General features: G+C 39.1%; 1 protein-coding gene across 1 annotated transcript; it reads right to left on the reverse strand.

Moving 5' to 3' along the window:
- Positions 1 to 4,266: 4,266 nt before the first annotated feature.
- Positions 4,267 to 57,590, reverse strand: LOC149267062 (NADH-ubiquinone oxidoreductase-like protein). The gene is made up of 2 exons (XM_089431372.1): positions 57,376 to 57,590; positions 4,267 to 4,671 (listed from the first exon to the last, which is right to left on the reverse strand). Exons 1-2 carry the CDS (start codon positions 57,523 to 57,525, stop codon positions 4,573 to 4,575), a joined length of 249 nt encoding a protein of 82 aa, XP_089287498.1. The 5' UTR covers positions 57,526 to 57,590; the 3' UTR covers positions 4,267 to 4,572.
- Between the last annotated feature and the right edge of the window lie 14,499 nt (positions 57,591 to 72,089).

Raw genomic sequence — 72,089 nt, forward strand, 5'->3', positions numbered from 1 at the left:
ATTGGATGAAGACCTTCCTTTTCAAGTGTCTTTCTCTTACAATATTTAACCAACAATAGAGGATTTGATACATATTGCAACTTATAAAAGGATTGGTATGAAACCAAAATAGTGATTATATGCAACTACCAGAAAACAAAATCATAATAATGTCTAAACATAGTAACAAGAATGAAAATCTCATCTTATATGTTGATCTTTTAGGAATTGCTAGACTATATTGCATTCAAAGTAACCTGCCCCAATTTCCTTCAAAGTTTCCTTGTACCCAATTCAGGGGTATGTTAATTATTATTACTATAGTTATACATATTCATGTATGTTACAAAGTATTTTACACTCCTATGGATAATGAATAAAACAGAGAAATTATATATTTTTCCTTGAGAAAAGAAATCAGCTTCCCTCTTAACCCGAGGGCTACAATGAGTTTGTTGGTACCAGGGCAACACACAAGTTTTCTCACTTTCACAAGGCTCGAAGCCAATACAACAATATTTATAGGAGAAAGTCATTACAACAATATTTATCAAGGCATTATAGTTGATCATGTCACTAACATGGATTTGAACCTAGGTACAGAAGATAATAGCATTCCACCCAACCACCCAAGATAACCCAAATTGATAAACAGAGAAATTATATCTGCTAGAACATTGTGCCCTGTTTGCCAATGTTGAGCCTAATGTAGGTTTATATCAACTTTCTCTATCGCATGGTTAATAATCGATTAAGAATCCTACATTTATACAAACTACATAGCTTGTAGTTGGTTTAAGCAGTTTGAAGAGTAGTGGCTTTGAAAATTTAATGTTAAACTCTAGTTTTGATCAAAGTCTTTGGAAATCCAAATCTACAACAATGAGAGACAAAAATACCTTTCTACCAGCTAAGAGCAATTTTACAGAAAGCAAATTTATTTAACACCTACATAATCCTATTGAGTTTTCTTAATGTTTACGAAACAATTATTGATTCAGAGATAATTTTAATAAGATGTAAGATGTTTATAGCAAGATGTGTACTTCATGTGAACCATCAACCAATTTGTCCGTCATTATAAGCATAGTCCTTCTACGAATAACTCACTCACAATATATATGCAATTGTATATATAATATGTTTGAATAACAATACTTTTACAATGGCAGCCCCGAAGGATAGCTCAAATGGTCGAGTTCCCGTTGCTAGTACTCTCCCGGTTTGGGAGGTCACGGGGTCAAATCTCCTCGACGCCCTCGGGGTTAGGCCTGATATGGCCGACTGGCAGTTCCCTTCGGGTGGAGCTGCCCGCTTCTCTATGTGGACGTAGCGGCCACTCCGGTGCCCGTGAATCACACTTTCAAAAAAAAAAAAAAAAAAAAAAACTTTTACAATGGCCTTTAAATTTTATATATTGACTATTAAAAAGTGAAAAGATGTAAAACTAGGTTAATTTCATCATTATTTTTGTAATTAGTATTAATGTATGTTGCAAAATATTATATTGTTTCTATTAAAATGAATATGAATAGAAACAAATAAATAATATCTATAAAATTCAAACGAAAAAATTGACACATTTTCCAGAGCCAATGTTGATGCAAGTTCATATCAACCTATTCTATTTTCATGTGTATGAACCAAAAAAAAGTTTTGTACAAAACTTTATACAACCTACATGGCTCTAAATGGTTTATTGAGTATTCTATTTTCATGCGTAGGAACCAATAAAAAGTTATGTACAAAACTTTATACAACCTACATGGCTCTAAGTGGTTTATTACATGGCTCTAAGTGGTTTATTGAGTATATATGCCTAAATCGCTACAATTCGCTGCTAGCACTAGCACTTGCCATGTATGCAAAGATTGACAGGCAGAAAACATAAATGTATCCATGATCACTATATATATATATAAGCAAGGATTCAATGGGGTAGACAAATGACCTGTTTTGTTTTATTTAAAACTAGCAATGCTTTAAGTCTAAAAGGGGAGGGGGTTTATTTTCCACTCTTCTTCCCTTTCCAAAGAGAGGAGGTGGGTTAGGTGGTGTTGGTCCCAGAGGTGGGTTAGCTGGTGTTGGTCTTCCTCTATTGTCCAGTTCCTCATTATGAATGGTTTGCCTACCTCAACTAGGATGAACTTTGTTTCTTCTAGTTTGTTCAGTACCTCATTGTGAATGGTTGCCTACCGCAACTAAGACAAGTTTTGTTTCTATTTATTTTCTTTTCATCATGTTTTCCTTAACAAAAATTAATGATTTTACAATAAGTTGTATCATCATGTTCGCGTCTTCATTTTTCTTTGTCAAAAACACATACAAAATCTTGTGTCCTTGATTAAAACTACTATTCTTGCATTTCCATTAGCATCCAATAAAAATTTTGATCGGTACTATATATGGGTGTTGCATAGTTTGGTTTCATGCATAGGTGTTGCATGGTTTGGTTTCATGCATATATCGATGGGTAAAATTTGTTTATCAGCACTGAATAGAAAACCTTTAAACTCTTAATAGGAAAACTGAATATTTAACTATACAACTAATTGTACCGAGAGGCACTCTCCAACCCATTGTGGTAGAGATGAGATGTTGTAACGTAATGTTTAACATTTTCACCAAGTCAAATTACATAAAAGTAAATAAATAAATAAAAATTAAATTTAATAAAAGATTAATGTAATGTAATGTAAAGGGCAAAATAAAATAAAAATAACCCTGTAAAAAAAAATATATATATATATATAATAAAATTGACCCATGGTATTGAGAACCATGATATTCATGTGGACTATAACCTATTTAAAGAGGGTAATTAAACTAGCTGAGATCCATCTTAACTATGGATCTACCAAGTATCAAGAGGGATCAAATCCCTTGATATGTGAACCTCTTTTAAAGTGAAAAGAGATTTGATTCCTCTCAATGCTTGGTATTTCCAGAATTAAAATAGATCTAACCTAGTTTATCAACAAATATACTCTAAATCTATGCACTAAAAACTAAAAAAAATAACCTGATGTGTAGTGTGTAGAGACACCATCGAAATTGGCATCAACAAGCTATATAACAAATAAAAATTAGCTTCAATGAGGATAATTTTTTTGTCCTCGAGTTCATTTGAACTTCGATTTAAAACAAAAATACAAAATCGAACCTTCCATGAATATTCTGCATAAATGAAATTGAATGATACGACAAATGTACGAAGAAACATAGTAGGTCAAGCAAGCCAACATAGCATCAAAAACATGAATTTTACCCGCACGTAAGAAATGTAATTTCAAAACATTGTGTTCAACAGCAAGAGACCCATATCACGACAACAAATAGGATACTAAAGCCAGATGGGAGAAAAAAAAAAACACAGAAATTTTTTTTGTTGTTTAAAAGATTTGGGGTTAAGATGGATTTATGTTAGATGTATTTTTTTTTTTTTAACATTTTAATTATTCATGTGACAGACATGCACGTGCACATGACCCATCTCTTCCACCCTAGGCAATAGAAATGCACCAATCTCTTCCACCCCAGGCTTGAATTTTATCCACATGTTAGAAATGTAATTTCAAAACATTGTGTTCAACAGCAAGAGACCCATATCACGACAGATTGGATACTAAAGCTAAATGGGAAGTGCATGAATTTTTTTAGTTGTTTAGTAACTGGTTTTTAGGATGACTATTTTTCTAAGATTAGAAGTTAGATGTATTTTTTTTACATTTTAAGTACATGACCCATCTCTTCCACCCCAGGCAATAGAATGCACCAATCTCCTCCACCCCAGGCTGTAGAATGCACAATTATACCCAGGGATTTCACAATGTCTAGACCAAATACAATGTTCTGTAACCACATAAAGCGTCTCACACCAAACAACGGGTCACTCATCTTCATTGGTTACATAATCGCAATATGTTATGGAGTAAACTGATGGCATAAAGTGACCATATAATTAAATTTATTATGAAAAGCTCTTGTGTGGATTCATGTTCCAGTTGAAGATTCAAAATGAAAACCGTTCTACATGGACAGTTCTTTGCAATATTACAGATTACATGCAAGAAGAATACATTTAATTGCAATCAGGTTTCATTTCGAAAGAAAATTCTACCCACATATAGATCACACTTAAAAGCTATAGTCCACAATAACCTGTCTTAAAACAACATAGAAACCCTTTATTTGCCGATGCCTTTCGTGCAATGTAGCTGCTCATCCCATAAACAAGCTAAAGAATCAAAGGTGCTAAGCCTTCTTTCAGAAAAAATTATACGAGGATGAGATAATGTTCTGTAGTTTGTTATTAGTCAAAAAAAAAGGAAGAAGAAGCTTATTTTGTCAGACACGACGAGCGTTCCTTCATTCTGTAATGTTCAGTGACATGACATGTTGGTAGCCTATTTCTAATGCTTCAATTGGCATCAAAAAATGCTTTCGAGTTTGCTCATATTAAAACACCCTGTCCCAATATTTCAGAGTAGGTACCAGCAGCCCAAGCAATATTATAATCCATGACTGCATGTACTAATGAAAAATTGTCTAAATATCAAACTAAAACAGGAATGTGATTCCTCTAAAGAATTACTAACTGTGATGATCCCCTTCTCCCGCCTCCTTTTCCTTACGAGCAGCTTCTCTGAGTTGACGTTGCTTTTCTTTATACACAGCATTCCTTCGGGAGTACTGAATTGAGGACAGAGATTAGTGTCTCAAGTATGATAAAGAATCATAGTTCATTAACCTCTTTTAAAACAGATGTTAACCATTCATGTAGAACCTTGAAGAATTTAATGTACATATATATCATTCTTACATTCAGCCCATATCAACTATAGGTGCATACCGACTATTAGTTCCGAAGAGTATTAAAAGGGACCCAAAATCACTGGAAAAACAGGATCCTTAACAGAAGATTTTATTCCCGTTTTGTTGCTGAAAAAGAAAACCTTTATTCGTGAAGTTAGCAGAACATTGAAAGTCTAAGAAGAATTTTTTCAGGCTGATGCTATTTTGTTCTCAGAAAGAGACAAATGAAAGCATTTTACAGAGCTCCCTATGTTATTTACACTCCAACAAAACCTCTATTTTCAACCATATATATTATCATATTAGAATTGAGGCCAACGTAAAGTTAGGGCTGGAAGAGATATGGGTGTAGTTTCCGAAATGTATATGATCACGGAAATTGATGATTTTGTGAGATATAGCAGACAACTTTTACCACCATATGAATTCTACTCAGATCTTTGGTTGACTACTGATTAAATGCACATCTGACTTCAGATAGGTAGAACATTGGAAACATTGATATTGCACTTACGTTTATAAGTTACTAGAACATCTGCTAGCAGATAATCTTATTTGACTCCTCTGCTAATCCCTCTAAACCATGCAAAATTATTGTCCTGATTCACTTAATCTGTCTCGTCACTGGTCATAATGGCCATGCAAAAAACAAACGATCCTCCACTTTATACTGCAAATACTATATGTACAAACTGACTAGGGTATACCACTTCTTAGGAAAACTACAAACTGAATAAGATAGACCACTACTTGGGAAAACTACAAACTGTATAAGACAGACCGCTACTTAAGAAAAGGATTAAGGATAGAAAATTTAATCACTACAGTTAAGTGTTAAAATCTCTATTCCAGCAAGCTAGCAAACTTAATTCCATATGATTTCCAAACTGGAAAATTAATTTAGATTGAATTCTTCAGCACAAATAATAAAATACACTTGCTGGAAATTTAACTGGATATAAAAGATTAGTGGAAGCTACAAGAAATCAATCTCCAAAACACACAGAAATTTCTGCCCTTCAAATATCAGCCCTCGGTGATTTGATAGAATAAATATCACTCACTGTTGGCACCTTAGCTGATAGAAAGGTGATTGGTGAATGTTAAAGAATTGTCAGGGAGTCAAACTAATATCTTTTGGATAAATTTGTAGGCTAGTTTTGAAATGTGCTGAATAGGTTCTCTCCTTGAAAATTACCCATCCCATTGATCATTTCTTAGATATAGAATCCATCCCAATGATCCTTTCCTATATATAGAAGCATCTTTCCGAACTAGCAGAAATTCCGTAGACCGGAATTAATTGCATGGGTGTAACATTTTCTAGATTTGATGATGGCCTATTGTTAGAATGTAATAGCTATTTTCTACCCATGTTAAGTATCAGAAGTTGCCGAGTGTGATGATAAGCTAGAAGACATGATGAGTCTACACTTTTGTGACAGGAATTTTGGTATTTTGTGCATTTTTTAAAATGCCTTTTTTTTAAGATACAGAAGACTAATAGGCTGAAGCTGAATACTAAAAAGCTTTCGCTTTCACATTACCAACATGTATATAATTAGTAATGTAAGCTAATGAAAGAATATTCTGCTACCCATATGTGTGCCATACTCTACTGTACAGTCTAATTTCTAGAGCTTTAGAGGGCCTGTTAACCTGTGATGTAAGAGGAACTCTGCTGACAGAGTTGGACCACGTGATATGAGAAACTCCCAGTTTTGTTCCATCATAAACGCTGGAAAGGCTCTTGGGAAAGGATCTAAAGTTGGTTGCAATGTCTTAGGTGTGTTAGAAAGTCAGAAAGGCAGAAAGATTTTCTTATACTTGATAATTAATTGTGAGATTCTTGTGTTCTTATTAACTTTCTTATGTTCTTCTTGTATCTTAGTTCATCAAGCAATTACCAAAACAATAGCACAAAGATCCAGGGCAAAACCCCAATCTTGGGGAAAACCCAGTCAACAACTCTTCCTTCAATAGTTTTCCTGAGATAATCCAGGACTCGACTTAGACACAGATTTCCTCCACACCAAGTCAGCCCTTTCCTTTTTTTTAGCAGATGATCACTTTCCAGTGCTGTCTTCGACCTAGGTGCAGCAGTAGCAGCAGCAGCACTTCGATGCAGTAGTATCTTCGACCTAGCAACTTCGATCTTAATGCAACAGTTTCGACCTTGAGGCACTACTTCTACCTTGAAGCAGCACTTCGACCTTGATGTCATACTTTGACCTTGATGTTGTACTAGAACTTCTTGATGTCATAACATAACTTCTTGATGCCATAACAGAACTTCGACCTTGATGCCGTAGCCCATAAAATAACACGTTTGAGAGAGAGAGATAACCCAAAACCTTTGATCCTGCAATTCTCCTTCTTCCAATGCAACTTTGCACTATTTCACAACTACTTTTAGGAGATCAAACTTGTGTCAGTGATTGTCCTCCAAATGAATCAAACTGCTTCAATATATAGGCTTTTGGTGAGGTTGAATTACCCTTCTTGAGGCTGACTTGATCTTCTTAAGGCCGACTTGGTGTGGAGGTGACAAAATTCATTTTTGACTCAAAAATAATTATTTTTACATGATTCAAAAGCCCAAGAAGGGTCTCATAAAATGTACAATGACTCTAATGACTCAATATTAACCCTAGGAGTCCACAATGGGGATTTTGACTAATAAAATGATGATCCAAGCATGAAACCTATGCTTTAATAAGTCATTGTAACAATAATAATAAAAAATAAAAATAAAACATCCTTTTGACAAGTATATTACATAATGACTCAAATACATTTATAAAGACCGAACCTAGTTACATTCCTCAACAGTCCCTCTTAACTAGGGAGGTATTCATAACAAGTACAAGGAAGATCTCAAACTATATGAACTATGAAGAGTTTAAGCACCGCAATGCCATGGACTAGATTCCTGACCGGGGCAATCTATCTAAGGTCTCTCAACAGTTTAGGCACTGAAATGCCACGAACTAGATTCCTGACCAGGGCAATCTATCCAAGTGGGACTAAGATGGACTAAAGCTTTCAGCCTCTCTAGGTACCATCAGGGTTACTTGCTAACCATCAACCCAGGGATCTAAGTGAGTATTTGAGGTCAAAGCTCCTTGCTTGGGGAACTAGACATCAACACATAGTGTCGGCAAGATGTCCTCCCAGGAAATGTGTCTCACCCACAAAGCCTCCACACTCCCAATTATTTCAATTGGTAGAAAATCCTCCCCGATCAAACAGATCGATAACAAATCTCCCTCGATCAAACTAATTGGTAACCATCATGTAAAACATGCTATCAAATCTCCGAGAGATTTACCTGTACAAACACAAACCCAATCAGTAACAAACTTTCACATGTACATAAGTAAACACAAACCTCTAAGGTTTTTCAGACAACTTGATGTTGCTTCTCACAGTAAGACTTAGAGACTTTCAAACGAATCTTGACACAAGATTTCTCAACCATATGACTTTCTTCCCTACTTCAGATGCAGCAACATATTCGACAATCGGATCCTGCTTTCCTTCTTTCAACAACATCTCAAAATGCATTATCCAATTTTCAAGGTATCCATCAAGACTATGATATGCCCTCCCTCTTAACTAGGGAGATTAACTTCTTCTTATGATATTGGAGAATCTTTCATGGCTTCCATCCTTCTTATCAAAGCCATATTGACCATCATCATTCACATCATTTCCTTCATCATGCTTATCATATCAACTTTACTTACGAACATCTTCATCATCTTGAAGATTATGTACCTGCATGACTTAGATAGCGAGTACAACCAAATCTATAGAAGCATGAAGTTAACCATATCAAAATCATACAATAATCGAAGCATTAGACTTTATAAACGTAATCAGCAAGAGAATTTACTTCTATACTTCAACTTCTAACCCAGGTTTTGTTACAAACCCTAAATCACATCAACATCTCAATCAAGTTATCAATCTCATTATATCAAGGGCTTGAATATTTTTTTTAGAGATAGGAAAACTCTTTTATAACATATAGCAAACCCTCGAATCAATTCAAACAAGTATAATTTCAACAAAGCATCTAACAACTTTCAGAATTCATATGTTAGACTTCTTACTAGGATTTTGTGCAAACCCTAGATTTCAAACATGAACCATTAAGCTTCAACAATCAAAGCCAATCACAACTCAATTTCATATTTCAACAATCCTTCATAAATCTCAGATTGTCACATTTGAAAAAACATCATCATATATTAGAGAATTGATCTTCTACCAAAGTTTAGTTACAAAACCCTAGAATTCACGAATATTATCATTCTAGAGTATCAAACTTCAACTAGGGCTTAGTTCCAAACCCTACGACTTATGACCATCAACAATTAGGTCAACACATATATCTAGGATTCCATCATCATGCACAAGCATATCATAATAACATAAGTTAGTCAAACCCAATGACACAAACACATTCAGACATCTAACATATTTGATTAGATGGACAAACATATGCCTAGGGTTTCATTCCTATGACATTATCTAAAATAAGGATCTTGCTCATAAACCCTACCAAACCCTAAGGTTTCAACACATAACACAACAAACCCTAATTTACCAAAACTTCAAAGGTTTGGGATTTTAGACATCACCATTCAACCCTAACAAGTTAGGGTTTTCATAACCATACCAAAACCCCAAACATGACATCATCAAAGCATCAAACATTTTCTTTAGACTTCATCAATAACCCTAAGTAGGCTAGGGTTTCACACATTATCATCGACATACCCTTAAGTTAGGGTTTTACAGAGAACCTTTTTAGGGTTCCACAAGAATAATTAAAGATGTGAGGAGGGTAGATTTATCTAATGATGAATCACCCAATCAAGAATCTTTATGATTCAAGAGTGCTAGACACAACAATGTTAGTAATGTAGAATAGATTACCAAAAAGAATGAATATACCTTTATCATGAAGAGAACAAAGCTTATGGTCTAAGGCATAACTTTGTTTCTTAACAAACCTTGTAATCCCAATGTTTTGTCTTGTCAGACCTTCTTTCATAATCCTTGAGTATTCAGTAAGCCTTTCCTAAACAAGGAAAATATGAATAGAAATGTGATTAGTATTTAATATAAACAAACTTAGATAAGTAAGGGAAACCAAATATAAAAGATAATACAAGGAGTAAGATACTTATCTTTGGAAAGTGGTGAGGGCTCCCTCTTAATCCAAACTTGAGGGATACGTAAGGGATAGAGTCCCTAACAAATAGGTCTTTGACTTCAGGTCCTTCAATCTTGTTCTTCTTTGGTGAAACTTCTTCGGCAAAGTTTGACTGATCCCTGTTCCTCCTTTTATTCCCTAAATTCTCAGGAATATACCTTTATCACGAAGAGAACAAAGCTTATGGTCTAAGGCATAACTTTGTTTCTTAACAAACCTTGTAATCCCAATGCTTTGTCTTGTCAGACCTTCTTTCATAATCCTTGGGTATTCAGTAAGCCTTTCCTAAACAAGGAAAATATGAATAGAAATGTGATTAGTATTTAATATAACAAACTTAGATAAGTAAGGGAAACCAAATATAAAAGACAATACAAGGAGTAAGATACTTATCTTTGGAAAGTGGTGAGGGCTCCCTCTTAATCCAAACTTGAGGGATACCTAAGGGATAGAGTCCCTAATAAATAGGTCTTTGACTTCAGGTCCTTCAATCTTGTTCTTCTTTGGTGAAACTTCTTCGGCAAAGTTTGATTGATCCCTGTTCCTCCTTTTATTCCCTAAATTCTCAGGACAATCACTTTTATAGTGACCCATCTTGTGACAACTGTAGCATTTGGCCCTTTGGACTTCTTGAAGGTTCCTTTCTTCTTGTGGTGAACAGAACAATCATTCATGATTTTCTCTTCTTCACTCTCCTTGTTGATTACTAAAGATATTCTGACTCCTTGATTGCATGCATTCCATCCACTATTAGGATCATGGCCAAAATCTTTGTTTCTCTAAACTTTGTTTTCTTTGCTTCACTTGATTCATTTGTAGGCTTCTTTACTTTTCCTTTGACTAGATCCAAAACTTTATTCTTTTCAATGATTAGATCTATCTTCTTTTTCTACGACCTGTAATTTGATGCTCCTTCTAATTTGTTCTCTCCCTTTATGGAGTTAGACATTGTCCATGAAGATAGTAAATTTATTTCCTTGTAAGGTCTCCTTATATGATCCCTTGCTCAACTTCTTGAGATTCCTTAGTCTTCTTTCAATAGATCTTCACCCTGCCTTTTCTTTCTTATTCACCTCGAATACCATGTTAGAAAAATAGAAAGGCAAAAAAAATTTCTTATACTTGATAATTACTTGTGAAATTCTTGTGTTCTTATTAACTTTCTTATGTTCTTCTTTTATCTTAGTTCATCAAGCAATTACCAAAACAATAGCACGAAGATTAGGGACACCAGATGTAGGCAGACAGCCAAGGAAAAACCCCAGTGTTGGGGAAAACCCAGTCAACAACTCTTCCTTCAATAGTTTTCCTAAGATAATCCAAGACTCTTGACTTAGATACAGACTTCCTCCACACCAAGTCAACCCTTTCCTTTTTTTTAGCAGATGATCACTTTCCAGTGTTGTCTTCGACCTAGATGCAACAGTAGCAGTAGCAACAGCAACGCTTCGATGTAGTAGTATCTTCAACCTAGCAACTTCGATCTTAATGCAACAGCTTCGACCTTGAAGCACTACTTCTACCTTGAAGCAGCACTTCAAACTTGATTTCGTACTTCGACCTTAATGTCATACTAGAACTTATTGATGTCGTAACATAACTTCTTGATGCCATAACAAAACTTCAACCTTGATGTCATAACCCAGAAAATAACACGTTTGAGAGAGAAAGATAAACCAAAACCTTTGATCTTGCAATTCTCCTTCTTCCACTACAACTTCGCACTTTTTCACGGCTTCTTCTAGGAGATCGAACTTATGTGAGTGATTGTGCTCCAAATGAATCGAATTGCTTCAATATATATGCTTCTGGTCAGGTCGAATTACCCTTCTTAAGGCCAACTTGATCTTCTTGAGGTCGACCTGGTGTTGAGGTGACAAAATACATTTTTGACTCAAAAATAAAAAAAATTACATGATTCAAAAGCCCAATAAGGGTCTCATAAAATGTACAATGACTCTGATGACTCAATATTAATCCTAGGAGTCCACAATGGGGACTTTGACTAATAAAATGATGACCCAAACATGAAACCCATGCTTTAATGTAACAGCCCTGGTGAAAATTCCATCAAATAAAAGTTAATAAAGGCAAAAATAATAACCACGGTTGACGGAACACTTATTCCAAGATGAATGTTGGGCAAGACATCCTAGGGGGTGTTCATTTTGTTGTTTATGGCTAAGGAAATTGGCAAAGGCAATGGCTAAAGCTTTGGAAAGGCAAAATGGCAATTTTGGCACATTTAATTATGAAAATAATGGAAATTAGGAGAAAAAGGAGGTGAAAGGTCACAGGGTGCATGTGAGGAGGAAAATAATAGAAAATAAAGAAAATAGAGGCCTCATTCATAAAAAGGCTTTTGAGGATCAATTGGTAATCTTTTGTCAGTTTAGTTTGGGAGCTCTCTCATTATTCTCTCTCTCTCGCTCTTGAACACTTGGAGTTTTCTTGGAGCACTTTGGCATTGGATCAAGAAAGGCAAAGAAGGAAAGAGGAAGCAAAGATCAAGTAGGAAAAGGCAGGATCAAGCAGCTACAGCAGTATTCTTTGCAGGTATCGATTTGCATGTGTATTTCCTTGCTAGATTTGGCATGCATGGTATTGCATGTGGTTCTTTTGTTGTTATGGCATGAGTTTTGCCAGGTGTAACCGTGTTTTCAACCTAGCCTTTGCCAATCGGATAGCCATGGTGTGATGGGGTTCTCATGTTTTGGTTGAGTTGGATTGCCAGATGGATTCGAAGTTGAGTAAGGTGGATCTTCGAATGATAGAGCACATGGCCTAGTGGTCCCTGAACCGGACTGTGGACCAGACAGTGGATCACGGCAAAGCCATTGGCCTAGTGACCCCTGAGCCAGACTATGGGTTGCGGTAAAGCCAGGATTGTGTTGCCTCAGTGGGCCTAGGAATCCTTGTTGGTGAATGGCAGGATATACAGTAAAGCCAAGAGGTGGTTTGCTCTTCGTTGGGCCTAATAATCCCTGGTTTGGGATATGCGGTAAAGCCCTAAGAGACTAGGAAACAGGAAAATTCCTCGCGGTGTAGGTGGAGAAATCCAATGGCATCCATGCTTGTTTGGCCTAGTGATCGGGTGGAGATCATGGTAAAGCTTGTTATGATGTGTTCATTGTGTTGACTTAGTGATTCGGTATGGGTCACAATAAAGCCTGGTTTCTATTGATGAGGGTGAGGTGGTCTAGCCTCGATATGCCCTGGTTGGTTCTTTTGGTTTGAGTCCCACATTAATGATTGAAATATGGCACGGGGTGAATGGCTGAAGAGAAATTTGACTCATAGATTCTATGGTCGGGTGGAACGTGGTAATCCCATCTCCCACTGGTTTTTGCATTCATTAATGAGAATTTCATTCCCTTAGTTTTCATGTGTAAATGTATTGGTTTATATGTGGATTCTATCATTGACATATTGATGGTATTCTTGTTGTTACTATGTTGGTTATATGTATGTTTTATGACAGCAGCTATGTATGCCTCCAAGTATGTTTTAACTTGTAAATGAATGGACAATGTATCTATGACCTAATAGATGATAATGCAGCAAATGACATGGGGGAACAATGGTTGTTAGCAATTCTCAGATAAGTATGAGATCCCTATGCCTAATTTTGTTGATTACACATGTAGATTACATGTTTGTGCTATGTTTAACGAAATGCCCATCATGGCTAATAGGGGTCTGATTGAAGATTTGTTTAAGTATTTGCTCTAGCATCATTGTTTCCCTATTATTTTATGGTTCTGAAGATGTCAGGTAATTCTGGGTAGTGACCTGGGCTCTGGGCCTGAAAAAGTGGCTCAAATCCCGAGGATGTGGCACAGCACTGACAAAAAGAGTCCCTGGATGCTAGCAGGCAAGCCTGTGAGGGCACCTGGAGGTCCTTGGACGTTGTCATGCCCATAGCATGAGAGCGACTAAGGGTTAAGTTGATCAAAATTTCAGTGGGACCCAGGGGGAAGCTGCCTGAAGTGTTTGGATGGTTCTCAAGGGTCTTGTAGCTGATGTGGAAGGTCTATGTGTTATGTTTCCATTGATTCCACTTCCTTAAGGTCACATAGGGAGTCGAATCCAACCATAGTAGCCTCTCATCGCATGTTTACCCCGGTTGGTCGGTTACTTGGGTAAGATGTGAGAGGAGAGTGTTACAGAGTGGTATCAGAGCATGGTTCACCCCTTAGACTGGATGGGCGGTGTGTTGGTCATGCATGCATGTCCATTGCATGTGTGTCTCTTACACTTGCATTCCATGTGCTTGTTGCATTTGCATGATGTTGATCGTGGTTGTAGTGATGACGTCATGTGGAATTTGATGTTGATTTTGTGGAGTGCATCGTCATGGGTATATGATTGGTTACATGTTGTTATATGTCGCTTGATTACATACTTGAATATTAAGTTGCATTCTTGTATGTTTAATTACATGTATCAGTTTTGTAGATTTGATTACAAGTACTGATCACTTATGCTCGACTACATGTGTTCATGTGTATGTGTAGTTGATTATGCATTGCTTATGCATGTTGATGGTTGCATGTGGTAATGTGTACAATGGAGTAATGGTTGTTGTCATGCATGAGGCCATAGCATGCATTATTGATATGGCCTTGCATTGATGATTGGACCCTAGCTAGAATGATACGTATGTGTTGATGCACTTACTTGTTATATGTTTATATGCTATTATGTTTATGTTATACATGTATCACGCTGATTTGTTGATCTTGCAGACAAAGTATCCACCCCGAGCTATGCTAAGGTACGTTGATTTATGGTGATTTGGTTTAGCTGGGATAGTATACCTTGCAGGAAAGAGATCAAAATGGTTAGCAAGATGGTAGACTACAAAGACTCTCCTTATGAATCAGATGAGTAGCGTGGTGTGGGGCACTCTTCTGATTTGGCAGACACATTGAAAAGCCTGAAGGAAGAAATAAGGAGTTGTAAGGTTGACAATGACAGGATCATACAGGAGGCGCAAGAGAAACAAGAGGAGGTTAATGCTATACTTCTTCCGATTTTGTCAAAATAGCAGCGACAAGGGCCACTCCGGATAAGCCATGGACATGAGGATAGAACTAATGGGGCATATGGCAGTAGTTCTCATGGTGGTCACATTTCAGATAGAGACGACACTATTAGAGAGGGCAGGTTGTTGGATACTCTGAATAGGAGGGGTCATGGATACAGGTACTATTCTAGTTCTGATTCTGATAGACATCATGATCATCATCGTTAACATCCTTACAGAAGGAATGACACAGGATACTTTCCAAATGAGTTTAAGAAAGCGAAGCCACCTACTTTTGATGGAGATGTGAAGAAGTCGAAAAATGCAAAGGCTTGGATACTTGGGATGAACAAATTCTTTGAGTTGCATAACTACACAGAAAACATAAAGGCCAAAGTAGCGATCCTCAGCTTGAAAGGTAAAGCATACATATGGTGGGAAGATGTGAAGCGGGTCAGAGATATTAGGATCGATGACTTGAGTTGGCATGAGTTCAAGAGGCTTTTCAAAAAGAAGTACTTGTCAAAAAGGTACTACGACAGTGAAGCCTAGGAATTCTATGAGCTAAAGATGGGATCAAGGACAGATGAAGAGTACACGACCAAGTTTCTGGAGCTATTGAGGTATGTACCATATCTTACAGATGAGAAGGCTAAAGTTTAGCGATTTGTCAGTGGATTGCCATTAGCATTTAGAGATCGGATTGAGTATGACGAACCTCGGTCACTTGAGGAAGTCATTGGGAAACTAAAGCATTGTTATGAACAATCAAAGCGTAAAAATGAATCTCAGCAAGGATGGAAAGGAAAAGACAAAGGTAAAGGTAAATGGAAGCCTAAGAAGACAAGGCTTCAACATGCAGATGAGAAAGAAAATATGGCACCGCAAAAGAGGTTTAAAACAACTAGACAAGGGCATGGGTCGCAGCAACAGCATAGAGGTGTTGGTACTGGTCGATTGGAGTGTTGGACATGTTGCAAGGAGCATCTTAAGAGAGATTGTCCACAGAATCAAGGGTGGTAGGCCTCAGATATATAGTGCGTAGGAGGCACAGACTGTTGGGGATGTTGGTCAGAGCGTTCCTCATATCTATGCAACATTATATAACAAGTTGGCAGACCATCAAGCATTCATCATTGGGATGGACGGTAAGCTTTGTGATCAACTTATTTCTATTTTGATTGACCCTTGATCTAATTATAGCTATGTTAGTCTTGACTTGGTGGATAAGTGTGGTTTGAGTAAGGAATTGCATGCAGAGTCTTGGTTAGTGCAGTTGGCTACAGGTACAAAGAAGCGAGTAAATCATTGGGTAAGAGCTTGTCCAATTGATTTAAATTGTATGCCTACCGCAGCACATCTAAATGTATGACCATTGGGATCAAACAATATGTTGTTGGGCATGGATTGGTTGTATCTTCATAGAACCAAGATAAATTGTTATGACAAAGCCATTGAGTGTGTTGATGACAATGGGGAACCAAGAGTCTTACAGGGTAAGAAGAAAGTTACATCAGTTAGGATGGTGACAGCTATGCAAGCAAAGCGTAGCCGCAGGAAAGGGTGTAAGCTATTCGTAGTACACATTTCTAGTGATAAGGGTAAGGAGATTGAGGATGCAGATGTGTTGAGTAGGTACCCAGTTCTACAACAGTTCAAGGATGTATTTCATGAGGACATTTCAGAGTTGCCACCTCACAGGGAGGTAGACTTTTCTATTGAGTTAGTGTCAGGGGCAACTCTTGCATCGAAAGCACCTTACAGGATGAGCACACCTGAGTTGGTTGAGTTAAAGCTACAGTTGAAGGAAATGTCAGACAAGGGATACATTAGGCCAAGTGTATCACCTTGGGGCGCACCAGTATTGTTTGTGAAGAAGAAAAATGGTACTCTCAGGTTATGCATTGACTATAGGCAGTTGAACAAAGTGACCATCAAGAAAAAGTACCCTTTACCGAGGATTGATGACTTGTTCGATAAGCTGAAGGGAGCAGCAAAGTTCTCTAAGACTAATGAGTGATCATATTGGGTTTAAGTATTTGTTTGATCAGCCGAATCTGAACATCAAGCAGGCTAGATGGTTGGCCACGATCAGTGAGTTTGATTTCGAGATCAAGTACATCAAAGGTAAAGAGAACAAGGTGGCAGACGCTTTCTGAAAACGGGTACATGTAAATCACTTGGTATCTATGAGCTCCTATGGGACGGACTTACAAGATAGGATCTTGTAGACAGGTTAGCAGGATGTAGGTATATGGAGATTGTGCACAAGTTGTAGCAGAGTACTGGTACAGGTACATGTGATAGTACATGTACAAGCACTGGTGGTGGTACACGTACAGGTGACAATACAAGTACAGGTAGTTGTACATGTATAGGTAGTTGTACAAGTACAGGTGCACAGGGTGTGGATTATTGCCTTACAGCAGATGGATTGGTCAAGTTCAGAGACAGGATATATGTGCCAGATAGCAGCGAGCTCAAGAAGGTGATCTTAAGAGAGTTTCATGCGAAACCTTATTCAGGTCACCCAGGTTATCAGAAGACAATGACTACAGTAAAGAAGTTTTATTATTGGCCGAATTTGAAAAAGAATGTAGCAGAGTTTGTGGCTAGGTGTTTTGATTTTCAGCAAGTGAAGGCAGAGTGTAAACATCCAGGTGGACTGCTACAGCCGACTGCGATTCCGGAATGGACATGGGAAGTCATTTCCATGGAATTCATCACAAGGTTGTCAAAGACAGTGAGACAACATGATTCCATCATGATTGTTGTGGACAGGTTGACAAAGGTTGCACACTTCATTCTGGTGAAGTCTACATTCTCAACTAGCGATGTAGCACAGGTATTCATCAGAGATGTGGTTAGACTGTATGGTGTTCCAAAGAAGATTGTGTCAGACAGGGATGCGAAGTTCACTTCCAAGTTTTGGAAGGAGTTATTTGCAGGTTTGGGCACAGAGTTGGCCTTCAGTACGGCTTACCATCCGCAGATAGATGGACAGACAAAGAGGGTCAACAAGATATTGGAGGACATGTTGACGAGGTATATGATGCATCAACAGTGAAAGTGGGAAGAGTACCTTCCACTTGTTGAGTTTGCATACAACAATGGGTATCAGGAATCGTTGAGAATGAGTCGGTTTGAGGCATTGTATGGACAGAGTTGCAATACTCCTATTAACTGGAGAGATCCGATTAACATGGCATTGATTGGACCAGACATGTTGGCAGACATGGAACAGGAAATGCAGGTTATAAAGAGGAATATAAAGGAAGCACAGGATAGGCAGAAGAGCTATGCAGATCGGAACAGGTTGTTCAAGGAGTTCCAGGTTGGAGAACAAGTGTACTTGTGCATCAAACCAAAGAAGAGTTCCTTACAGATTGGATCATGTGCCAAGCTGGCACCACAGTTTTGTGGACCCTTCAGTGTCATTGAGAGGATTGGGCCAGTAGCCTATCGACTTGCACTGCCTCCGACAGTGAAATTCCATGATGTTTTCCATGTGTCATTGCTTAAGAAATATGTTAAGGATGTTGATCATGTGATTGACTGGTCTGTATTGCAGGCGGAACAAGATGGAGAATTCCAGCCGCAGCCTCAGTTTATATTGCAGAAAAAGGTGCTCATGCTCTGAAACCGAACAATCGAACAAGTTAAAGTGCAATGGAAGCATTTTGGGCCCGATGAAGCTACATGGGAGATGGCGGATCAAATGCGGGCTATGTATCCTTCCTTGTTTGTCAGTTGAGGCAAAGTAGTTTTGGTATATGTTTTGGTAATGTTGCTATATGTACATATGTATATGGATGTAAATACCGCCATGAGCTAACTTATAAAACTCCAATAAGCGGTATGGGTGTCATGTCATTATGTTATCATGTTGTTTTGTTGTCATGTTGGTTTGCTTTTCAGCAGGCTAATCATTGTAAATATTGCATTGAGCTATGTTATAAAGCTCCATGGGCAGTATGTTTGTGTTTCAACAGTTTCGCTGAGGTATAGGTGTGGTTGAACACCGAGGATGATGCCCCGCAAGAGGGAGGGTTCTGTAACAACCCTGGTGAAAATGCCATGTAATAAAAGTTAATAAGGCAAAAATAATATCCACGGTTGATGGGGCACTTATTCCAAGCTGAATGTTAGGCAAGACATCGTAGGGGGTGTTCATTTGGTTGTTTATGGCTAAGGAAATTGGCAATGACAATGGCTAAGGCTTTGGAAAGGCAAAATGGCATTTTTGACACATTTATTTATGAAAATAATGGAAATTAGGAGAAAAGGGAGGTGAAAGGTCACAAGTTGCATGTGAGGAGGAAAATGAAGGAAAATAATGGAAAATGAAGAAAATAGAGGTCTCATTCATAAAAAGGCTTTTGAGGATTAATTGGTAACCTTTGGCCAGTGTAGTTTGGGAGCTCTCTCAATATTCTCTCTCTCTCTCAGTCTTGGACAAATTTTTCTTGGAGCACTTTGGCATTGGATCAAGAAAGGCAAAGAAGGCAAGAGGAAGCAAAGATCAAGCAGGGAAAGGCAGGATCAAGCAGCTACAGCAGTATTCTTTGCAGGTATCGATTTGCATGTGTATTTTCCTTGCTAGATTTGGCATGCATGGTATTGCATGTGGTTCATTTGTTGTTATGGCATGGGTTTTGCGAGGTATAATAGTGTTTTCAACCTAGCCTTGCCATTTCTGGATAGCCATGGTGTGATGGGGTTCTCATGTTTTGGTTGACCTGCATTGCCAGATGGATTCGACACTGAGTGAGGTGGATCTCCGAGTGATAGAGCACATGGCCTAGTGGTCCCTGAACCGGACTATGGATCACGGTAAAGCCACTGGCCCAGTGACCCCTAAACCAGACTGTGGGTTGCGGTAAAGTCGGGATTATGTTGCCTCGGTGGGCCTAGGAATCCTTGCCGATGAATGGCAGGATATACAGTAAAGCCAAAAGGTGGTTTGCTCTCCGTTGGGCCTAGTAATCCCGGGTTTGGGATATGCGGTAATGCCTAGAAAGTGGGTCTCGATTTAGGGCCTACGAGTTTGGATTGCGGTAAAGCCTGAGAGACTAAGAGACAGGAAAATTCCTTACGGTGTAGGTGGAGAAATCTGGTGGCATCCATGCTTGTTTGGCCTAGTGATCGGGTGGAGATCATGGTAAAGCCTGTTACGATGTGTTCATTGTGTTGGCCTAGTGATCCGGGATGGGTCACGGAAAAAGCCTAGTTTCTATTGATGAGGGTGAGGTGATCTAGCCTCGGTATGCCTTGATTGGTTCTTTTGGTTTGAGTCCCACATTCATGCTGGGAATATGGCATGGGGGTGAATCGCTGAAGAGAGATTTGGCTCAGCCACTCTATGGTCGGGTGGAACGTGGTAGTCCCATCTCCGATTGGTTTTTGAATTCATTAATGGGAAATTCATTCCCTTGGTTTTCATGTGTAGATGTATTGGGTTATATGTGGATTTTATGGCTAACATATGATGTTATTCATGTTGTTACTATGTTAGTTATATGTATGTTTTATGACAGCAGCTATGTATGGCTCTCAGTATGTTTTTACTTGTAAATGAATGGACAATGTATCTATGACCTAATAGATGATAATGCAGCAAATGACATGAGGGAACAATGGTTCTTAGTGATTCTCAAATAAGTATGAGATCCCTATGCTTAATTCTGTTGATTACACCTGTAGATTACATGTTTGTGATATGTTTGACAAAATGTTTGTCATGGCTAGTAGGGGTCTGATTAAGGACTTGTTTAAGTATTTGCTCTAGCATCATTGTTTCCCCATTATTTTATGGTTCTAAAGATGTCATGTAATTCTGGGCAGAGCCCTGGACTCTGGGCCTGAAAAAGTGGCTCAAATCCTTGGGACGCTAGCACAACACTAATAAAAAGGGTCTCTTGACGCTAGCAAGCAAGCCTGTGAGAGCGACTAGAGGTCCTTGGACACTGTGTTAAAATTGGCAACTAGGGCCAAACTCCATGTGGGTCATCTTATTAATGGCAACTAATATTTTTCTTGGATCCCTCTCATCGAGAGGTGTAGGATTGATCTAAAGATCATCCGATTCCAATAAGTATTCATGGAGATATGAATTTATTCATGTTATGGGACAATTCGTCAAGGTCGGCCAGCGACCAAATAAACCCCACATGTGCTCAACGTTTTAGTATAAATAGAGGTGCCTTGAAAGTCATTTGGACACACTCACTTGGGATCTCTTCCTCTCCACTTGTCTATGGGTTTTGGTGGGAGGAGAGATCCTAAGGGACAACGCTGCCCTAATGGAGAAAGACTCTTCGCTATCAAAGGAGATGCCCTAGAAGGCTCTACGCTGTCATGGAGGACAACCCTTATCTCAGCCACAAGGAAGCCCTAACGCTGCCCTATGGAGAAGCCCTACGTTGGCCATAATGATGCCCTAACGCTGCCATAAAGAGCCCTAGACGTGGAGAAGGAAAAGGTCTTTTAAGAAGCACCTACGCTGCCCTATTACAATCAATGAAGCCAGCCCTATGGACGTTGTCCTAGAGGAGAATTATCTCATCAAAGAGAAGCACCTACGCTGCCCTAAAAGGAGGCTCCTAGCCGCAGAGGAAGAAGGGTTCTATTCACAGCTAGCCATTGTCCTAAAGGGAGATCCTAGCCGCAGTAAGGATGTGCCTTAGCCGCAGAGATCAGGCCGTTATCCTAGAGAAGAACCCTTGCCCTAAACGCTGTCTAAGGGAGCTGCAATGCACAGCCTAAAAGGGTCCCTTAATCCATTGTCAAGTCAAGCTCTAAAGGAGCCCTAAACGCAGGTCTGTACATCACCTTATATCCGCTGTCAAGGAATCCTAAAGTTGTATGTAGGAGGCTCTACTGAGACCTAGAAAGGAGCCCTAATCCGCATCTATTAATGATACTAATATGTTGTTATATATAGTTCAGATGAAGCCCTAAAATGTTGTTAATGGAGGCCCTTATGTTCAGCCTGAAGTAGTCCTAAAGAAGCACTCATTAAGAGATATGTTCACAGCAAAGGTGGCTGAAATTATCACAGCATTAATACATGTGTGCTGTAGGTGACAGCATGGAAATCTATGTGTGTTGTAGGTGTTACAGTGGGACAGCAGTATAGTTGTACATGATGCAATACATGGACAGCAAGTACATGAAACAGTACATGGAGCAGCAAGGTACAGCATGTCTAGATGGGACAGCTAGTACATGGAGCAGCAAGGTACAACATGTCTAGATGGGACAGCTAGTACATGGTGCAACAAAGTGCCGCAATGGTACTTGGGACAACAGTATGGCAAACATGGAATGGCAATGTCACTAACACTGGGACAGCAGTGCAGCATAAGGTACAGCAGTATGAAGTGTACAACATGGTCATGGGGTCCAGCATTGTGATGATGGGTGCAGCATGGTGCAGCACGGTGAGGTGCAGCATGATGACGAGATGCAGCATGATGATAGGTGAAGGAGTCACCTTGGAGAATTAGTTGAGGCAACTTGTCTTCAACGGATCTCATGTATCATCTTCTTAGAGATGATCTATGCTCTTATCTAGATAAGTCAAAATGTTCACTTCTATTGTAATGTACTCTTTCTCTCTCTCTCTCTCTCTCTCTCTGTTGAACTATTGAAGAACATATAAGAAGAATTGATCAAGGGTTTCCCACATTGGGGTTTGTCCCTGACTAGCGCCACATCTTGTGTCCTCTCTCTCTCTCTCTCTCTCTCTCTCTGCTGAACTATTGAAGAACATATAAGAAGAATTGATCAAGGGTTTCCCACATTGGGGTTTGTCCCTGGCTAGCGCCACATCTTGTGTCCTCTTGTCTTGGCTTGTCTTCTGCAATTTATGTTTATGTTCTATCTACAGTTTACTTTAATGTTGATGTGATTGCTAATCTAGAAAAGATATTGAGCTAACTGTGAAAATTGAAATAAATTGCTAAGCATAGAACATACCTAAAATTAACACGTTGTCATGCCCATAGCATGAGGGCAACTAGGGGTTAAGTTGATCAAAAGTTCAGTGGGACCCAGGGGCAAGTTGCCTGAAGTGTTGGCATGGTTCTCAGGCGTCCTAGAGCTTATGTGGAAGGTCTATGTGTTATGTTTCAGTCGATTCCACTTCCTTAAGGTCACACAGGAGGTCGAATCCAACCATAGTAGCCTCTCGTCGTATGTTTACCCCGGTTGGCCGATTAATTGGGTAGATGTGGGAGGAGGGTGTTACATTTAATAAGTCATTGTAACAATAATAAAAAATTCTTTTTCATTCTTTTCACAAGTATATTACATAATGACTCAAATACATTTATGAAAACCGAACCTAGTTACATTCTTCAACAGGGTGATAGTGTTGTTCCTTAATTTTGTCTTCACATTTGTATCTTGTGTACAACCAATGTTGTTGAAGTGTCATTGGTAAATGAATAAGAGATAAGAGCCTAAAGCTTGACCTCCACCAAAGTTGTTCAAAGGTGTACATGTCCGTCAACAATGATATAGAGTTCTACAATTTCTTTAAAATAAATCAAAGGTGTTTATGAAGTTCCTTATCAAGTTATCTTCTTCTGGGGTGAACATAAATCCCTTGTTGAATAACACACTAAGGGATTAAGACTCAAGTAAAAGATGCTTTCTCTTAGCCCTTTTTCAGTGGCCACATTGTGTGAAAAACATATATTTGTTTTTCTGCTTAGGTGACTTCCGGCGAAATTATGTGTCTCGTGAAAGCATATCTGACTACTTCATAATCCCATAGTTCTTTTCATAAATAAAATACAAGGAGTTGGACATCAAAGCTGGAGGAGATCTTACACAAAGTGTATGATTCTCAAAGCATGCATGCGGGAGAAGATGAGAAAAATTTCACACTAAACTCCATTGGTTTTGTATTCTGTAGGAATACATATTATGATACAAAATTTGTTTGGATATTGGGTAACTGATGATGAGAATTATCTGCCAATGCAAAATTGACTTGTCCCTGTTGATTTGTGTAGCTTGGGAGGTACTCCAAGCCCTAGAGTTCAAGGTTTGGAGGGCAAACCACCACAAGGGCAGCTTGTGGGCTTGGAACCTAAGCGTGGGGTTTTGGCACCCATAGAGATTTGGGACAAAACCATGATGGATTTACGACATGTGATGGATGAGGATGATAATGCTTGTAAAGACAATTCCAACGCAACGAAAATCGTCTGAATCCGAGTTGTCGTTAGAGAGATATGAATTTTTGAAGTTGACTAGGTAATTATTGGTTGTCAAGCAGGCCAACTTGAGAGCCAATGGATGTGTCACTTCAAATTTGACGTTGAGCCTTCATATGCGTATAAATATGAAGTGATATGGAGTCATTTGAATCATCCAACAAGAGCAATACATCTCAAGAAGAGCTCTGAAATCTGCATGGAGAAGGAGGCTTGGAACAGCGTTTAGGAGGCTGCCCTAGACAGCGTGGAAGAACTGTATGGACAGCGTATTTCTGAAGTAAGCTTAAGGGCTTGAAAGATTCGTTTAGTGCTATTTCAAGTGCGGATTTAGTGCAGGGATTGCAGGAGTCTTAGCCGCATTTTGAAGGGCACAAGGGACAACGTGAGGAGGCCTAGACAGCGTGGTATTTTCTGTGATAAAGCCACATTGTTGTAGGTGACAGCGTGGCCTATTTCAGGGTTGTTTTGGGCATGATAGGGTTGTTCTTGAGCTCGGTTTGCAGGGCAAAAGAAGCCGCAGAAAAGAGGAGCAAAGGGTTGTTGTTTAAGGGCTGATTGGGGCACTGGTTGAAGGGACCGAAGTTACAGTCCACTGCTGGGCTAGGCCGCAGGCCATAGCCAGCAGTTGGAGGCCTTTAGGAGTTGCGTTCAGGGAGGATAGCAGCCCTACAAGGCAGCATATGTATGGAGGGTCTCTTCTAGGATGAACCACAGTCTTTGGAGGTTGTCTTGTTGAGCTGTGTGGAGGTTGAGGGTAGTGTGATGTGCCCTAACCAGTGGTACAGTATTACAACAATGTAGCAAGGTGTAAACAGCAGTGTTTTGGAGAAGTGTATTGGGTCAAAGGAGTTGACTAGTTTGGATCAGAATTGGAGAAGCCTGTTGGTGCCATGTGGAGGACATTCTGAGGTGGTGAATTGTCTTCCTAGGAGCAAAATTGACAGTGACGAGATTTGGTGTCATAGAGCTGGTTGGAAGGCAGCGAGTTGGCTACCCAAAGTAGCCCTAGACGAGCTATATTGAAGGAAGAAAAGCAGCTAAAGGTTGGGTGAAGATCAGTGCCAATGTGCAACACTTTGATGCAAGAAAGTTGTTGCTAGCGTGGCAGATTGGAGCTCGGGAATTAGGCCTACCCAGAGAGCAGTTTAATGAGCCTGTGTTCATTGTAGCAAACGTGACTTGCAGTGGTGATAGGAGGCGGCCCTCTTTGAGTCTCGATGTGTAGATGCCTTGATGGACTAAGGCACCACTAGTGAGCAGTACAGAAGCAAAGGACCGGCAACAAGATACAACATAGAAGTTGCAACGAAGTTTGTCATTGTCTCTTGTATACCATAGACAGTTGTATCATTCAGATTTGGTTTAATATAACGAAGATTGGGATTGTACATATTGTACAATTTTGTTTAAAACTTTGTATGTTGTGCCTATGTGGTTTACTACTTTATATTTCCGTTGTGCATAGTAGTTTATAGTTGAGATTCTTGGTTTGGTAGCTTCAGTGATTCTAAGACTCTAACCTAGACCCAAAGTCATGGAAATTCAACAATCCACTCTAAACTACTTTCACTTAATGACCAATTTATTTTCAATTACAGCAAGCATCTCCCCTTTTTGTTAAAGGAGAGACCTCAAGGGGGACACATTTCCCCACTCAGTCATGGCATCCACCTGGAAAAGGATGGATCAAGGTATACTTCAATGGAGTTGCCAAAGCAATCCAAGTGTAATAGGAGCAGGAGCAATAAGAAACAAAGAAACATGATTCTAGCTATCTTCTCAAAGTTCCTACACCAAGGACCCAAAAAACAAGCATAACTAGAAGCAATTAAAATATGTATTAAGCTTTGTTTAGGATTGAAAATCTAGAAAGAATTTTTTGAGAGAAGCTCCAATTTTATAATATAGCTTATCCAAGGACATCAGAAACTTGGCATGGCACTAAAATGGGTTTTTGGAATGGCACTAAAGAGGCAGTAAAGGTCCTCTTCCATCATGCATGAAGAGAGTTTGTTGTTTAACCATCTGGCAAACCTAGTAGCCAACCTTGCTATAAAGAAGATGTTATTCAAATTAACAGGTTTCCAAATAACCTCAAGGAGGAAGGGTGGAAAACTAAGGTTCAATTATTATTTACAAGAGGTTCCTAGGAAAAGTAGGGGCAATGTATTTGTCCCCAAGAGGATTAGAGCCTAAGATAATAAGTGTTCGACCTAAGCATCAAATCAAAGACATCATTTTGAAAAACTTGGGAAAGTAGGATGTCATTAATGTATGGGACACATGGGATTTATTTCCATATAAGGATTGGTGGCAGCCATTATTCAAAGGATAGAAGGAGGATTTGCAAGCCAGTAGCTCCATTATTCTCCCATGAAGGAGCTAGGGAAATCCCATAGCATTATGATCATTCTCCTATACAAATTCTTATTGTAAATTCAATATGAGTTGCTCTACAAGATGGATTTTAGTTTGTGGGAAAAGAAGAGCAAATAATTGAGAGGAGGTATTGAATTGGTGGTTGATGGGATGAGTTAGAATGTCAGTGGTCAAATAACACTAAACATTAAAGTTGCAAGAAGAGGATCTCTACAACCCCCCAGCCTTGGATGAGCCAAGAAAGGTTGTTTTCACTAAAGAAGCATGTGGCTTGAGTAGAGAGGAAGAAAATTTTCACACACGGCACAATTGGAAGTGTGGCATGCCCAATTCAACTACTTTCACTACATAGTGATTTGTCATTCCCAGTTGAAATAGACATGCTAATAAAGCCTCATATGATCACACTCTCAGAAAGCATAACAAAACCAGAATCACAAATCTCATGGCAAGGGTTTCAACTTTAGAATATATATATATTTCTTTGTTGCCTCAAAATCTAGCAAGTCCTATGAGAGGGATCACAAGACAAAAACCAAACTAAAACACAACAATGAGGTGGATGCCATGGTCACCTTAGCGCTCCACCTCCTGCTCTTTAGTGGAATTTCACCCCATGAGAGGTTTCCCAGTATAGGTCACCCAGATGGTATTCTAGCTCAAAGGATCAAAGGTGACACTTCGATAGGCTTAATCAAGGTATTCAAACTAGGAACAAGGCTCAATTCTTTGCTATAAGGAATAGCATACCTATGAACAAGCCTATAAAGAGAGACTTGTAGCCTAGCGTTTTCAGGATATGATTCAACAATGGCACAATTAGACATACAAGGAGAAGGAAAAGGTTTAATTGAAAGATAATGTCAGGCCAAGTATTTGGTAACTCCATAAACTTAAATTTTATTAAGAATATCATTCATATATACACATAGGAGTGGGACCCTTGGGATTCACATTCCAAGGTCTCTTTGTATTCTCATTTTGTATTTACATATTTACAAAATATTTTCCCAATCCCGAAGGATTAGGTGTCAATGTTCCCCCACTTAATCTGAAGGGGTGTTTGTAAGTCCAAGCATAATTCTGAATCTTTCAAACTTTTTTCTTCCAAGCGCTTTGGTGAAGATGTCTGCAATCTGTTCATTTGTGGAACAATGGCATAGGTAAATAGTCTTCGCCTCCACATGATGTCGAATCAAATGATACTTTGTATTGATATGCTTGATTCGATCATGGAACTTTGGATTCTTGGCCAATTTATTGCATAATCATTGTCAATTAAAAGAGGAGAAGAATGCACTTGTTTCTCCTGCAAATCTTCAAGAATTTTCCTGAGCCACACAATCTCCTTGGTTGCTTTTGCAGTTGCCACATATTCTACCTCTGTTGTGGAATTTGATGGAACTAATTGTTTGTATGACCTCCAGGAGACAGCTCCTAATCCAAGACTCATAACATAACATGAAGTAGATACTCCATTTTCTTTATCTCCATCAAAGTCTGAATCAGAGTATCCAATCAAGTTGAAGTCATCCACCTATGTATATTTGAGTCCAAAGTCTTGAGTTCCCTTCAAGTACCTTAGAACTCTTTTTGCAGCAGACCAATGACCCTCACAAGGTTTTTGCATAAACTTAGAAAGGATTCCAACAACAAATGAAATGTTTGGTCTGGTAGTAGTGAGGTAGTTAAGACTTCCTATGAGTTGTTTGTACTTAGTTTCATCCTCAAATTCATTTCCTTCTTTGGATGTGAGCTTTAAATTTTGTTCCATTGGAGTGGACAAAGGATTACATTCATCCATGCAAAATTTGTTCAACAAATCTTCGATGTACTTCTTTTGAGGGAGGAATATAAACTTTTGATATTGGGTTACTTCAATACCCAGATAGTAGTGAACATATCCCAAATCTATCATCTCAAATCCTTTCCTCAATTCTTTCTTTATGGATGCAATATAATTTTCATTGTTCCCTGTCATCAGTAGATCATCTACATACACCACAAGATAGACAACAGTTTTGCCAACTTTCTTGACAAATAAAGTTGCATCATCAAGATCATAGTGTTTGAAATTTAGTTTCAGAAGATGCTCAGTCAATTTCTCATACCAGGCTCGCAGTGCTTGTTTAAGGCCATACAAGGATTTGATAAACTTACATACTTTGTGCTCTTGTCCCTTCACAACAAAACCTTTTGGTTGAAACATAAAAATATTTTCTTTCAAATCTCCATTCAAGAAAGCAGTTTTACATCCATTGATGGACTTTCCATCCATTCTAAGCTGCCAAGGCAAAGAGAGTTTGGATGGTAGCCTATTTTGCTGTGGAGGTAAAAGTCTCATCATAATCGACTCCTCCTTTATGTGCAAATCATTTTGCCACAAGCCTTGCTTTGTGCTTGTAAAGTGAGCCATTTGATTTATACTTGTTCTTGAACACCCACTTGTCGCCAATTGGTTTGGTTCCAAATGGAGGGTCCACCAAACTTCCAAGTTCCTTTCTTTATAAGAGCATCATACTCATTTTGCATTGCTTCTTTCCATTCATCATGAGAAGCGACTTCTTTAAAGGAAGTTGATTCAAGATTAATAGACAAATTTAATTCACAATCATAAGAAACATCCATATCAATAGCTTAATCATAATTATGTACATCACCTCCATTTTATCTAGTAGAACTCCTCGTTCTTGTCTTTCCAACTTCATCATGATGAACACATTCAAGTGTCTTAATGACCATTTTGGAGGACCTTTCTAAGATGGCTCAGGTTGTTCTATTGACTAAGATGGGGTTGAATCAAGATTTAGCCTTCCAATTCTCTCAATCACATCACTCAAAATGTCTTCTTGATTAGAAGTGGTTGGAGCTTCATGAAGGGGGGAGAGTGTTTCAAAAGGAGATTCCACAGAATGATCCAGGATATGGATCCCGCCTTCAAGATGTGGAATCTCATTATCAAATTCCTGAAAAGATTTTGCATTCCTAAATCTGTCCAAGTGATTAAGTTGTCGCTCAACAACATTGCCAATCTTGGAAGATTCAAGAAAATCACATCTCTAGACAGTATAAACTTCTTATTTACTTCATTGTAGAGACGATATGCTTTGGAGGTATCCGAGTACCCCAAGAAGATACTCTTTCGACTCCTTGCACCAAGTTTGTTTCTCTATTTCTTAGTAATCAAAGCATAGCGGGTGGAACCAAAAAACCTAAGATGCCTCACCAAAGGAATGTGGCCATACCACATTTCATAAGGAGTCTTGTTTCTGAAAACATGAGATGGACATCTGTTTTAAAATACACTGCACATAGAATTGCATCAGCTCAGAACATCAGCTTTACATTTTTTGAAAAACATCATTGAACGAACCATATTTAAGATCATCTAGTTCATTCTTTCAACTACACCATTCTGTTGAGAATTATAAGGCATTGTTGTTTGATGTTGAATCCCATGTTGGCAAAGATAGTTTTCAAATTCATTTGAAGTATATTCTTTTCCATTATCAGTATGAATAGAGCCAATATGAGATTGTGTATTGTTTTCAATCCATGCATGAAAGTTTTTGAAAGTTTCAAAAGCTTTAGATTTATTCTTCAACAGATATACCCAACACATTCTGGTATAGTCATCAATAAAATTCATCATGTATTTATTTCCATTTGCTGAAGGAACAGGAATAGGGCCACACAAGTCAGAATGAATCAGTTCAAGCTTTCTACATGCTTTGAAAAGAGAATCGTGAGATGGTTTTGCTATGTTTTCCTAAGATACAAGCATCACATTGCTTCAATTTCCTAGGAATGGTTGGCAAACCAGTAACACCATTTCTCTTCAATAAACGAAGTATGAAAATTCTTAATCCTCAAGGAACCCCTACTGCAACAAATCTGAATCTACTTCACCTACTTGATTTTAATAGACATTATCAAGCTATTCTCTGAATACTGAAGCAAATTACTTATGCAGCCTACACTACTTTAATATTTGATTACATGAAACAAGAAACTGAGCAAAGAACAAGATACATAGGACACACACTTATTTTTGGACAAAATAGTCCCCGGAAAAACCTAATGTGGGAAAACCGATGCAGTAGCTCTGAGGGTTTTCTATTATTAAGCAATAATTCTGAATACAAATGTTGGTTTCCCTCCCGGCAAACCAGTGACAGAGAAAATACAATGGCGGAAAAACTAAGTGAGTTTTATCTCACATCACCCAGCAGATTCCGGCTGATCCGGCAGCAAAACTGGCTAACCCCGACTACTTCTATGTTTGCCCTACGTCAGCTCTGCATTGTCTCTTCTGCCCACTGCATCAGCTTTCCCGGTTGTTTCGACAGTTTCGGCTTTTTGCTTAGAGGGCAACTTCTGCGCTGGCCCTTCTCGCTCTGCGTCAGGCCTGCATGGGCCCAGATTGGCCCAGCGGCAATCCTCCTAGTTGTTGCGCTGCCTCCACAAGCTTCTCTATGCCTCTCTGTTAGTACTCCCGAACTATCCCTACGCCTCTACTGCAAGATGACCACCTAGTTCGAATTCTCAGCTTCCTAGCCCTAGAAATCGAACTCCAAATCAATTCGTTCTCTCCGTGTGTGTTTCTAAATGAACCCCAAACCTCCTTATACTTTTCTCGTTGAGACTTCAACGGTCAAGATTAAGTCTCTAATCAACGACTAAGATTAAAACTTGACTTGATCCACTTTCTAGAACATTCTCACCCATATTTTGATTAATACCCATTAATATTTTATTTTTCCTAAGTTTAGACTTAAGAACCCCATTAAAAATATTAATTATTTTAATAAAATACAATCCGGGTGGAATTTCACTAAACGATTTATGGGTTCTTTAGAACTCATGTGCCTTAGCCTCTCCACCAATTTTCATGGCTAGAGCACATCCGATGCTACCAAAAACTAACACTCCCTCTTAGCGAGGAATGTGCTCTAGCAACAATGTTCAACTGCATGTTACTCTGTTTCTGAAGCATCTCCTTTCTACACTATTGTTGCCACCAACACTGTGTTGCTGCTACTACTGTACCACTGCCCATGACACTGGCATTGTTGCATCTGGATTCTGTACTACAACTCCCTCTACATCTGTTGCTAACACTGCCATTGTTGCATCTATACTACAGCTCCCTCTGCATCTGTTGCTAACACTGCCACTGCTAGCTCTGCGTTGCGTCATTTTCCAATTGTTGCTGCTCAACAACGGAAAAGTATCCAAAATTTCTGAACTTACTGTGTTCAGCATAATACTATGTAAATGTTGAAATCTGACTGCTCTAGTCTCTGACCCTCTAAATCTTCTGCGTTGCTGCTAACTTTTGCACTGTGCCATCTGCACTGCTGCCAACCTTGCTCAGTGTTGATCAATCTCTGGTCTCAAGCCACTACATCTGTCTCTCCAACAACCCGCTGCATCATCTGACACTAAGTCCATCTCGCTATTGCTAAATATTGGGCTCTCGTAGCAAGGAATTGATCCAAGAGGTGGACTCCTCAAAGATCCTGCCCACATGTAGTCCTCCCGACTACAGTTCTATATCGCCCCATTTCCCTCCTGGAGATGCATGGGCACTCATGCAAACTCATCTTCGTCAATTTTTGCTAGAGCAGCCTAGGATCATGTTTCTCATCCTTATCCTTTTGTTTCAAAGGACACTTGGATGCAAAATGGCCCAACTCACCACATCTGAAACATTTCACCTTCGAAATGTCCTTCCGCTTCTACTTCTGCTGTCCCTTTGATGCTAGAGTTGCGTTCTCCTCCTCCTCCTTGGTCTTCGTGCCACTCCCACTATTGCTATTGAGGTTGACCTTGACTAGGTCCCTCCTTAATTCCTCTTGTTGAAGAGTTGCCCACATCTCCTCCCATGAAGGTAGTCTTTCCCTGCCCAATATACTTTGGACGAAGACTTGCCATTCATCTGAAACTCCATTCAAGGTTGTCCTTACCATCGCGGTAGACTGAGTAGACCCCACTGTAGCAATTTGGTCTCTAGTGCCCTGAAGACGTTGAAGATAGGAGTTAACTCCTTCTCTCTTCTGCATCAATGTCCGTTGCAACTTTTGTTCTAGGTACATCTTCCATTGTTCGGAAGAGCCTTCATACAATGAAGACAAAGCTTCCCACATCTCTTAGGTTGTATCTTTGCCCTGCAAGTGTGAGACCACATGATCTCGAACTCCATCGAGTATGAACCTCTTCGCCTTCCCCTGCTCAGCCTTGTACTTCTTCTTTTGATCATTGTCTGCGGGAACAACCACAACACTCTTGACGTAGGCTTCGAGATCGTACTCCTCCAAAACAGCTAAGATTCTAGTCTTCCATATGACATAGTTGGAAGCTCCTTCCAACCTGTCCTGATCTCTGAGCCCATGCGATGCCATCTCACCCAAACTGTCAAACTGACTCCTCTAGTCATTGCTCAGCACTGCTGCCTGGCAAGTGAGAAATTCGAACTTTTGGCGAGAAAAGTTCTCTGAGGAGAAAGTTCCCCTTCTGTGTGTCTTCGCTCTTTTCTGATGGATTTCTATCCCGGCAAAAACTGCGCCCTTCAAACACTGCGCTGAGGCTCTGAGTCACTCCATCTGCCTCTACAAACTCACGAACCAGAAATCTATCGACTCTCTCATAGAGAGATTTCCTCGGAATATCTGATTTCCGGCAAGGACTACGCAATCCCTTTAAGGGGATTCGAATTGCTGCCAAATGCAGCTATTGGCCTCTCTGCTCAGTGTTGGATCTGCTCTTCCTATTCCAAAATCAATGCTCTGATACCATGTGAAAATTCCTAATCCTCAAGGAACCCCTACTACAGCAAATCTGAATCTACTACCTACTTGATTTTAATACACATTATCAAGTTATTCTTTGAATATTTAAGCAAATTACTTCTGCAGCCTACACTACTTTAATATTTGATTACATGACACAAGGAACTGAGCAAAGAACAAGATATATAGGACACACTTATTTTTGGACAAAATAGTCCCCTGAAAAACCCAATGTTGGAAAGTCGATGCAACAACTTTGAGGGTTTTCTATTATTAAGCAGTAATTCTGAATACAAATGTTGGTTGCCCTCTCGGCAAACCAGTGACAGAGAAAATACAATGGCGGAAAAACTGAGTGAGTTTTACCTCACTTCACCCGGCAGATTTTGGCTGATCTTGTAGCAAAACTGGCTAACCCCAGCTACTTCTATGTAAGCCCTGCGTCAGCCCTACAGGGTTTGCGTCAGCTTTGCGTTGTCTCTTCTGCCCACTATGTCAGCTTTCCCGGTTGTTCTGGCAGTTCCGGCTTTCTGCGTGTAGGGCAGCTTCTGCGCTGGCCCTTCTAGCTCTGCGTCAAGCCTGCGTGGGCCCATATTGGCCCAGCGTTAGGCCTCCTGGCTGTTGCGCTGCCTCAACAAGCTTCTCTCTGCCTCTCTATCAGTACTCCCGAACTATCCTTGCCCCTCTGTTGCAAAATGATCACCTAGTTCGAATTCTTAGCTTCCTAGCCCCAGAATCGAACTCCAAATCAATTCATTCTCTCTGTGTGTTTCTAAATGAACCCCAAGCCCCCTTATACTTTTCACGTTGAGATTTCAATGGTCAAGATTAAGTCTCTAATCAATGGCTAAGATTAAAACTTGACTTGATCCGCTTTCTAGAACATTCTCACCCATATTTTGATTAATACTTGTTAATATTTTAATTTTCCTAAGTTTAGACTTAGGAACCCCATTAAAAATATTAATTATTTTAATAAAATACAATCTGAGAGGAATTTCACCAAATGATTTTTGGGTTCTTTAGAACTCATGTGCCTTGGCCTCTCCACCAATTTTCATGGCTAGAGCACATCCGATGCAACCAAAAACTAACACGAAGACTATCATAGTTCAGATGTCCAAATCTAGCATGTCATAAGAGACTAAATGGCACTGTACCTTAATTATATTGAGAACTGTATGCATAGTTTTGTGCATGAGCAGACGTTCCTTGCAACTTCAAGAGTCTTTCGTCTTATATTCCTATCATGAAAAGTGAATTTGTCTAATGCTTTTCTCACTTCAACTTTGCCATCAAACATGTGAATGGAGTGTCCTTGCTAACAGATGTGAACCAAGGACAACAAGTTTCTCTGCAGCTCTAGGAGTTATCATGCAAAAGAAAGTCAAGGAGTCCAGGCAGCTTGAGCGTGATGGTGCCAAGTTTGGATGCTTTGCTTTGACTTGTCTGCAAAGTAGATTGTTCCATCTACATTGTCACTGAAATCTTCAAAGAAATATTTCTGAAAGGTCATGTGGCAGGTTGCACCCATGTCAAGCAACCATGCATCTTTCCATGAAGCAAATGAAATCTTAAACAAATCTTTAGTTACTCCAATATTGCAATGTGCCACAATATAATAATGAGTAGATCCAGGTGCTTTACCTTTCCCTGGATCTGGTGTTTTACCTCTCTTCCTTTCTTTCTTGCTTGAACCTGTCCCAAGAGAGTTTGCATGTGGATGCATCAAGTCCATTTCTATTGCAGTGTATACTATGAGATCAAGCCTTCCTCCTTGGTAATGTTTGCCCCCTTGCCTCTGTTAAACTTCTTTCTTTGTCCCCTTCTGCCACCTCTTCTTCTAGAAGAATCTTGTGCTTGATTCTTCTCTTTTTGTGCAAGCCACACAGTTTCTTCAAAACACTGAGCAATTGTCTTCCTCTTCCCAAAATCTTTATCTCTTTCTGGTAACTTCTCCACAAATGAGTCGACAGTAATCTCTTTAGGTTGCCCACTAGCTTGTAATGAGTCAAGATAGTGAGAATATGTAGGATATAGTGCCTTGACGAAAATTGTGAGAGAAACATCCATTTTAACACTGGTGACTTCTACATCATGCATAATAGCTCTGATTTCAGAGGCTAGGGCAAGGGGATCATCATCTTTCAATTCAAGATTGAAGAGTTTGATCATTAGTTGGACTACTTCAAGCTCTAAGTGTGAGTCATATAAGTCTTTCAACTTCTTTAAAGCATTAAAGGCATTGGTAATTGGTGCAATGTGATGACTCACCTCTTCATTTACTGATGCAGCAATCAAGGCATAGGCCTTGTTGTTCTTGTTCTCCCATATGGCAAGCTCTTTGTCTGAAGTGGGCTTTGCAGGTGGATTGTCATCTTCTCCTTCACAAACACCTTTCCATAGTTCATTGAAAATGAGGATATGCTTTATCTTTCTGGAGCATTCATGGTAGTTATGTTTGCCATTGATAACTATTCCAACTATTGAGATAAGTGAATGCATTATTAAATGAAATTTTGAGCTAAGCCCTAAATAGTCAAAATACTTGCAGCAAAAATCTAATATGTCTCTCTAAACAATAGAGACCCATCATACAACTTGTCTGCAACTCTCACCAAAATAACTCAGAAACAATGTTGGAGTTGTTATATTTGACTTCTTATATTTGACATTCATGCACCAACACTTCTTTCATTAAAGCTTTAGAGAACACATTGAGAGGCCATCAATTTCACACAATCACAAAAACACACTACCGAAATCTAGCGCTAACCATCTCCAAAATGACACTTGGATTCTTACCACAGCTCGGACCCACAACTCCTTAAATTCACACAACCTTTTCAACAATGTGATATGGTTCCATTGGCTCGACATTGGACTTCACCTAATTTCTTCATCACTGAGTTCAATAGCTCAAAAACAATTCACGCGGCTCTAGAATTTGCTCTCATGCACAACAGCTCACACACACTCAATGTCAAATTGCGCACAAAAACTGATATTATATGCGCGCTGATAATAAACCACACACAAAGACCGATATATGAATGGTGATACCCAAGCACAATGAAAGATCAACCAATGCTAGTTGCCCAGCTTTATCTTAAACAAAGCGACATGGTTTTAAAACTTTGTGATCCATACTTCTCAGAACCTCATGCAGGAATCAGAAGAGACTATGCCATTGTGAGCTACCGTAAGCCTCTCGAAGGGAATTAGATGCAACTCCTTCGATTGTAAGCAACAATGCTCAAGACCAAATCTCCGACGGAAAATAGCAGTCGTGGCATTGATATCGACTCTCTTCAAAGTCTGGATTTTCACAAGAAGTCTATGAGGAGCTCAACATTGATTTATTTTTTTTACAGTGGGATGGTAGTCGTCGGTGGGAGAGGGAAACTCAACAGTCGACGTAGATAGAAATTTGCACACACAGGTGAGTATGCAATGCGCAAATCTTAGAGTGTTAGAGCATCGATAGAGAGGACAAAACGTCAAAAAGGAGTTACAAGGGACAAAGGAAAGCCAAAATTGGAACCTGCAAACTTGTGCTCTGATACCATGTCAGGAAAGGTATTTGGTAACTCCAAAAACTTAAATTTTATTAAGAAGATCATCAATATATACATATAGGAGTGAGACCCTTGGGATTCACATTCTAGGGTCTCTTCATATTCTCATTTTGTATTTACATATTTACAAAACATTTTCCCAATCTCAAAGGATTAGGCGTCAACATATATGATCAACAACAGCAACAACAAACCTTCAAATGACCCTAAGTTGAAGCCCTAATGCAGAATTTCAGTTTATAAAGCCCTAGAATTGCCTAGGGTTAATAATGTTAGCCAGAGGGAAGCACTTTCAACCATGCAAATTGTTAGATTTTGGTGTTTTAAGGCTCAACATGGTGAAATGACTTCAAATCAACTCAACGCTCAACCCTAGTTGAATTTGACCTAAAACCCTAACCCTAGCAACTTGCCTTGAAGGGCTGAAATTTTTGGCAAGAGAGAAAAAAGATAAAATTCTGAAACCCTAAACCTAGTTGCTTGCCTTGAAGGGCAGAAACTTTAGGCGATAGATAAAAAGATAGAATTTTACAAGTTTAGATTACCAAAATGGATGTCATTGCCTTCTATCTACTTAGGTAATGGAGCCTTATGGAATTTGACCATGGAAATATCAAACCCTTAAAGGGAGTAATGGAGATAAATTTACTCGAGAAGATATCTCTAGGAGGTTCTATAGGGAGTCCAAGGATGACAAGTAGCAAAATTTACCAAGCATTTCATATAAATATAAGCATTTAGACATGGAACATAGAAACCCTAAGCAATATTCATTACATGGAATAATCATGAAAGATTTTCAACAAAAAGTACTAACAAGATATCCAAGAACGAGCCTTCTTTATCCCAAAATGATGTCTTCACTACAAGCACTAGTCTCTAACAGCCAAAAATCCACGAAAGATCACATCTCCACAAAGTAACGAAGTATAAAATTATAAATAGTTAGGTTGATTTCTCTAAGAGAGGTTGAGTTCTCCACAAGTGATGATCAACAAAATGACAGAGGTGATCCTTTATTTATACGAGGTCTACATCTTCTAATTTCTAACTAAAAGCCCCTACACTAGTTTGATTTTGGAGTGGACAAAAAGTAAATTTAGGTTACAAGCCAACCCACTAGCTTTACAACAAAATATGCTAGGATAAGCCCACACATGTGAGTCAAATATGTTGGGATAAGCCCAAACATGTGAGTCAAATATGCTAGGATAAGCCCACACATGTTAGTCTTACGACTTAAAAATGTGATAACATCGTGCCCTTTTAGGACTCCAAATGCTCCATCAAGGCAAAGTCAAGGGTGAAATGCCTCCAAGCATCATAATCATCCTTCATTTCAGGAAAATTCCCAAGTCATGCACCAAAGCAGCTCCAAGGGTCCAAAATGCAACTGTGGGTACCACACATCATCTCCATGGGTGTCAAGTGAGCAACGTGGTGCCTCCTCTCTCCAGTGTTAAAGCTCCATCAAGTGCAACAATCCCTCCTCAATCATCCTAAGGATGACCATCCTCATTTGGGCCCTGGATCATGGCATGCCAATCAAGTAGTGTCAAGGCAAGCTTAGGGGCATGCTAGCTCCACTGGTATATCATCAAGAATCGTCCATGCTAGGCAAGAGAAGCCCAACGTTTTGGCCCCTGGGGGTGCTCTGGGATGTATATCAACTGCTCAAGTCATCAAAAGGCACAATGCTTTACCAAAAGTGGGCAATGATGCATCTACTAAGTCATTATGCTATTTGGAATGTAATGCATGGCCTAGGCATCATGTGGACTAGGGTGCCCTCAAGGCCTCTGCTACTCTGGACCACCTAGCAAAACCAACTCAAACTCAAGTGAAAGCAATCATTCATTAGAGGCTGAGATCATAAATGCATCTAAGTGGGCCATACTTTAGTGTTAAGGGCATATTAATACTCCAAACTGAGATCACCTATAAATATCTAACTAGACCAAGTCCCATAAAGGTGTTCCCTACCTCTATAGGGGTGGCTAAGTAGTCAACCCTATTAGGTGCTTCCAACCCCCAAGGGGAGGTGGAATTTATGAGGTTAAACCTTCAATCAATAGGTGTTAGTGTAAGTAAATGGCAATGCAAGGGAAGAACTTCATGGCTAAGTGCCATGGTTAGGGGACCAGCTAATGGGAGTCCACATCCTGAGTGTATAGATGTAATGGAAGGAGAAATCGTGGATGCATGAGTTACACTACTCGGCATGCTTTTCCCACAATCTTGTGCGCCTTTTACTTCTTTTTGATAATGCTTTTTATTTTGGTGCATAGTTCAAGGATCAAAGCTTGCTCTTTATGATATAGTATTCAACTTACCCCTTAAGATGAGGTAATTTATCGCTCATTAGGGTTAGCACATGCAACGGTTACTTTTAATGAGATGGAGCATCAAGTGCTTAGAAACTAAGTGATGTCTAATGAGGAGGGTTATTCTCATGCTAGACTTTTGCCCACGTGCTATCTTATGTCCCAGACATCTTTTGCATTTTGATTTTCTTTTTTTCTCACTATGGCTATTTTATGCCTTTCCATTCTTTTCGTTGCATCAACCTCTAGGGCAATGTTTTCCGACCCTTCTCAAGTATGTGGATAAGAGTGTCAAATCCCAATGAACCAATCACAACTAAACCCAAAGAATGGAGATGGTATCAAGGGCTTGTAATGTGATATGGAAAGTGTAAAGTATGGTAAAAGGGGGAATGAAGAAGTTTTCACCAGTAAGAAACCTGATGTTTCTCATTTTACAATTTTTGGTTGTCCCGTATATTTTCATGTGCCGAAAGAGAAAAGAAACAAGCTAGATGCATCTGGAAAGAAAGGAACCTTTGTGGGCTATAGTGAAACTTCAAAGGCATATAAAATCTATGTGCCTGGTCAAAGAGAAGTGGAAATAAGTCTGAGATCTTCCTATCCCTAGGATGATGATGATACATGAAAGCAAAATGAATCTCCGACAAATGATCTGATGCCCGATGTTGAAGGTTTGATGGATACCATTGATCCACCTCCTAGTGAGCCCTCTACTTCAAGAAAAAGACCTTTGTGGTTCAAAGATACTCTTGAAGATGCTGAGAGACATGTTGCACCAAGGGGAACATTTCATGAAAGCAAGAAGCCGAATAGGAACCAAGGGTACTTAGCTGCCATGAGTACCACTGTACAATCTGAGCCATGTACATTCAAAGAAGTCGTGAAGCACCAAGTTTGGAAGGATGCAATGAACGAGGAATATGCGTCGATCATGAAGAATGATGTCTGGGATGTGGTTCCTAGACCCAAGGGCAAGTCAATGGTCACTTCAAAATGGCTTCACAAAATCAAACTTGGAGCCGATGGGAGTGCTGAAAAGTTTAAAGCCAAGTTCGTTGCTATTTGCATATGATGACATATTTGCATCGGTTGCCGGATTTACCCGTATCCGTTTGATCATAGCCCTTGTTGCCTCTCAAGGATGGAGCCTGCACCAAATGGATGTCGAAATTGCTTTCTTGCATGACTCGCTTAAGGAGGAAATCTATATAGAACAACGTGAGGGGTTCGAAGTTCAATATCGTAAGACACATGTATGCAAGTTTGAAGAAAGCCCTCTATGGGTTGAAGCAAGCCCCTAGGACTTGGTATGAGAGGATAGACAGTTATCTTATGAAGCTGGGTTTTACAAGGAGTGAAGCTGACCCGAACCTATACTTCAAGGTTGAAAATGACAGGCCTCTCATTCTGGTCCTTTATGTGGATGATCTCTTTCTAACAGGTGATGACCCTCTCATTCATCCATGCAAGAGGGAGTTGGCTTCCAAATTCGAGATGAAGGACCTAGGAGTGATGCACTACTCCTCAGTCTAGAGGTTTGGCAAAAGCAGGTGAAATTTTCCTTTCTCAACGAAAATACATTGTGAAGCTGCTTGATAGATGTGGGATGGTGGATTGCAAGTCCGTGTCTACTTCGATGGAACTCAACTTCAAGAAGCTATGTGGAAGTGTTGTTGGGCCCAAATTAGCGAACCCTTCCGAATATCGTCAACTTGTGGGGGCCCTAATGTTCTTGGTAAACTCTCGTCATGACATATGCTTCACTGTGAACACGTTGAGTCAATTTATGGTCGATCCTCATCACATTCATTTGATTGCTGCTAAGAATCTCTTGAGATATCTTCAGGGCACAATCCACTGTGGGCTGAGATACACTACCGGGAATTTGAGGCTACATGGATATACAGATGTTGACTGGACTGGCAGTGTGGTGAATCGTGTCAGGCCAGGCAGTAACTCCACAAAACAAAAACTGATTCGTATATTATTCCATAGGTAGGTCATTGTTATATACAATGGGGAGTGACTGTTCAGTTCATCTCTCGATGACTGTTCACATTCCTAATTTAATTATTTACATAAAATTCACCCAATCATGAAGATTAGGTGTCAACATTCCCCCCCTTAATCTGAAGGGATGTTGGTGAGTCCAAGCATCATTCTGAATCGTTCAAGATTTTCCCTTCCAAGTGCTTTGGTGAAGATGTCTGCAATTTGCTCATTTGTGGAACAATGACGGAGATGGATTGTTTTGGCCTAAACATGATGTCGAATCAGATGATATTTAGTATTGATATGCTTCGTTCGATCATGGAACTTTGGGTTCTTAGCCAACTTTATTGCAGAGGTGTTGTCAATCATGAGTGGAGTTGATTGTACTTGTTTTACCTGCAAATCTTCAAGAATTTTCCTGAGCCACACAATTTCTTTTGTTGCTTCAGCTGCTGCCACGTATTCTGCTTCTGTTGTGGAATCTGCTGGAACTGATTGTTTGCGTGATCTCCAGGAGACAGCTCCTGATCCAAGACTCGTAGCATATCCTGAAGTTGATACCCCAGTTTCTTTGTCTCCATCGAAGTCTGAATCAGAGTATCCAATCAAACTGAAGTCGTCCACCTGTGTATACTTGATTCCAAAGTCTTGAGTTCCCTTCAAGTACCTTAGAACTCTTTTAGCAGCAGACCAATGTCCCTCACAAGGCTTTTGCATAAACCTGGAGAGGATTCCAACAGCAAACGAAATGTCTGGTCTGGTTGTAGTTAGGTAGTTGAGACTTCCTACAAGCTATCTATACTTTGTTGCATCCTCAAATTCTTTTCCTTCAATAGATGTGAGCTTTAAGTTTTGTTCCATTGGAGTAGTGAGAGGATTGCACTCTGTCATGCCAAACCTGTTCAAAACATTCTCTTTTAGATCTCCATTTAAGAAGGCAGTTTTTACATCCATTTGATGGACTTTCCAACCGTTCTGAGCTGCTAGTGCAAAGAGTGTCAAGATGGTAGCCCATTTTGTTGTGGGGGCAAAAATATCCTCATAATCGACCCCTTCCTTCTGTGCAAAACCTTTTGCCACAAGCCTAGCTTTGTGCTTGTCAAGTGAGCCATCAGCTTTATACTTGTTCTTGTAGACCCACTTGCAGCCAATTGGTTTGGTTCCAAATGGAGGATCAACCAGCTTCCAAGTGCCGTTCTTTATGAGGGCATCATACTCCTTTTGCATCGCTTCTTTCCATTCATCATGAGAAGCAGCTTCTTTGAAAGAAGTTGGTTCAAAATCTATAGACAAGTTCAATTCACAATCATAAGAAACATCCATATCAACAGGTGAATTACTACATCACCTCCATTTTGTCAGTTTGAATTTCTAGTTCCTGTTTTTCCAATTTCATCAAGATGAACACTTTCAAGTGTCTTCGTCAGCCACTTTGAGAGACCTTTCTGAGATGGTCCAGGCTGCTCTGTTGATTGAGTTGGGACTGAATCAAGATTGAGTCTCCCAATTCTATCAATTACATCACTTAAAGCATCATCCGTTGTTGGAGTTTCATGCGGGGGAGAGTGTTCTTCAGAAGAAGATTCCACATGTTGATCTAGAATAGGAATCCCCCCTTCAAGATGTGGAATCTGATTATCAAATTCTTGAAATGATTTTGTTTTTGCGAATCTATCCAAGCGATCAAGTTGCCGCTCAACAACATTGTCAGATTTGGATGATTCAAGAAAAATTACATCTCTAGATACAACAAACTTTTTATTTACTTCATCATAGAGGCGGTATGCTTTGGAGGTGTTTGAATACCCCAGGAAGATACACTTACGACTTCTAGCACCAAGTTTGTTTCTATGTACCTTTGGTATCAAAGCATAACAGGTGGAACCAAAGATCCTGAGATGTTTTACCGAAGGAACATGTCCATAACACAATTCATAAGGAGTCTTGTTTCTTATAGCATTAGATGGATATCTATTCTTTATATATGCAGCACATAGAACAGCATTAGCCCAAAACATTATCTTTACATTTTTGAAGAAAAGCATGGATCATACCATATCCAAGATTGTTCTATTCATTCTTTCAGCTACACCATTCTGTTGGGGATTATAAGGCACAGTTGTTTGATGTTTGATCCCATGTTGGCGAAAATAGTTTTCAAATTCATTTGATGTATATTCTTTTCTATTATCAGTGCGAATAGACCCAATATGAGATTGTGCATCATTTTCAATCCATTTATGAAAATTCTTGAATGTTTGAAAAGCATCAGATTTGTTCTTCAATAAATAAACCCAATACATTCTGGTGTAGTCATCAATAAATGTCATGATATATTTATTTCCATTTGCAGAAGGAACAGGCATTGGACCACATAAATCTGAATGAATGAGTTCAAGCTTCCTATGTGCTCTTGAATGTGAATCATGAAAAGATTGTTTGCTATGCTTTCCTAGAATGCAAGCATCACATTGCTTAAGTTTCCTAGGAATTGTAGGCAAACCAGCAACACCATTTTTCTTCAATAAGCAGAGACTATCATAGTTTAAATGTCCAAATCTAGCATGCCATAATAAACTTGATGGAAGTGTACCTTCTTCATGATGAGAAGTGTATGAGAAATGTTGTGCATGAGCAAAGGTTCCTTGCAGTTTGAGAAGCCTTTCTTCTTCTATTCCCCTCATGACAAGTGAGTGGTCAGATGCTTTTCTTACCTCAAGCTTGCCATCAAACATATGAATGGAGTGACCTTGCTAGCGGGATGTGGACCAAGGACAGCAAGTTTCTCTTGAGTTGTGGAAGATATAGAACATGATCCAGAAGAAAGTCTGGAAGACCAGGCAGTTTAAGCCTGATTGTGCCAAGCCCGGATGGCTTGATTTTTGATTGATCTGCAAAGTATACTGCTCCATCAACATTGTCAGTGAAATCTTCAAAAAAATATTTTCTATGAGTCATGTGGCAGGTTGCTCCTTAATCAAGGAACCAATCATTTTTCCATGAAGCAAGTGAAGCATTAAACAAATCTTCATTTACTCCAATGTTACATTGTGCCTCAACATAGTGAGCGGATTCAGGTGCTTTACCTTTGTCTGTATCATCAGTTTTACCTTTCTGTTGGTTTCTTTTCTGCTCAATTTTGTCCCATGGTAGCTTGCATGTAGAGGCATCATGTGATCCATTTCTTTTGCAGCGAATGCAGTGCAGATTTGCCTTTTCTCCTTGAGAATGTCTGCCCCCCCTACCTCTGAAATATCTTCCTCTTCCTCTTCGTCCACCTCTTCCTCTTGTAGAATCTTGAGCAGGATGCTTTTCTTTATGAGCAAGGCACACAGTCTCTTCAGAAGATTCAGGGGCTGTCTTCTTTCCAAAAGCTTTCTCTCTTTCAGCAAACTTTTTCGCAAGAGAGTCAAAGATTATATATTTGAGATTTCCATTGCTTGCAAAGACTCAAGATAATTGGAGTAAGTAGGATAAAGTGCCTTGAGAAAAGCAATAAGAGGGATATCCAGCTCAACCTTAGTGGAATTGATATCATGCATTATAGACTTTACTTCAGATGCAAGAGCAAGAGGATCATTATTTTGCAGTTCAAGAGTGAAGAGTTTAATCATGAGTTGAACAACTTCAAGTGCAGAATGTGAGTCATAGAGTTCTTTCAGCTTTTGTAAGGCTTCAAAGGCAGTGGAATATGACGAAATATGGCGACTCACCTCTTCATTTACAGATGCTGCGATTAATGCATAAGCTTTGTTGTTCTTGTTTTCCCAAATGACGAGCTCTTTGTCTGAGGTAGGCTGTACTCGGTCATTGTCTCCTTCTCCGACACACACTCCTTTCCACAACTCATTGAAGATGAGGGTGTGTTTTATCATCCGGGACCATTCAGGATAGTTCTCCTTGCCAATGAGAACTATTCCTACCATGGATATGATTGAATGCATTATGTAAAAAACTTTTGCTGATAGAAAAAAATACTTCTGCCAATATACAGTAAAATGTACTCAAAAGGGAATTCTCAAAGGGTATTATTGTCCACTAAGACTTCTAAGATAAAGTTTTCATCACAACTTCAATACACAGAGAGAAAATGACTTTCAAAACGTATACAGCTACCAATAAAAACATTCAATGTATATGCAGTATACGGCCTCTTTTAAAAAGGGCTCAACGCATTATGGGTGTTCTGCCTCCACCAAATATTCTGCTACAAAATCTGTTTTATTTTATTTTTTTCGTTCAAATGTATGCTTTCAACTGTTAGGCCACCCATTAGATTGAATAGGTTTGTAGAACATCATCAAAACTATTACATACAAAATCCTTATGTAGCACAACGTACTCAATTTATTCTTAGGTTCACCTAATAACCACCTTCCAAATGTTTGTATCTGGCTTACTGCTGTATCCTTTTCGCATAATAATGCAAACTAGAGCAACAAGTAATAGATACACCTATTCATACTTTAAAAAAGCCAGCCTATAAATAACCAACTGCTCATATTCATCCTTGAAGACCGACAAGCCCGCAAGCAAGTCTGCCACCAGCATTTTCAGATATCAAAGCCGGCGTTTAATTATTTGAAACCAGGCAGGCAGCGCTCAAATATTATTTGAAAGGATACATCATGCAGCGTTCAAATATTATAACAGGGAAATCAGCTGTTTTTCTAGCAGATCGAGCTCTCTATTTATCAATGTTTTGCGCTGGAATAAAATAACTAAACAACAGAAATTCAAACTTTGAGTGGAGCGTAAGCATCCATAAAGAAGATCACACTGACAAGGCCTTACAAAAAAAAAAAAAAAAACGAGGTCTCACCTTCGTCTCGGGCACTGAATACGTATTTGAGGTTCTCTTCACTTCTTGCCGTTGTCACATTTGAGCTTCAGTCCTGCGATGGCTTGAAAACAGAGGTTCCCGAAAATGGAACTCCAATATGATAAGCATCGTGGGTAAGCCAAAGTCAGACCAGTGTTATGGAATATGGACAGACCAGCGTCAGACCAGCGTTATGGACAGAGGCAGCGCTGGTGGTATCACGATTGCTGTTACACCAAAACCCACAGGTGTTAGTAAACGGACGCATCGCCACAGTTAACGGATCCTCAAGAGGCGGTTAATCCATTCCACGAAACACACGGGGAGCATTGGATTATCCAATGCCCAACAATCTCCCCCCCAGCGCGAGCCGGGTGTGATTCGAACTCGAGACCTTTGGCTCTGATACCATGTCAGGACAGAGGCAGTGCTGGTGCGCCAGAGAGCGTTATGGACAAATGCATTATGTGGCAGAGGCAGGATAGAGGGGATATGGCAGACAAAGGAGTTACAGGAGCATAAGAGCTAAAACAAGGAGCTGGCTCTGATACCATGTCAGGCCAGGCAGTAACTCCACAAAACAAAAACTGATTCGTATATTATTCCATAGGTAGGTCATTGTTATATACAATAGGGAGTGACTGTTCAGTTCATCTCCCGATGACTGTTCACATTCCTAATTTAATTATTTACATAAAATTCACCCAATCATGAAGATTAGGTGTCAACAAATCATAAAAGCACGTCTAGGTGTTGCTTCTTTTTGGGGTTTGCTTCAATATCTTAAATGAGAAAGAAGCAGAAATTAGTTGCTTTAAGCACCGTCGAGGTCGAATACATTGCTATGAGTATGGCCTGTTGTGAAGTTGTTTGGTTGAGGAAGCTCTTCAGTCAGCTATTTGAGCACGTGTTGGATACCACTATGATCTTCTACAACAACTAGAGTGGGATTCGCCTTTCAAAGAATCTCGTGTTCCACGATCGCTCCAAGCACATTGATATCAGGTACCCACTTTATCTAGGATATAGTACAATGGGGAGCAATAAGGCTCCAACACATCAAGACGGATGATCAAGTCGCAGACATTCTCACAAAGCCCATAGGGAAGGTCAAATTCTTAGCCTTTCGTGAGAGACTTCGAGTCGTGGAAAGACCCTCCTATGAGGGTCCCGCATGAGTTGGACATTGAGCTCTGGGAGCTCCTGGGGTCTTGGGGTACTTCTTGGAGCTATGAGCGACCATAGGGTGAGTGGTTCACCTTCCTCCATGATACCCCATGATGGTTGACATGTGTGTAGGGTGAGTGGTTCACCTTCCCCTACGATTGACATATGCATAGGATGAGTCGTTCACCTTCTCCTATGGCATATGAGCAAGATGAGTGGTTCACCTTCTCCTGCCAATGCCCCAGCATACATCCTACCCATGGAGTCTGGGACTCATGGAAGTACCTCTCATCTGGCCAATGAGTTGGGAAAAATGGTTTAGGGACCATAGCACTACAGATGGACGCATCGTGTGCTGTCACACTCCCTATGACTAGGATGCATGGTGTTCAACAACTTGATCTGGGATCAAGGACTGAATTTTGTCAGTGGAGAGTGGTAAGGTCTTATAACTCACTCTCAATCACTTCTTCTTCATTATTACTTCATGTCTCAGCAGAGCAGAGCAGAGTAGTGATGACAGAGACGGTACATGATGACAAGATGGCATGAGATGACAGATGGATTGGCTGGTGGAATTCTCCCTAGTTGAGAGGGAGTGTTAAAATTGGCAACTAGGACCAAATCGCACCTTGGGACAGCTCATATGATGGAGATGATTATTGCATTGGATTCCTCTTTTCAAGAGGTCCAAGTTTGATATAAAAATCATCTCATTCGGACAAGTAGAAGTGTGATTTTGAATTTACTCTCTCACATGCACAAATTGTTAAGGTCGGCCTCAGCTTAATGAAGGCTCAAGAAGCCCAGTGGATGTGTCCTTTCACCCTCAACGAATTGTATAAATACGAGTCACCTCTCACCTCATTTGGACATCACTCACTTCATCATTCTTCTCTCTCCAAAAACAGATTGGTTCATACAGCTTGGGAACTTCTCTCTCTCTCCCACATGCGGCTAGGAGGACTATTTTTTTGGGTTGAAATAGGACAAAAATTTCAGGGTTGGTGACCATTGTTGTTTTGACCAAGTTTGACTGCGTTTTCTAGGGCATAATTTCGTTCTTAAGGCCACATTAATTCGCACAGAAATCAAGGTGTTTGGGACTATTTGACCAGCATTGACTTCAAACCCTCAAGGTATTTGACCGCAAAGCTGACTATTGTTTGACCAAGCTTGACCCGCATTTGTGGGACCGTTTTGGGTTGACTTTGACCCTTGATGGAGGCTGAATTAATCTGCCTTTGACCGAGCTTCAAAGGAGGTGACTTGCTACTAATTTGACCAGCATTGACTTTCTGGTTAGGGCTGAAGTTTCACTGCAATTGACTGTAGAATTTGACAAGCCTAATCTAACTGTATATTGGGCAAGTGAATTTGATTTTTGTACTCTCTCTCTCTCTGTTGAACTATTGAATAATAAAAAGAAGATTTGATCAAAGGGTTTTCCCCACATTAGGGTTTTTCCCTATCATCCGCCAAATCTGGTGTCCTTTTGTCTTGGCTTGTCTTCTGCATATGATTTTATGTTCTATCTGCATTTATTGTCAATGTGATTAATGGTTAATGTGATTACTACTAGAAATAATTTGAAATTGTCATTGGGCTGCTAAAGGAACATTGAAGTAAATTGTGCTAAGCATAGAACACACCATTGTTATCTCAAATTAACACCTTGTTATAACCCTAAGGACTTAGGGGAAGTCCCGCTAAACCAGGACTAAAAATTAACCCCCCTAGTAAGGTGAGAACAAATTTACAATCAAGATCAGTCAATCATCCAGATCACCCCTTTACCCATACTAAATGCCCAAAACATTAAGTAAAAGCACCCAATTGCAAAATGATCAAAGTGCCTATTTAGTGGTAGCCCACCTTCATTCAAGAGGAATATCAGATGGTGAGAGGTGTAGTGATTGGAGCAGATAGTGGAAGAGTTGGCATATCATCATCATCAAGCCAATGTGTAGGGTTGTTGGCTGGTTGGCCGTCCAAGATAGGAGAAAATTTTTCTCCTAGGGGGTTACCTATTTTGGTGGGTAACATTTGTTGAAGAAAGTGTAACTAGGTTCGATCTACATAAATGTAATTTTGATCTTTGTACTTGTAAAAGAAAAAGAATTATTATTTTTTCAATTGTAACAATGAGTTTCTTACTCATTGCATAGGTCTAGCACATGCTGAAGTGCTATAGGAAAGTCAAAGAGTCAATGTAATTGTTGAAGACCCTTATGAGCATGTTACACTATGTAAATCTATGTATTAGAGTCAAAGAAATATGTCAACGATGATCCTCCAAAGCAAAGACAAGTCTCCTCTTCAAGTCAGCTCAAGAAATGAATTTTTATGCACAAATGTCAAGTCGGCCTCACCAGTCGATCAAGTCGGCCTAAAAGGAGCGACAGACTCCTATATATAGGGCAACACAACCTCACAAAAGGATCACTACTCATATCTGAAATCAGCGAAGAAGAGGGGACGAAAAGGAGGTACGAAAAGGAGCATTAAGGTGCTTCTAAGGCAGCGAAAGAGAGAAGGAAGAAATCCGAAGTTTTTGGGATTGTTTTTAGGGCTCTCTCTATCACACGTGCAAAGGTAAGAAAGGACATTTTGTTGTTGGACCACCAACACTGTTTCCTTTCAGTTTCCTAATTTCCAGCATAGTTTCTTATTTCAGCAATTTTCTATTTTTTGGCAATTTTTTGGGTCTTGAATTTCCGGAGCTGTTTTGAGGCCCTAAACGGCATTTTTAGGGAAATGGGCAAACATAGGTCTTTGACTAACATTTGCAGTTGAAAGTTGTTGTCCTTAAATATACCTTTCTAACGAGCTATGGTGCATGTCAAACAAAGACCAAATGCCAAAGTTACGACCCCGCGAAGTTGATGTCCCAACTAACCCCATCGGACCCATACCTTTTGGCGCTTCATCTCCTAGGGTTAGGTTTTTGGATGTTTAGGGTTTCTCAATGTTTCTTCATGATAAAAAGGCCTTTGAGCCTTCATTGTAACACAGTTCAGAAAGCATATAGCCATCACATCTCTTCTCAAATATATCATCATCGAGCTAATTTGTTTCCTTTCTACATGTAAACAGTTTTCAACATTTGTTATTTATTAATTGAAATTATGTTTCATTGTATCTCTGTGTTTTTATTTAAATTTGTATTTCATTTTGTTCCTTCATAAATCCATCAACCCTATCAAACGACCAGCCCTCCTTAGGGCACAGTTCCTTCTTCCCTTGACAATGGTTTCGTCCCTCAAACCAGCGGCTAGCTTCTTCTACCTTCAAAGGTTTGTATTTATGCATATGGATGGTAGATTCCCACAGGTCCAGCCCTTCCTAGGGCACGGACTGCCTTTAATTCCCTCAGTTGCTCCTTTCCTCCTTGTGGCCTTCCCTTCCTTGCTTTAAGAACAAGCTAATGGCCTCCTTCAAGGTTTGTCTTAACAAATTTGCCACATGAACTAGTTTACTCACATCCTTCAAGAGTAACCTGTTGCTCCTTTAAAAGTATCCTCAGCAAATCAGAACCCCAATTAAGAAGAAATATCCATTATTCTCCTCTCAAGCCTCTCCATTGGCTTCTAATTTATACCTTTTCAAAAGGTGTAATACCATGGGTCTATACCATGAGTCATCAAAATACCATGTGTCTATGGTTGCAAAGCCCCATCACTTAGCCCATACACTCATAAAATCACTTCTGAGTGTTTTCCTCTCACATACCCGACACCAAGGGCACGTAAGAGTACCTCCTGATGCTACCAAATTTTAACAAAAACCGAAATAAATAAAAAAATCTAAAAAAAAAACCATAAAACTAGTGGACCAAAAAACACATAAAATATTCAAATTTTAAAGAAAATCATTAATATTCATGTGCATCCTTATGAATCCAAACCATTTATACACAAATATGCAAAAGTTGTCATTTATATAGCAAGTACAAGTGCATATGACCAAAATAGCACTTAGTGCAATATATCTCTAAACCAAAATACATCAAGAAACAAGTTTTATATGGCCTCTAGAGTCCATAGATAAGCATGGTACTAAACTACAATACAATACCATTATACTAATGGCTATCATCAAAATCATCATCCTTCTCTTCATCCTCAACCTTAGAATGAGTAGACTCTATAGTGGGAGATTCTAACTCGATTCCCATGGCCCTAAAGTTGGCGATACCTCTCCCTATGGAGGTGGGTACAAGTCCATCCAATAAAGGCCTTCGATGTCAAATTATGGTGCTCGACTCTCTACAAGCCACCCTAGGACTATGCACCCAAAGCATCTGTACAACCCCTCTTTTACCTCCTCATCTACTTCAAAATCTTTATTATAATGGTACCTTCAAAGTTCAAAAGACAAAAAAGTATTCATCGATTAATTTTTATTGTTTCACAAAGCTTTTCTAATAAATAACAGAACTTATAAACTTTGAAAAATGAAATTACATACCGTGGGTTTAACTAATAACTAGCATGTAAAGGTTTGTGCAATTGTTTGTTCCATCTTTCATCAATGATTCTCCATAGAGGAAGATACTTTTGTCTCTTATCCCCATATGTTGTCTTTACTACCTCTTTAACCTAATATGTGGCCTCATAAACAAAACCCATGGCGGATTTATCACTATCCACCATCCACCAAACGCTCACAAAAGGCTCACCAAATAGCAATATCTCTTTTTCCTTTCTCAAAAAAAATCAAACACTTTGTCAACCACCTCTTTCCCTTCAACCTTTTTGCTCCACTGAGATGCATTTCATTCATAAAAAAAATACATCTCCCACAAGTTGGCTTTTTGTTAAATAGGGGATTGCAACGAAAGAACGTTTGTTGCAAATTGTGTCATGGCTAACAAAACAAGCTCTCTACCCCCAATGTGTTTATTCATGAGGTTCAAAACCCATAAGCGATTGTAGATGTACCTAGTTATAGATTTTGCTTCTTCCACACTTCTTCACCCACTCGATTTTGCCAGTATCCTGAAGTATGAGGTCCAAACAATGAGTTGCACATGGAGTCCACCAAATGGTGGGGTGTTTTTCCTCCAACATCCTTCTAGTTGCAACATAGTTAGAGGCATTGTCTATGAGCACCTATACAACATTCTCTACACCTACTTCCACAACCACTTCATCTACAAGACGAAATAATAAAATGCATCTTTCACCTAATAAGATGCATCCACATATTTGAAACCTTTTGGGCAAGCAATTACGAAATTTAAAATGTGTGGCATCTTCCATCAATCCATCCATTAGACATGGTTGTGCACTCTGTTTTGTTTCATGATTTCTTGAACTCTGTGAGATACTCATCTATTCTTTGGACCTCATTTTATAAAAGTGGTCCCCTAATATCGTGAAAACTAGGGCCTTTGAAGCCTAGACCACATGCAATTACAACATCAATCATATGTTGATAACATGCAAAATTAGCAGCATTGAAATATATGTTTGCATCATACCACCATCTAACAATGCATTCTCAAACAAAGCCTCTTTCTCTATCTTCTTCCATTTAACATTAATGGTGGGATCAGGACCAAGGATGGTGCAAGGTACAAATAAACAGTCAATCCTTTTACATGCCCCCTTCAAAATGGATGAACTTCGGCCAGAGATAGAAACATGATCATCTCTAATTCCGAAAAGGAAACTGGAGGATTCTTCAAAACTAAGGATATGCCCTTCAAGTTCAGGGTCAATGAAAATAGCATCATCCTTTTTTACTTTTGCCTATGTCTATTTTAACTTTCTTGTTCTCCCTCTTGTCTACTAGGACAACTTCAATCAGCCCCAACATCTGACTTCCTATATCATCAGAGACTTTGCCACAAGGTTCTTCTTAACCTCACCAATGTGCTAAGTGTTCATTAACCCTCTGGATCCCCCCACTTTTAACTTTCTTCCTACAATAGTTGCATACTTTTAGCCCCTCTTCATCCAAATGGCAATGTAACTACGTTAGATCATTCTTGTTTCTCGGGGCCATGGAAACTTTTACAACAACAAATAGAAATCTACATACAAAGCCCCAGCAATTCTTAATTTATAGGAAAAAAACAGCAAATTTTAAGAGAAAAATACAAGAAGATTAGATGCTTTGACATACCTTGGGAAGCCTTCCAAATGTTGACAAAAAGAGCAGCTCCAAACAGCAGAAACAACAGCTCTCTAACAACCCTCGTGAATCTGAAAATTACCCCTTCAATCACCTCCAAAAACAACTCAAAGACAGCCTAAGATCCTCGGGATAGAAACAAAAACAAAAAAACCTTTGAAGCAGCTCCAAATCTCCTTCACATAATTAGCCTGCTCTCCGACTCATCCCTTCAAAACAACCCTCCATATCTACCCAAGAACCTCCTCAAAACAACCCCGCAAATATCTCTCCAAACCCACTCAAGAAAACTTGACTCAAGAATTTCAGGAAGCTCAAATGAATAGTGTGAGTGAAATAGACAAGGTGGGGGTGTCTTTAAACAGATTTTAGGGAGGCCTGGGGTTGTTTTGGATGTGGGCCACCCCACAAGAAATATTATTTCTTTGTAATTTGACTTTTTGGGTCCTGAGTCACATTGTACAACATTGTATACGAAACTGGATGATTTGATGCAAAAAGACTTGCTCGGTGCCAAACTCGCCTTTTCCAATCCATGACCACGGTTTGGACAATTTTTTCCTAAAATAAGTCAGATCAATTGGTTTGGTCTGGTCTGGTCCAGTTCTAATAACACTGGTCAAAAGTGTTATTTAATACTTAAAAGATACACTGAATTATTAAATGTGTTGCACTGGGGACAATTCAAGAAAGGCACCCTCGTTGTGGGCAATGATATTGGTGCAAAATGACTTAGAGACATTGACAACATCAAATCAAGAAGAGGAAACCTTAATAGTCCCACTGACCTTAATCTAATTCATTCCCTTCTTTCTTGTGTTTGGAGGAGGAATATGTTGAATAACAAGTAACAGCCAACTATATTATGTCCATTACTAAAGTTGAATTCATGGCAAAATGACAAAGGCAACAAAAGAAGATAAGAGGAAATTACTCGAGGTACTGATTATGCTCATTGACCAATACCCATCAACAACAACTCTATCACTTTGACAAAGAATCCATTATCTTACAAATCATTTCATATTTAAGCATATTGTGATATTCAACATCATCTTGTGAAGGAAAAGGTTTGAGTCTACAATATCCATCTTTAACTCCAAATCTATCATTTGTTGAGAGGAATCAAATCCTTCAACATATAATATTTTCCTCAAGTTAAGGCAGATCTACGCTAGTTAACAAGATCGAAACAAATTCAATGTACCGATTTAAAAAAAAATACATTAAATAATTAATTTTCAATGAAAGAAATAATTTTAAAATTTCAAACCATTGGAGACAAAATACAAAATTTGCTCATCTATATACCATGTAAGGGTGAATATATCAAAATGGCACCGAGTGCAATACATATCAGCAACAAAATACATAATCAATGAGGATCCAAATAGCCTCCACAATCCAAAAACCATGCTAAAAACTACTAGGCCACTAGCCTACTACAAGTCATTGATCAACATGATCACTCATCAAACTCATCACCACTATTAGAAACGAGATCATCACCAAAAGCTACATAAACATCATCTAACTCAGAGTCTTCAAACTCCTCAAATTCCTCAACCTTATAACATGGTAGAAAAATCTTAACATGTCTAAACAATGATTTTGGCTTGAGTGAAGGATTCATTCCCTCAACATTAAAATATGGTAGAAAAAGCATAACATGCTTAAACAATTATTTTGGTTTGAGTGAAGGGTACATTTTTCATTTTTGTTAAGGCCGTGGCAGAGGAGGTCAACAATCAATGCCACCAACATCAAGGTACATAAAGGGCTTCGTGCTCACGATTAAATGTCAATCCCATACCCTCATACATGATAGAATTCAATGAAAATGTTGCAATCCTACCAATCCTAAAAATTGTCAAGTCTATTGAATTTTGAGTGGGATATGAAATTCTACTTTCTCCATATGAAGTCTAATAAGTTTGGAATCACTCTCAAACATCTTGTTTGGTGGCTAGTATGACTCTCAACATCTTGTGTCTAGTTTGACCCTTGGATGATGGATCTATCAAACCAACCAATATGACCAATTTCGGTTCAAATTGGGCTAGTTTTTATACACACGCACGCATATATAGAGAGAGAGAGGGAGAGTTGATATTGAAATATGCTACTTAAGATAGACATTGGAATATTTATTTAACACTAATCACAATGAAATATTTGATGGAGTTGTAAACCTCTGGTAAATTGTGTATTGTGTTCATTGATGTGCCCGACATTTCAGGTGAACAATTCACCCATCTTCAGAGACATTAAGTTGCTCGAAATATTTTCTTTGTTATGTATTTTTCTTTTAAATGCCACACATCAACTCCATGTTAAGCCCTGAAGGAATTACATATCTCTCCCATATTGGGATATAGAAAACACCTCCAAGTAGAATGAGAGATTTTTTAAATTCAATTATTAAATATATAAAGTTGATAAAAAAATATTTTACTTAAAGTGGACATTGGAATATTTCATTTATGGTCAGCATTGAAATAGTGTTTTTGTTATTAATATTTTTTAAGTGCTACATGTCAACTCCATGTTGACCACAAGAAGAATTACACATCTCTTCAAAAAAGTGTCTCTCAATACAAAAAGCAAGCTTTTGGTTTTGTAAGACCAATCATATAAACATGGCCATTTTGAAGAATGACGGGTGTAATAAAGCACTCTAATTTAATATTTCTCTGAGTGAGTGTTGAAGAGTAGCAAAAATCAAATCCGAATTGTTGGTTTTTAAGCCTATTGGGAGTCGATTGGGATACAAATAAGGGTAGTTTTCCAGCAGAAATACAAAATAATCTTTCCTTAGAAGAGAAACTTCTTTTAAGATTTCTAAACACGATACCAATTCCTTCGTTTTTACAGCCTGGTGTACATTTTTATTTTCTCATTGTTTGTATTTTCCATGTTTCTTGTTCTCTAGTTTTCAGGACCAACTCTTCAAATGATTGACATTCCTGTCAGAGTCAACTCTTCAAAGGGCTGATATTTTGTGTGAATCAGCTGTTCATTGTTCGTCGTTCGTTATAAGCTAATCTTGTAGCAAAAGGACCCTCTTTCCGGTTACAAAGTCAATACGAACCTGGCAAAAAAAATCGGGTATGATCTAAGTTATGTGCATGGTGTAATATGTCCCAAAAGGTTTTGTCCAATTTTGAGCTGACCACGATCTTCAACAATTGGAGCGAAAAACCCGATTGATGGGAACCCTGACTTCCTACATCACTGGAATCTGGTAACCAGAAGAAAGTTCGTTACTTTTAGTCGACCTTTCAGTCAGGACCCTGACAGTTCTCTCAGAATTCAATCCATAATGATTGCCGAGCAAAACAAAACTGAACTCACATAGAATCGCCCCCCAACAATATTTCAAGAGAAGCAAGCACACCTCTCGTTTGGTAATATGACGCAAACATCTCTTTTTCAAACACATTGGGAGGAGTAATAGAAAATTTATGACACAAGTTTTAAACGATAACAACTCTTGCTATCTACTGGTCGAATCAGCTCACAAATTATGAAGGAGGAAGCATATTATTTTGTTTTGTTTGGCCATGAAACCCTACTGGGCACCATTGCTCTATGGACGGGGATTTGTTTCATGGCTTCCAGATTGTTTCAACAAAAATCAATAGATACATTTTCTTTAGATGGAGCAAATCTCAAAAACTGATTGAAAATTTGAAAACCCTCCTTCAATCTTGCGCTGGGAATAAAATCAAATTAAGGAAAACGGAAATCGTAATAGCGAGAGAATTTATGAGGAATCGTGAAGTTGGATCGGAATCTGTTAGCAAACAACAATGACAAGTACCCAACAAAAAATGCTTTCAGAACAAGGCTCATTTTTAGGGCTAGAGATGCATCGAGAGTGTGAGGGCTTGTTTACCTCTTTGCCATGGTGAAGGCATTCGAAGTAGTCTTCGCGAAAAGGGGCGCAATCTCTGGGCTCTTTGCAACGAGAAAAACATTCACTGAAATCCAACCAGAAGTCGTAACATCTCCCTTTCTTACCTGTTATTCCCCACCCTGAAGCCATTTCTATGTTGCTTCTCAGATCAAAACGGGTCCGAGACTCTTCCCATACATGCAATCATGCCTTATACCTGCTATTAATATTCTTATAAAATTATATTTTGCAATTGAACTTTAGATGTAAAATTAGAGGCATTTTTAATCCTTTGATGTAATTTTAATTAAATATTTTCATTGCAACCATCGAAGGCTTGAGATCTTTAGATCCCTCTCCCTATGTAAGTTAGATATAGAAAATGATAAATAAATTTATATAAATTTATTTTTTATTAAGGTTCTTAAGTTTATTCTTAAGATGATTTACATTAATTTATTTGGGATGAATATAATGATTGGGCAAGTTATTTATGAGCTTCCATTTTTTAAAGTAAGAATAAGTATTTGGAATTAGGTATAAGTTTTTGATATTCTGGTATAAAAAATTAAAATATTATATTCTAATACTAATTTAGAAGTAAAGCTTTTGTGATTATAAGCTTTTGTGATTATGAGTTTGTTATGTGAGGGCATAATTAGGATTAGGTATAGATTTTGGAATTAGGTATAAGTTTTTGATATTGTGATATAAAAAATTAAAATATTATATTTTAAATATAATTTAGAAGTAAAGCTTTTGTGATTATGAGTTTGTTATGTGAGGGCATAATTAGGATTAGGTATAGATTTTAGGTGTTTTTGATAAAAGATATTTCTTGTTGTGGTAGTTTATTAAAATAAAGTTTTTGTAATTATGATGTGTGAGAGCATAGTTAGGATTAGGTATAGATTTTAGGTGTTTTTGATAAAAGATATTTCTTGATGTGGTAGCTTAGTTAAAGTAAAGCTTTTGTCATTATGATGTGTATTTCTTTTTACGTAGTTAGGTTGAGCCTAGGCTATGGCCATCTCATCTATTGGATGGAAGAATGATCTATCCATAGTGGGATGTTATCTTGAGGGTTGTGCAAAGCTCAATTGAGTTTGGACACCCTTTGGGATAGTTTAATGCCTCCAAAGTGGCTCCCATCCTCAACCCCCCCTCCCATGAGGTTTGAATCCCTGACATGGTGGGAACTAAACTCCACATAAACCAATTAGTCCACACGTCATGCAAAGAAGGATATGGGAGTGGTCATTGATCCACTTATGTGTGCATGGATCACAAAACCATTTTTTATATAGTTTCTCTAGGTGCAACCACACATTTGGACACTTCCTCAGGGTACCTCCATGGCTTCAAGGTTAGGCCCTCACGAGAATTGAACCTTGCCCAACGGTGAAAAACTCTTCACTTTTCCCCATTGAATCCAACCCTTTTAGCCCATTTTTTGAAAGTTAATTTATCACAACTTAGTCTAAAAAAATATTTAAGATTTGTGGTTTGCCCTTTAAGGTTTAGGTAATCTATGAAAATGGGTGGGTGGTCTTTTGTGATAAAGAAAGCAATGCTTAAGATCAGTGGTTTTCTCTTTTAAAGGTTGTCTCACTTAAGAAAATGGGTCACCTTCTGATGACAAAGATATGCATGTTTATTTTAATGTTTATGTTATTTAAAATGAACATTTTATATATGTGGTGAGGGGTGTTCCTTTGAAAACAACTTTCATGTCATCTCACTCGGGAAAGAGAACCGCCTTCGTATTTGTGTTAGTTGTTATGTTTATAGAAGCTTAAATGAGGAACTTAAAAAATATATATCAAATTCTTTAAAAATGAATTCTAAATTAAATGTTTTGGGTGTGCATACACCTTCTTCCGAGACTTATTGATGTTGAAGAATTTATAATAGTGTGTCAAGCAAGTTATGGTCAAGCACCCAAATTAAAGCATTTTTAGTGTCAATACTTCAATTCAAAATCCCTTCAAGGCATCTTACATTAATTCCACCAATATAGTCATACCACATCTAAGACCAAGTAGAAACATTGGCAATCTTGACATAATGTATTTCAATGGACAACCTAGATGCAATTGTTCTATGAATTTCCATAATAGGCTTCATGTTCAATGGTTGGGTTTATATAACATATGATATGAGGACAATTTAGAATATGTTAATGAGCAAAGTTTTTTGTGCTTCGCTAACAACTTCCTCGAATCTCACAAGGTGGGTTAGATAAGGGGACAGTGCCCAATGTTTATTACCTTGAATTTGTTTAAAACCTAATGATGTACAACGAACTTGTATATTGAAATAAAGGAGGAAATTATATACAACAGATAAATAAATGAGTAAGGATACATACAACATGTACATTATATAGCAGATAGAAATTGAAATTTAAACAATGTAAGTTCAAGCTAATAAGCAAAATTATAGGCACATTTATAATAGTCCTTTTGTCAGACATAAGACCACACGAGTACATCATGAAACTAGCATAAATTAGCCAATAGTTTCGGCCACAAATGGGAGTAGATTTGGTCATGAAATTTAATAAATGTAAACCAATGAATTTGGAGATATATGCCAAAAAATGAAGGTTTCCAAATGTTGATTTTATTAAAAAATATAAGAGTACAACATATTGTTTCAACTGATTCATGAAATAATCTAGACTAGAAATCTATTCTGAAATGTCTAAAATGTTAGATGCATGCATAGACATCTGAATGTCAAAAATTAAGTAAGACAATATGGTTGGGCAAACTTGGACTCTTTTGATAAGATTGAATCAACAAGATATTCTACACTGGTTGAGTCCCTGTCATTGAAGCACCTCTTGCTATTGAGAGGTCACGGGTTCAGTCTCTTGAGACCCTTGGGGTTATGATCCGTTTGTAATAGCCCCGGGTTAAAAGTTCATGTAATAAAGGATAATAAAGGCAAAATAAGACCAAGGTCATGGGACATGTATTCCAAGCTTAATATTGGGAAAAATATCCTAGCGGGTGTTACTTTTGGTTTATTATCGCTAAGGAAATTGGTAAATGCATTAGCAAAGACAAAGAGGCATAAATTGGCATTTATTTATGAAAATAAAGGAAAATAGGAGAAAAGAGAGGTGAAGGGTCACATATTTTCATGAGAGGGAAATTGAAGGGAAAATAGAGGAAAATGAAGAAAATAGAGGCCTCAATAATAAAAAGGCTTATGAGGATCAATTCACGGCTTTTGTCAGTTCAGCTTTGGATCTCTCTCTATTCTCTCATACTCTTGCACACTTAGAGCATTCTTGGAGCACTCTGGCATTGGAGAAAGGAAGACAGATGAAGGACAAGGAAAGCAAAGGACAAGCAAGGAAGGTTGTATCAGGCAGCTTCAGCACGAGGATTTTGTAGGTAACAGGTTGCATATGTGATTTCCTAACTGATGTGTGAATGCATGCTACATGCATTGGTTTATTTGGTTCATTTGTTGTCATTGGCATGGGTCTTTCCAAGTTTGACAATGGTTTTAGCCTTGCCTTTCCATTTCCTAGATAGTCATGGTGTGATGGGATTCTTTTCTCGATTGAGCTTTGGATTATCGGAAGGTTTTGGAACCAGGTGAGGTGGTCTCAGGAAAATTCCCAAGGGTTGGGGGTGGAGGTGGTTTAATCTCTGGGAAGCCCTCAATAGGTGGGTGGAGATAGGAAAATTCCTCAAGGTATTGGTGAAGAAACTTTGAGGCATCCAAGCTTGTTTTGGGCTTTGTGATCTCTTGATCGGTTTTGGCGAGATCGTGGTAGCCTGAGGGTGGAGGTGGTTTAATCTCTGGGAAGCCCTGGTTGTTTGTCTTGAGTTCCCACATTCATGCTTGGAATATGGCACGAGGGTGATTGGATGAAAGAAATATTTGGTTCAACCCAATCTATGGTCGAGTGGTACGTGGAAGTCCTTGACTTGGTTGGTTTTTGCATAAGTTAATAAGAGTTATTTTCCTATTGTAATCTATGAGCACTTATACTTGTTATTATGATGATTTGATGGTTGTTCTGCCATGGTTGTTAATCTAGTTATATGTTGGTTATAAGCATGGTTTGTAATGTAATCTAGTTATGACTTATTCTGGATTTGATAAGTGTTTTATGGTTAATGAATACATGGGATAACAAGTGTTATTGCAACTATTATGAGAGGGCATTAGATCTTCTTGGTGATGTTAGCATTCCAGGAAACTCTCCTAGGTTGTAGCTCGGAGATGCCTGGTAACATATAATCTTCAATATTGTTCTCAAAACTATTGGAATGGATGATGGTTTGGATCAAGTCAGATAACCATTTCAGCTCTATTCTCACTCAAGACATGCATGGACACCCTCAACAACACAAGGCTTTAGACCACTAATGCTCAATAGTTTGTAGATTTAATGGAAAGATGGAGAATATTGACAGTACCAACAGATTGCATACATGAACATATATGAATGGTTGGCTACAGGCAGCAAATGAGCTTGCTGACTATACTGGCAGATGCATATATAATAACACATATAAATGGCTAGCTACAGGCAGTAAAGAAGCTTGCAAGTCTAATATATCAAAGCAGAGATAAGATGACAGTTATTTGGCCTTAAACATAAAGAAAACGTGAACAAATTGTTCAAGTGCAATCATAGAACAAAAGAGAAATGGACATTGAACATATAACAGCAAAAGAAGCTTGTATTACTAAAGAATGCAGATGAGAAGCTTGAATGAATATAGGAGGAATAATCTCCAAAAGTTGAACCCTTGTTACATCTAGTTTGTAGATATTTATAGCCTTTACAATGATATTCAGCCTTCTGAGGCTTGAGAGGTCTTAATCCATCCTCCCTGTCTCCTTAACAACTTTGATGCCCTCTAGGCAAGCATGGCTTCGGAGGTTTCTTCTTTTGACAGAAGAGTAACCACACTCTGATATTTTGGGTGCACTAGCAGGGAGCTCTCTCTTGACAGAGATGCCCACAATCTCTTCTGTTGTTTTCGGCTGTGTCGCGTTGTGCTACTCCATGATGTATCTGATTCGAGCTGTGTTGTGTTGTAGATGCCCATGATATTTTTATTGCGGGCTAGTTGAGCATGTTGTGTTGCGTTGTTTAGGAGTTCTCTTGAGCCAAAGATGCTCCATGATGTTTGTTTCATTTGGCTGTGCCGCACTGTCTATGCCACTTGATCGATTATGTTTTAGGGCTAGCTGCAAGTGCTCCATGACTGTTTCTGTTAGGGCAAGCTATGCTGCGAAGGGAGAGCTACCGGGCCTCTGTTCTCCCTTTAGATATTTAGAATGATTGTTCTTTCTGTTAAACACAGAAAAAACACAGCAACCTTGTGAAAATCCCGCCATTTATGTCCTTTTCGGACTTAAAAAATGATTAGATACGGCTTATCAATCTCTCGGGTCTGCCCTTGTTGCCATCGCAAGTCGCGTTCAGCCCTGTTCCTGTGTATTTCATTTATACAACGAAAACACCGTAAAAAACATTAAAAAAATGCTTGGGCGCGGACTTTAAATTTTATATAATATGATTCCCGAACCCTTTCAGGTCTAGGCTTTATCACTATCGGCGCTACCCCATAGGTTCCTTTGTATTTCATTAAACCATGAAAATACACGAAAAACATTTAAATATGCGTGGGCGCGGAACTAAACATATATGAATTTTCATATATAATGCGGTCGGGTCCGGCTCTTCGAGTTGCCCATATGTATGCACGGAGGCCCCGCCCCATGTATTATACCGATGCGATACAACAATGCAATCCGATCGTAATCATTGATCGCTCAATGCCCGAGCCCCTTTATATATATAACATAGCTCCCCGCCGATTCAATCATCAGTGATCGCTGATCGGCAGTGTCATGTGCCCGCTTTAAGCCTGCCCACTCTACCTGGCCGATATGCGATTAACCGCCTAGATCTGGGCCATTGATTGGCCAGATCTAACAGTGGTTGTGCAATGCCCAGTTTAAGCCTGCGGTAATGCTTTTGCATGATTTTAGAGTGTTTTGAGCCTCCCGATAGTGCATTTCTGCCCTTCCAAGGGCTTTCCTCTTGCACCGATTTTGATCATTAGATGATCTTTGAGCCAAAATTGAAAATGTCGAGGGCATAAATGGATCCATTGGCACGCTTTTTAAGCACACTTGAAGACTTTGGGGCATATTTGGATCCATTTTTGGGCCATTTGCCTCCAAGGCTAACATTGGCTCCTTCTGGGGATGAAATCCTCCCTGTGAGGTTTCAAGAACCACAAATCAATGCCTTTCCTGTATACAACAAGATCAAATCTTCCTCCTAGTGTTGCATTGGGCATGGAGTCTATTAAGCATGAAATAAAAACTTTGAAAACAACCTATTTACAATACCAAGGCTTGAAAGCCTTAACTAAAATAAAGTTCGAAGAACAGCCCATCGAATGGGCCATCAAAAACATATCCTTCCTTTGATGCATCCCTTTTGAGAAAACAGTCACCAAACTGAAAAGTTACCCTTTTTACCTTTCCATGAAAGGTTTCTTTCTCTTGGTCAATGTGCATATCAACCAATTCATCAAAGACTTGCAAAAGCCTATTGATTTGATCCTCTACTTCAAAAAGTTTGGAACACTTGACATTATCAGGCAGAGATGGTCTATATTTCACCTGCTCTCTGTATGCTTTCAGCGTTGGATGTTTTGACTGGGAGGTTTTGTACACTTGTTAAATAATAAGGTCTGCTTCATACTTTGTTGTGTCATTTGTGACCTAAAAAGTTAATATAAAAGGTGAATCAATGCATTCTGGTGTGGGGGACATAAGGACTTCACCTGTTCCTGCAGCTTCCTTAGAGAAAGCCCTATCAAAGAACATGTCCCAAATCTGTGGGCCTTCTTCCTCTATGATCTGGAAAAATGGTTTTTTGAGCTGCATAGAGGCCAACTGATAAGGCTTGGTAATGTCAAGACCGAGCTTATCCATGACAGCCTTGTGCATTGGATTATGGCTGGCTCTAGTGTCCAGAAGGCAATTATGAAGGATTTCATCATGAATAGATAGATAAACATAGAATGATGGGGAGTTGTCTTCATAATGTTCAATATTTGGGCTAAGAATAACAACTGGTTGGTCATTTTGCAAATTTACATAGTCAATGGAGGCTTGGATGGCATTAGGCTCAAGAGCCTCTAGGATAGATTTCTTGAAGGACTCATTTTTCACTTGTTCAATCAGAGGCATAGGTATTCTTAGCTTTTGAATTTCAAATTGAAAATTGAAAGGAGAAGGAGACTTGTCAAGGCCTCTTACCTTATGAGCTGGAGCTTTGAGGATGATAGGATCAACTGCTAGTTGCTTCTGCTTATTAATTTGCTGTTCTACAGGGACAACAGCTTTATGAACAGGAGTTTCTTTGACATTATTCATCATAGAGCTCAGATTATATTGGTGCTAATCTACAGTTTGTAGAACAGCTTCACCATCCCATTCTTGGCTGATCTGGTCATTGAATAATGACTTCTCATAGGCAGCTTTGGTTAAAAAGGTGGCGCTGCCTTTGTCTTCCATACAATGGATCTCATCATCCTCTTCAAATTGCTCTTCTTCCATGACTACATTCTGAAAAGGGACCTTCACCCTTTGGTCTTCATTGGCCTCTTTGCTTCTTTGCAAAATCTGCAACTGCTCATTAGGTCTTCTATATGGGTTTGGATTTGGAGGAGCAAAGGTATTAGGAACCCTTCCTTTCCCAGAATGTTGCTCAACCTTTAATTTGGAAACTTTAGAGGCTAATGACTCTTTTATCTTGGCCATTTTATCTATCTTGGGATCTGAAGATGATGAAGGCTCGCCCCTCTGTCTCCTTCTATCAGCGTTACCTTTGAGCTTTTCTGCAACCATGATGTTTGATTCTACTTCCAGGGTTGCATCTTGCATATCAGCCAAAGAAGCACATCGCCTCTCCCTCAACAGTAAATAGAAGTTAGAATCAAAGGCACTGGCATAAATGAGTCTAGCAGAGGTAGTGGTGGGTTTTACTTCAGTTGGTATCTTGCTGTACATGTGGTTAAATCTCTTATTAAAATCAGACAGCAGCTCACCATTTTCCCTCTGTAAGTTCCCAAACTCAGTGTGGTAGTAAAGGAGATCCTTCTTATCCCCCCAATGCTTTAGGAATGCATCATCTAAGGCCTCAATATCTGCTATAGATGTTGGGGTCAGTTCCCTGAACCATTTTCTAGCCTCTCCATCTAGGCTTTGGACAAAGACTCTCATCCAAACATCATCTTCACTAATGTCCAGGTTATCAGCATAGCTATAGAATGACTCAAGATGTTCTTCAACTGAAACACCTTCAGTCCCAGTGAACTTAGGCATATACTTCTGATACTCTCCAGTAGGCATAGCATTCAAAGGAGTGGGCAGTATTAGAGGTCCATACCTAGCAGCTATGATTCTTTCCATTTTGGTAGGTGCTTGTGGACCTGCCATAGCTGTGGTGGCTAAAAGAGTACTGGCAGTTTGGATGATAGAGGGCTGAGGAGTGACTACTAAGACTAAAGGAGTATGATGGATAGGAGGTGAGGTTTCCTTTGGGCTTAAAGCAAAAGGAGAACCTAAAGAATAGGGAGCTTTATGAATCTCTGAAAATTTTTCTTCACTGCTAGTATTAGATGCTATACTCTCAACAGGTATTTGTTTTATTACAAGCCTTTCTTGATGAGATATGGGAGATTGTTTAGGTTTACCTGAACCTGATGCTCCTTTCTGCAATACCTTTCTCTCTTTGATGATTTTTTCAGGGTCAGGTACTGGGTCAGCTTGTAGCTTCTGAGGATTTCTCCGAGTATGCCTCACAAACTGAGCCAGAACTATGAAGTGGAGTCGCTAAGAGGTTCGGCCTCCAGTAGAGTCACCAGATAGATGATTACAACCAAAAATGTGCCCAAACTTTGTCTATCATCAAAGCTGGATCTATGTCATTTCCCAGGGAAGCTGAGCTTCAGTTTCCTCTCCCCGGCAGCGACACCAATTATGTTAGCACTCCAGGAAACTCTCCTAGGTTGCAGCTCAGAGATGCCTGGTAACATATAATCTTCAATATTGTTCTCAAAACTATTGGAATAGATGATGGTTTGGATCAAGTCAGATAACCATTTTAGCTCTATTCTCACTCAAGACATGCATGGACACCCTCAACAACACAAGGCTTTAGACCACTAATGCTCAATAGTTTGTAGATTTAATGGAAAGATGGAGAATATTGACAATACCAGCAGATTTCATACATGAACATATATGAATGGTTGGCTATAGGCAGCAAATGAGCTTACTGACTATACTAGCAGATGCATATATAATAACACATATAAATGGCTAGCTACAAACAGTAAAGAAGCTTGCAAGTCTAATATATCAAAGCAGAGATAAGTGACAGTTATCTGGCCTTAAACACAAAGAAAACGTGAACAAATTGTTCAAGTGCAAGCATAGAACAGAAGAGAAATGGACATTGAACATATAACAACAAAAGAAGCTTGTATTACTAAAGAATGCAGATGAGAAGCTTGAATGAACAGAGGAGGAATAATCTCCAAAATTTGAACCCTTGTTACATCTAGTTCTCAGATATTTATAGCCTTTACAATGATATTTAGCCTTCTGAGGCTTGAGAGGTCTTAATCCATTCTCCCTGTCTCCTTAACAACTTTGATGCCCTCTAGGCAAGCATGGCTTCGGAGGTTTCTTCTTTTGACAAAAGAGTAACTGCTCTCTGATATTTTGGGTGCGTTGGTAGGGAGCTCTCTCTTGACAGAGATGCCCACAATCTCTTCTGTTGTTTTCGGCTATGTCATGCTGTGTTGCTCCATGATGTATCTGATTCGGGCTGTGTTGTGTTGTAGATGCCCATGGTATTTCTGTTACGGACTAGTTGGGCATGCTATGTTGCGTTGTCTGGGAGTTCTCCTGAGCCAGAGATGCTCCATGACTGTTTCTGTTAGGGCGAGCTATGCTACGAAGGGAAAGCTACTGTGCCTCAGTTCTCCCTTTAGATATTTAGAATGATTGTTCTCTCTGTTAAACATAGAAAAAAAACAACAACCTTGTGAAAATCCCACCCATTTCTGTCGTTTTCGGACTTAAAAAATGATTAGATACGGCTTAACAATCTCTCAGGTCTGCCCTTGTCACCATCGCAAGTCATGTTCGGCCCTGTTCCTGTGTATTTCGTTTATACAATGAAAACACCGTAAAAAACATTGAAAAATGTTTGGGCGCGAACCTGAAATTTTATATAATATGATTCCCGAACCCTTTCGGGTCTGGGCTTTATCACTATCGGCGCTGCCCCATAGGTTCCTTTGTATTTCGTTAAACCATGAAAATACACGAAAAACATTGAAATATGTGTGGGTGCGAAACTAAAAATATATGAATTTTCATATATACCGCGGTCGGGTCCGGTGCTTCTGGTCACCCATATGCATGCGTGGAGGACCCGCCCCATATATTATGCCGATGCGATCCGATCGCAATCGCTGATCGCTCAATGCCCGGGCCCCTTTATATATATAACATAGCTCCTCGTCGATGCGATCCGCTAATCCAATCATCGACGATAGCTAATCGACGGTGTCATGCGCCCACTTTAAGCCTGCCCACTCTACCTGGTCGATATGCGATTAACCGCCTAGATCTGGGCCATTGATCGGCCAGATCTAACGATGGTTGTGCAATGCCCAGTTTAAGCCTGGGGTAATGCTTTTACATGATTTTAGAGTGTTTTGAGCCTCCCGATAGTGCATTTCTGCCCTTCCAAGGGCTTTCCTCTTGCGCCAATTTTGATCATTAGATGATCTTTGAGCCAAAATTGAAAATTTCGAGGGCATAAATGGATCCATTGGCACGATTTTTAAGCACACTTGGAGACTTTGGGGCATATTTGGATCCATTTTTGGGCCATTTGCCTCCAAGGCTAACAGGTGATTCTCAGATAAGTTTCAGACTCCCATGATCATATATGCATTCATGACCTGTAGCTTACATGTTTACCATATGTTCGATGAAATGATTGTCATAGTTAGGTCTGGTTAGGTCAAGTTCTTTTTCAAGTTTTGTACGGATAGCATTGTCATTAAATCCTTTATCATTCTCGAAAGTCTCAAGAATTTTTGGGTAGTGGTCTCTAGGCTGGCCTGGAATTATGGCTCAGATCTCAAGACTGCAGGCACTAATCTAACCAGTTTAGGTCACAATCGCATGGAGCAAGGCTTGTGAGTGCGGTTGGAGGCCTTCAACCGCATGCAAGTAGTGTCAAGGGTGTGTTTGGGAGTCTAGGTCACTGAAACAAAGTTCTAGCTCAGGGATTGACCACCTGAGGTGTTTCTTCAACTCCTGGGTGATCTGTAGTCCTTGTAGGATGTCATTTTGTGGTCAGTAAGTCTTAGTTGTATGCCCCACTTCCTTAGTTAGAGCTAGGAGATCAGGTCATGTCATAGTGGTACTCTGTTTCACATTTACCCGGAGGGCTTGTAAAGTGGGTAAATGTGGGGTGGGGCATTACACTGTGGTTGAGATGGTAGGAAGCGATCCCTTGGGGTGGATATGTTACTACAAATATTTTGTGGATGTAGCAGTCACCAATCTCCGACATTCGTGAACCACATAGGGAATACAAATATTATACAAAAAGTGCACTAGCTAGCATTGATATAATACATAGCATACCTTCTAACAACATGAAATAATGCAATAAATAAAGAGAAACCTTAATCAAATGATCAGAAATTGATGTGCTCACTTTCTTCTTGTCATTCCTTAAAATATTTTTGTTGTCACCTAAACAGGTGGGCTCTTGTACTCAAGAGTAAATTTATGAGAGAAAAATGACAACTTAAAACCTATGTATACCTCTCATCACTATCATTTTCCATCCCCCCCTTTTGTGCTCTTTGGTTGGTTTTATATCCTCCTTGGGTAGTTGGAGAGTATCACTATTTTATAATTAATCTCATTATTATGTTAAACTTTTCTTTTAAAATTCGGGAGAGGGCTTTTAGAGGGAGTCTTTAATTAATTTAAATTATGATGGTATATGGGGTCCCCAATTATGTTTATTTCCATAGAATATTTTCATCAAACCTTGTAACTCTCATGAAAACAAACATATGCAAATATGACATCATCAAGAAATATTATCACCATAAAAATTATGTGCATGAAGCATCACATTGTCCACCATCATATATAAACAGGAATATGAAGTAACCCTTGTATCTCCCATCAATTATAATGTCATCAACAAAATAAAGCACATTCAAAAGTAATATGTTGTCTAATGTACCTGTAACCTGGAGCATGTCCAAGTAAAGTCAAGCAAAAAGCATCATGATAAGGTAAATAACTTATGTCAACTTATGAGGTCTGTTAGGGCTAGACATGTAGAATGATCGTTTTTATTCCTTTTCTTTTTCTCCTTGTACCTCCAAATGCATGTCTTGGAAAGAGATTTCTCTTCTCCCCCCTCCTTCTACTCTTAGTGTGTCAATATGTGTGTGCGATGAAGTAACCTCAGAGGGGGAGTGTGTAGGCACAAATGACATGTGAATCTTTCCCAATGCAATGTGAACGGGGGAGTCAACGGGCTAATGGACACATAAAGATGTGGCCTATGAAAGTGTTGAGGGTGCCCAAGGAGAAATAATCAATGGATGCACTGGGTGATGTGAAACAAAAGGTCAATGTGTGAACACAGATACGGACCTAATAGGATTGGACTCCCAACCATCATGCTATAATGGTTGTTGTTGAGGTAAATGGGGTCCTGAGATTTCCATGATGTTGGGATGCAAAGTGTAGGAATTTACAGGGTAAGTTCCTCAGGTAGAACACCAAAAGACACCGCTCACAAACAGATCACAGATCAATACACTAGTATCCTTGACGTGGTTAAAACCCTCAAAGAGGGAAATAGTCCACGGCCTGAGCCAACGCGACCACTTCAGGAAATTTACTAATAAAAGAAAGAAAAATTACATAAGGTTCTCTCATGAATTGTCACCTTACAAATGACCCTCCATGCTCTTTAAATAGAGATCATGGACCAATCGAGTGTTAAGCCATGGATAAAGTGTCGGTAATACTGAGGAGAGAATGAATCGTTAGATCACTTCATGTCTAGAACATATCGTGACTGTTGGATTGTAAGTTACAAAAGTACATAGTAAAGAAACACACTTTACCTAACTCTACACTAGACCAAGTTATACTTAACTATTTCCTATGTGTCGGAATATCCTAACATCCCCCCTAAGAACAACTTGGGATAGGATTGAAGGATTTACAAATATGACACAATAGGAGAAGGAAGGAGGCATTAAAGCCTATCCCCCCTTAGTGACAACTTCCTGAACTCCAACCATAAATCGAAGTTTAGTAAACTTCACCTTTGCGAGAGCCTTTGTAAAGATGTCTGCAACTTGATCATCGGTTGAACAATATTGCACTTCAAGAACATGGTCATGAATGAGATTTCTGATGAAGTGCATTTGTAGTTCAATGCGTTTGTTGCACTGATGTTGGACTTGATCTTTTCATAGTTGAATGGCACTTTGATTATCACACCAAAGTGTAGTCGGATGCTACTGCTGAAAGCCAAACTCTAACAGGATCTAACGAAGCCACAGGGCTTCCTTACTAGCTTCTACGACACCACGATACTTTGCTTCTGCTAAAGAAAGAGAAATGGAACTTTGTTTCTTGCAAGCCCATGTAATAGGTCCAGAACCAAGAGTGAAGACATAACCTGCAGTAGACTTCCGATTATCAGGGTCACTGGCCCAATCGGAATTAGTGAAACCAATCAATAGAGGAGATGCTTCTGCACTATAATGAATCCCAAATTGAACTGTACCTCGAACATAACGAAGTATTATTTTACCTGCTTTCCAATGAATTTCATGTGGGTTTTTCATAAACCGAGCAATAAGGCCAACAACAAAGGAAAGGTCAGGACGGGTATGGGTCAGATACAAATTTTTTCCTACAAGCTGACGGTGTAAGGTAGCATCAACTTCAGGGGAAGTACAAGTGATTGAAAGTTTGGCTCCAGACTGAAATGGAGAAGGGGTTGGCTTACAGTATTCCATGTGAAAGTGGCTTAGAAGATCACAGACATACTTGGACTGGGAAAGGGAAATACCTTCCTTGGATTGCAAGACTTGAAGACCAAGAAAATAGTGCAAGTGTGTTAAGTTTGTCATTTCAAACTGCTTTTTAAGGCTAGACTTCACATGGTTTATAAGGTTAGGATCACTACCAGTAAGGATAAGATCATCAACATAAAGAACAAGAATGATAAGAGACTTACCCACTTTATTGGTGTAGACAATATTGTCAAAATGACACCTAGAAAAGCCAATATCTAAAATAAAGCTATATATTTTGGCATACCAAGCTCGAGGGACTTGCTTGAGACCATAAAGGGATTTCTTAAGCCGACATATAAGGCTGGAGTCTATTTGTATAAAGCCAGGAGGTTGTTCCATATAGATTTCTTCATGCAAGAAGGCAAATTTAACATCCATCTGATGGACTTCCCATTTGAAAGAGGTAGCAAGGGAAAGAACAAGGTGGATAGAGATCATTTTGGCAACAGGGGAGAAGGTTTCAGTATAGTCAATGCCTCCAACTTGTGAAAAACCCTT

This window comes from Pinus tabuliformis, chromosome 6, assembly GCF_031772625.1.
Source record: "Pinus tabuliformis cultivar Carrire ecotype Pingquan chromosome 6, CPIR1, whole genome shotgun sequence".
In the NCBI taxonomy this organism is placed as follows: domain Eukaryota; kingdom Viridiplantae; phylum Streptophyta; class Pinopsida; order Pinales; family Pinaceae; genus Pinus; species Pinus tabuliformis.

Bases quoted from the DNA above. Each gene is read 5' to 3' on its own strand.
- LOC149267062 (XM_089431372.1), bottom strand. From the start codon at position 57,525: ATGGCTTCAGGGTGGGGAATAACAGGTAAGAAAGGGAGATGTTACGAC. The intron at 4,672-57,375 runs GTAAACAAGCCC...TCCTCAATTCAG, and splicing joins GCCTTCACCATGGCAAAGAG to TACTCCCGAAGGAATGCTGT.